Source organism: Dioscorea cayenensis, chromosome 12 (genome assembly GCF_009730915.1).
Source record: "Dioscorea cayenensis subsp. rotundata cultivar TDr96_F1 chromosome 12, TDr96_F1_v2_PseudoChromosome.rev07_lg8_w22 25.fasta, whole genome shotgun sequence".
NCBI classification, from domain to species: Eukaryota; Viridiplantae; Streptophyta; class Magnoliopsida; order Dioscoreales; family Dioscoreaceae; genus Dioscorea; species Dioscorea cayenensis.
Window position 1 is genome coordinate 8,879,530 of NC_052482.1, and position 72,089 is coordinate 8,951,618.

General features: G+C 38.6%; 2 protein-coding genes and 3 non-coding genes across 5 annotated transcripts; 2 read left to right on the forward strand and 3 right to left on the reverse strand.

The window, feature by feature from the left end:
* The first annotated feature begins 14,908 nt into the window (after positions 1–14,908).
* Positions 14,909–17,106, forward strand: LOC120273867 (protein LATERAL ROOT PRIMORDIUM 1-like). Its single transcript, XM_039280603.1, has 2 exons — positions 14,909–16,463; positions 16,528–17,106. Exons 1-2 carry the CDS (start codon positions 15,881–15,883, stop codon positions 16,899–16,901), a joined length of 957 nt encoding a protein of 318 aa, XP_039136537.1. The 5' UTR covers positions 14,909–15,880; the 3' UTR covers positions 16,902–17,106.
* Positions 17,107–25,402: 8,296 nt separating this feature from the next.
* On the reverse strand, positions 25,403–31,318 carry LOC120273142. Its single transcript, XM_039279786.1, has 5 exons — positions 30,859–31,318; positions 30,561–30,774; positions 25,860–28,717; positions 25,507–25,802; positions 25,403–25,411 (listed from the first exon to the last, which is right to left on the reverse strand). The coding sequence occupies exons 1-5, from the start codon at positions 31,316–31,318 to the stop codon at positions 25,403–25,405; spliced, it is 3,837 nt and encodes a 1,278-aa protein (XP_039135720.1).
* Positions 31,319–35,837: 4,519 nt separating this feature from the next.
* LOC120274284 lies at positions 35,838–35,944 on the reverse strand. The gene has a single exon (XR_005540814.1). It is a non-coding gene; the product is annotated as a small nucleolar RNA R71 (small nucleolar RNA).
* An 18,900-nt stretch (positions 35,945–54,844) lies between these two features.
* On the forward strand, positions 54,845–54,951 carry LOC120274269. The gene has a single exon (XR_005540799.1). It is a non-coding gene; the product is annotated as a small nucleolar RNA R71 (small nucleolar RNA).
* A 15,177-nt stretch (positions 54,952–70,128) lies between these two features.
* Positions 70,129–70,234, reverse strand: LOC120274397. The gene has a single exon (XR_005540919.1). It is a non-coding gene; the product is annotated as a small nucleolar RNA R71 (small nucleolar RNA).
* Positions 70,235–72,089: the final 1,855 nt, after the last annotated feature.

The following is a 72,089-nucleotide window of genomic DNA, read 5'->3' on the forward strand; positions in this document are numbered from 1 at the left end:
GGTATCATTGTCATAAATTTTAATAAATATAGGGATGAGTTAAAATAAACCCTATTATGTTATATATATATATATATATGTTATTTGTAAATAAACTTCCCCTGAACTTTCAATGATTTGTTTTTACCATAGACGAGTTTTATTTTATATCTAATTTACTTTTTAAAAGTTTATTACAGAGAAAGTCCATTACCTGCATATGAACAACTTTATATAAGCTATTCATACTCACCATCTTCCAATCACTTCATTTAATCGCCATCTAATTATTTTGACAAAGCAAGGTCTGCTCACAAATCATGCAATGTTCAATCACACACAAGACCAATTTTGGAGGGTAAAAAATAAGAGTTATAATAATATTATTATTATTTCTTTGGTATCACTCAATCCAAAAATTTATGTTGATATAACAGGAAGGCTGTCTTGAAATATGAACTTATTTGATGATTAGATGCTTTTGAATAATTACTATAATAACAACTATTATATTTTTTAAAAAAATATTTATTGATTATTTTATTTATTTATTTATTTATATTTATTTTTGCTTGCCCGCATTAGTTCATGATATTTTAATTTTGTGAGACAAAATATGTATTTTCAAATTTATTGGAATTTGGAACTTCGACAGCTACTTAATCAAAATACTATTTACTATTGATATGACTGTCCACATTGACACAAAATAACAAAATTATTTTATAAAAACTAATAAAAAAATATTTCTTTTGATTTCATAAATTTTTATTTAATAAAATTTTAAAATAAATAATATAAAATGATGGTGGATGCATTTTTATTTTTATTTTTATTCTCCTCTTATTTAAGAATCAATCACTAACGAGAAATTTTAAAAAATCATATGAAACATCTTATTTTAATTTTTTTACAAGAGAAATTGATTAAAAATAATCAAATTCAACTAATGCTTTGGCAAAGAATTCTGCATCTAAGTCAAAGCAAATTCATCTAAAATTGAGGAATTGAGAAACCTTATGAAAAACAGTTTTTTCCCCAAATCCAGAGCAAGCTCGGCAATGCGGTTAATGGATAGTAGACAATTCTTCAACAATGTTCTAGTGATTGAAGACCTCAATCAGCTAATTAGCTAGGGTTTCAAGCATTGGTTTTTATATACATGGCCTTTTTATTTTAAAAGAGTAGAAAGGTAATTTTGATTGTAAAGAAATAGGTATTTTTCTAATATAGGAGAAATGAAAGTCATAGACATTGTGATAACCTCATGGATAGAATGATTATCTGTCTAAAAACTAATCCAAACATGGGGATGGAAATGTATAATCCATGATTCCCCCAATTAAGGAATTATTACGATAATCCAAATGGATTATTAACCTTTTAGTCTGCAAGGATTCCCCTCTTTGACAATAAATATCAACAATTTTATTTGAAAATAAATATTGAATTTGACTATAATAAATAAATATAAAAATTTTAGCCAACAAAATTTTAGCTTGAAACACATTGAAAAATTAATTTTAACATCATTTACCAAAAAAGAGAGAATTTTTTGGAAAAATAAAATAAATTTTTTTATAACTTTTTATTATTCTATAATTGTTTACCACATTGAGTATTTATTAACTATTTTCATGTTAGAAAATTAGTATCTCTCACGGTCGACCACAGTTGAAGATTCAAATTGGCCCATATTTTTAATTTTTTTTTAATTTGATGTAAATTTATTTTTATAATCTATATCATTTAATGTCGATGTATATCATGTTGGTTTTCTAATTGAGAAGGATAATTTAAAAAAATGCTTAAACACTTTAGGTCTAGTTGCATTGTCCATTGATTAATTAATTTCTTGAACGTTTGATGGCTTTGCTTTTACTTAACTATATCTTTTCTACGTATTCAATATATTAAAATGACTTGGCAAATAATCCAAAACGTATAACTATTTGTTCATTTTAAATGATGACATACCATATATACTGTAAACGAGCCGAGCCGAGCTTTGCCTTGTTCAAGCTTGGCTCATTACTATTTAATCGAGCTTGAACTCGAGCCGAGCTTTCTTCGAGCTTCATTTTTTATGTTCAAGCTTGGCTCGTTACTATTTTGACCGAGCTTGAGCTCTAATCGAGTTTATTTCGAGCTTTATGCTCGAGCTCAACTTGTTAAGAAAATTAGAAGACTTGGATCGTTAGCTTGATTAAGGCTTGACTATTTTTTTTATTCTATTTTTATTTAGTAAACTTATTTAATGAATCATTATCAAGTGTGACTCAACTCGATTTGAGTTTGATTATATTAATGATTGTTACAAATAAAATTGTAAATGATACTATAAACAAGCTTTTAATTATACAATAAACGAGTTGTTCACAAGATTTAATGAGCCGAGTTTGGTGGTGTTCAAGCTTGGCTCGTTTATCTTACGAGCTCATTTAACTTAATGAACTAGCTAACCCGAGCTTTTAATTAGCTGAGCCTTCGAATAGTAGTTTATAGTCCTATATGTGTAACTCAAATTGACAAAAATGGCATAATCACATATACACCTTAATATACATATACATATATATATATATATATATATGTATAAACTCGCTCACAATCGAGCTTATAAACGAGCTTGTTCATGAGCTTGGTCACGAGCTTGTTTGTGAGCTGTGTTCACGAGCCAAAAGCGAGCCGAGCTTTTCGGGTGATCAAGCTTGGCTCGTTTATTATTCGAGCTTGAAAATGATGTTCAAGCTTGGCTCGTTTACAATATGAGCTGAACACGAACGAGCCCTTAATATATATATATATATATGTATAAACTCGCTCACAATCGAGCTTATAAACGAGCTTGTTCATGAGCTTGGTCACGAGCTTGTTTGTGAGCTGTGTTCACGAGCCAAAACGAGCCGAGCTTTCGGCTGATCAAGCTTGGCTCGTTTATTATTCGAGCTTGAAAATGATGTTCAAGCTTGGCTCGTTTACAATATGAGCTGAACACGAACGAGCCCTTATCGAGCCGAACACCGAGCTACTCACGAACGGGTCGGCTCAAATACACCCCTAATAATATACTAATGAGATTATGATACCTTAGCATCAAATTATTTTAAAAATAAAAAATTAAGTTAGAAAATAATAATAATATGCTTAAGATTATATATCAAACTATTACCATATTAAATATTTTCAAAATATAATAACTAAAATAAACAAAAACCACTTTGAATATGTTAAAAATATAATGATACTAAAAAAATTTTAGTCCAGCAATACTGCTGCATAATATTTGGTTTGTAAGATTTTTATTGTTTAGATTTGACAAGCATCAAACACAATGGCGCCCATGGTCCCAAATTATGGAGGTTGATTTACAATTCAATCTCTAAATCACCAAATGAGCCTACTGCATAAAATTTGTTTGTAAGATTTTTATTGTTCAGATTTGATAGGCATCAAACATAGTGATGCCCATGGTCCCTAATTATGGGGTCTGATTTACAATTCAATCTCTAAATCACCAGATGAAAAACACATGAACAGACTATCATTACCTCAGTATGTATGTCCATAATTATACCTATGCTTATCGCACTTGTAATATATATATATATATATAAGGATAAAAGCAAACTATATATATATATTAGACATCAACTCCATTTCCTACTCGTATTTTGGCATTGATCGTTCAACAAAGAAATTCCATTTTATAATACTATAGCCGGAGATAAGCATCCTAAGAAAACTTTTATATTATATATTTATGTGATACAATTATTATGTCTTAATTCAAGTTCCTAAAAATACGCTTCTAAGTCTTTAGAACAAATAAATAAAATTTTAAAATAATTGAGGGCATGCGGATTTAAAGGGAGAAGAGTGTGTGGAGAAGAGGAATGCGACCCTTGAGTTTGAGTCTTTGAGACACACCAACCTGAAATTACGGAGGTGGTGGCGTGCTACTTGCGGGGCCTTTGTACGGACGGCCCCACCCCACGCAAAGAAAAGAAAGAAAGGGCAAAGAAAGGGGCCCACACCCATTCCATCTCCGCACTGCCTCGCTGCCTCCCACCACCAATAATTCTACTACTAAAGGTGCAAACAAACAATCCAAGAACGCCCCTTTTCATTCATTCCCCATCTCTCTCTCTCTCTCTCTCTCTCTCTCTCTCTCTCTCTCCAAGAACGCCCCTTTTCATTCATTCCCCATCTCTCTCTCTCATTTTATCTCAGTCACTAAAAATAAAAACTAAAAATTAAATATACAATCATGCAACTCATTTACCACTGCAACTAATTACCTCATGCAACTCATTTACCACTGCAACTAATTACCTTTCCTCATTATTTCAAAAATTGCATTAATGATTTCTTAGAAGTTATAAGTTCTAAATACTGAAAATGGCATAAGTGAATGGACTTTTTTTTATAAATCAAATAAATTATATTACTCACCTTATCCTTTTTATTTTAATAAAAATATTAAATTAAATATAATTTATTGAAAGTTGTACAAAAATACTAAGTATAAATTTGAAAAACAACATTTGAATGTTTCATAAATAAATAAATAAATAAGTCAAAGAAATTTTTTAAAAATAAAACAAGTAAAAAAACATGAGAGAGAGAAAGAGAGAGAGTATTTACTATAGATGAGGTGGAATTTGTACATGTGACCGTTAACTAATTTTTTTTATATAAAAATTTTAATTTAAAGTTATTTATTTAAATAATTTAAAATTTTACCATTTGGATCAATTCAATTCAATTCTTGTTTGTTTATTAATATGTTTGTTTATTCATCTATGTTATGTCAAACTAAGTTATTTGTTTTACTAAATATATTATTAATAAAAATAAAAAATTATTTATATACTCTTGTAACACATAATATTTAGTTGTGTATATTTTTATAAATCATTCTTATTTATTTATATATCTATAAGACTAAAACTCAACTAAAAAAAATTGTTAAAAACTAGAACATTCTTTTCCTTTTATTTCATTCATTTAAAAAATTCTGGGAAAAAATAAAATTTAATTTTGATTTTGAAAAAGTTGTATGTTGGCTTCCAATTATTAATATATATATATATATATATTAATGCATATCCGTTTCTTGTAATATATATGTCATTTTTTAAGAGATATATGCAAATAAAATTGTTATAAAAAGTATATAGTTAACTATCCATTTTTAAAAGGGTAAGTATTTTTTTTTAAATTTATATAAAAAATCTTTGAAAGCATAATCTATTTAATGCTATACAGAGCGAAGCGACCACATGAACCAGCCACATGACGACTGATGTAGCTAATGACGTGGCAAATAATTTAAATTTTTTTAATAAAAATAAAAAAAAGGGAAAGTTAAAGATTAGGTTGTCTCTCTCTCTATCATTCTCTCTAGTGTGGCTTTCTCCCGGTCCTGGCCCCCACTTTCCTCACCCGCTCCCGGTCTCCGTTCCGCTGCTGTTTCCTTAACCCGTTCCCGATCCCCGTTGTGGCCGTTGTTTCTTTCCCCCGCTCCCAATGGGACTTTTGTCCCAAGAATTTCAAAGAACCAGCTACACGAGAGAGAGAGAGAGAGAGAGGGGGGGGAAGCGGGAGCTATCACATGAGAGAGGAGGGGTAGCGGTGACTAGAGAGAGGGGAGCGGGAGCTATCGCATGAGAGAGGAGGGGGGAGCGGCGACCGGTCTTTTCTCTCTCTCTCTCTCTCTCTCTCTCTCTCTCTCTCTTTATGCTCTAGCTTCTCATGACCACCGATCTGGCCGCCGCTCGCCTCTCTTGTGCACCACCGACCTGTGCCCTAGCTTCTCTTCCAAGCCAAACGAGAGAAAGGCGGCCCGGAACAGGAGAGGGAAACGGCGGCCAGAACCGAAAGAGAGCCACACGAGGGAGAAAGAGTGATAGAGATAGTGACAACCGGCTCTTTTACTATTTCTTTTTATTTCTTAAAAAAAATTTATAAAAAAAACTTAAATCATTTGTCACATCACCAGCCACATCAATCGTGTGGCTGGTTCGTATGTTGCTTCGCTCTATATACCATTACTCTTACAAAAAAAAAAAAATTTACTTTTTTTTTCATAGAAAATTTTCAAACAAAGGCTTTCATGAGAAACATCATATTAAGGGCCTATGTTACTTACGAGAAACATCATATTAAGGTTTTATATATTTAAAATGATCTATTAACCATACTTTGATTTGTAACGTTTGACCTATTAATCATATTTTTTTTTATTTTTAATACTTTTTATTCTAAATATCCTCTCATTACGTTGATTTCTAATCTCACTCACTCAAAGTGGGCTACAAAATCATATGGAGAAAAATAAAAGGCAAAACAATCATGCAACTCATCTAACACAATAGCTGGCTCCTTTCTTAATTAAAAAGGTCATATTAATCAGGCCATCCTAACTAAATAGTAAATAAAAAAGACCAAGTGCCAATGGAGAAAGTAAATAAAGAAACTAATAACAATTGAATAAGAACAAAGCAAGCATGAAGAAGTATCAGCAACCAATATTTTTTTTTAAAAAAATTTATGTCTTGCCAAATGATAAAAAAAATGAAAGTACAAATATGTTAAGATAATAACTTTATACCTATACAGACTCTGGATATTACTTATTCATATTTTGTTAAAAAAATAAAAAAAAAAGATTTTTTTTTAATTTATTAGCATCAAGTCTTATGTATAAAATGTTTGTGTTACATTTAGATGACGGATTTAAATTCAACTCATGCATATTGAGGATATAAACAGGTGAGGTATTAACTCTACCAATGCTTAAATTTAATATATGATTTGGGGCGATTGTAAAAACACTAATAATATATTCATATATAATAATTGTGAATTTGGTTGGAAAAGAAGGAAAAGGGCGGGGAATCAATTGATTGGAGGGGAAGAGGGAGATGGTGGGGCATGACATGGTTGATTGGGAGAGGTAGCTAGCTAGCTACATCTAAAGATGAGAGAGCCTGAGACTCAACCCTGAACTCTGCGCTCTCTCTCTCTCTCTCTACCCCTCCTGGCCCATAAAACAACAAAGGAGGGCCCACTCTCCCACGCGTAAATACCACATCTCCACGTGTCCTTTTTGTTATCTATTTTTCTTTTTCGGTTTTATTTTATTTATAAGGCTTTCTTTTTTTTAATGTGGCTGAAAATAATTAATATTTTTTAATGTATTTGGCTAAGTTTAAGTTTATTTATTGAAAATATAATTTTTAAATTGAAAATGGCACTAAAGTCTAGAATTATTAAAATTTAATAAATTCATTTGCTAAAAAAAAATTCATTTAATTGATTTAATATCTAAATTTTGTGAGTGAAGAAATTTTTTTATTTTAAAATATTTTTAAAACAATGAATTTGATTTTATTGAAATTTAAATAATTTTTTGCTCAAAACATGTAGCACAACAAAATACTTTTCAGAAACATATAAAAAAAATATTTTTAAGGTTTTATTTAACTTAAGCTTTTTTGCACATTTGTTAAATTTATTTGTATTTTAATTTCTGTAAAATATATTTTTATAAAAAAAAAATTCAAAAAACTTATTGGCCATGTTTTTTTTAAGTCCCACTTTCTATGTAAGTATATAACTACACATAAATTATTTTAAACCATGTTAACTATTATTTTAATTTTTTTTTGTTTTATTTTATAATAATTGTAATAGAAAAATCAATACTAATTTTTTTATTTTATTAAGGATTTATTTAGGTTGAATATCTTATTTATAGTTTAACGAAATACAATTGCAACCAAGTATCAATTATTTTGTTTACATACCATATTTCGATCATGTGTTAGACAAGTAGTTGTATAATGCTAAAGTCTCAAGTTCTTTAATAAAGATTATATGCTATGTTTATTAGATTCATAATTGCTATCATATGCATACTTCTATATTATACTTTGGTTATCTAGCGGTGTGCCACCTTACAGGTGGAACCATTCATGGTCTAGGCATAGGTTGCCAAAACTATAAACTCAGCAGTGGATGACAACATGGAGCATATATATATATGTAAGAGTTTGAAGTAGATAAAGAGGATCTAACATGCATGGGTTAATGTTGTTGTTGTTATTATTGTTTCTAGGTCTTCAAACTCCACATCATTAATGGAGCACCTATATAACTTGTTGATGCATTTGTTAGTGTAAATAATGAATGAGATTAATGTAGTTTAGGGAAAAAAATGAGAATTAACAAATGTGTTACAAATAAGGGTTTATAAAATGAAATATAAAATTTTTTATTAAGTAATAAGTCTAGGATCATGCAAAGTGTATATAATGTATGTATTGATTAAGATTGCACTTTGTTATCCTTCATTTATGTATAATATTGGGATATACAATCTTAATATTAATGATATCGTTCTATCACAATCAATATTGATTACATTTTGGTATATATGGTGATTTATGGGACATCCATACTTAATTTTATATGGTTATGAAGTTAGTAATGACAACAATTGTTTATTTTTTACAACTCATTTTAAGTGTCGGCAGTATGAACCCCAACTATTGTTTTATAGCCCCTCGAGTATTTAGGTCTTTTATTGGCCTTTTCAAATGTCCAGCCCAGTAAACTATTATCGTTATGTTAGAAGCACTCATCCATAATACATGTATGATATAGTTCTTTAATCAATATTTACTAACATTTTTAGGTACTACTTGTTTCACATTGTGGTTTTTAACTCATTTGATGATAAGATAATGATGTTTATTTTAGTTTGGTTAGGATATCTTTGATTTAAATATTTAAGTTAGTTGTGTGTTGATTAAAACTCAAATTAGTAGAGATTATCTTTTTAGAATTTTGCCTTTATAAAAGCTTCAATGATTATGAATAAAGTGTGCAGTTTTCCTCATATTTTCTTTTCAGATATCAAGAGCCGAGGTCTTCAACAAAAGGGAGAGTTTTTTTTTTTGTAGTGAAAAAATTCACAATGTCTGCAGACAACTTTGTGCAACCATCTATTCCACGTTTTGATGGTCACTACGATCATTGGAGCATGTTGATGGAAAATTTCTTAAAATCCAAGGAGTATTGAAATATTGTTGAATTTGGAGTGGCAAAACCGGATGTTGTAGTGGTACCTACAGAAGCACAGCGGAAGGAACTTGAGGCATCAAAGTTGAAAGACTTGAAGGGGAAGAATTACTTATTTCAGGCCATTGATCAATCTATTTTGGAGACGATTCTTTGCAAAGAAACCTCTAAGGATATATGAGATTCGATGAAGAAAAAATATCAAGGCTCATCAAGGGTGAAGCGTGCACAACTTCAAGCCTTGAGAAGGGATTTTGAAGTTCTACAGATGAAGGATGGAGAATCTGTTAACAACTATTTTGCAAAAACCATGGGATTGACCAATAATATGCGGTTTCATGGGGAGAAGATGAATGATGTCACTATTGTTGAAAATATATTGCGATCTTTGACAACAAAATTTAACTACATAGTTTGCTCAATTGAAGAATCAAAGGACATAGATGCACTCTCAATTAATGAACTTCAAAGCTCTTTATTAGTTCATGAACAGAAGATCAACCGTAATTTTACTGAGGAGCAAGCTTTGAAGGTCTCTACAACCAACAACTTCTCAGTATTACAGAAGTGGCAACAGAAATACTGATGATGGTTATCTACAAAGTAAAGGAAGAGGACGAGGTCAACAATTTGATAAATCTAAAATTGAGTGTTTTAGATGTCATCGATTTGGTCATTACCATTCTGAATGTTATATTAAGTTACCTAATGACAAAGACAAAGGAGAAAAGTCAAATTTTACAAAAAATAAAGAAGCGGAGACTTTGTTAATGGCAATTCAAGATAGTCAGGAATCTCACAAGTCAGATATTTGGTTTGTGGACACTAGTTGTAGCAACCATATGTGTGGAAGTAAGTCCTTCTTTTCTTACTTAAATGAAGATTTTCACTCTATTGTTAGCTTTGGAGATTGCTCTACGGTGAATGTGATGAGAAAGGGTGATATTAATATAAAAACCAAGAATGGTTTTATAGAAAAAATTTCTAATGTTTGTTATGTTCATGACTTGAAAAGTAATTTACTGAGTGCTAGTCAGTTGCAAGAAAAAGGGATATACAATTACTATTTAAAAGAGTACTTGTGAAATATATGATCCTTGTAGAGGTGCAATTGTAATTGTGCCGATGAGTTAAAATAGGTTGTTTCCTATAAAGATTGAATGTGCTCAACATTGTTTGATGGCTAAAACAAAAGACCCTTCATGGCTATAGCATTATCGGTATGGTCACTTGAGCTTTGGTGGATTGAAGACACTCCAAGAAAATGATATGGTGATAGGGCTTTCTAAAATCACTATTTCCTCCCAAGTTTGTGAAGAGTGTGTTGTTGGCAAACAATATCGTACTCCTTTCTCTCAAGGAAAGTCTTGGAGAGCAAAAGATGTTTTAGAACTTGTTCACTCTGATATTTGTGGACCAATAAATCCTACTTCTAATGGAGGTAAAAGATATTTTATTACTTTCACTGATGATTATTCTTGAAAAACTTGGGTTTATTTTTTACAGGAGAAATTAGAAACTTTTAGTGCATTTAAAAGCTTCAAGGTATATGTTCAAAGTGAAACCGGGAAGCCTATTAAAACAATTCGCACTGATCGTGGAGGAGAGTATTGCTCGAAAGATTTTGAAAGTTTTTGTAATTATCATGGCATCCGAAGAGAGCTCACAGCTTCATATTCCCCACAACAGAATGGTGTATCAGAAAGAAAAAATCGAACCATCCTCAATATGGTCCGAACCTCGTTAACAAAGGGCAGAATTCCGAAGAATTTTTGACTAGAAGCAGTGAATTGGAGCATTCATATCTTGAATAGAAGTTCTAGTTTTCCTGTTCAAAACAAAACACCAGAAGAAGCATGGAGTGGAAGAAGACCAGCAGTAGATCACTTCAGAATTTTTGGTTGCATTCCATATACACATATTCCAGATGAGAAAAGAAAGAAGCTTCATGATAAGGGCCAAAAGTGTGTTTTTCTTGGGATTAGTGAAATATCCAAAGCTTTTAAATTGTATGATCCATTAACAAAGAAAATTGTGGTGAGTAGGGATGTTATTTTTGATGAGGAGAGCACTTGGAATTGGAGTGAGCAGCAGCCTACTTCAATTATAATTAGTGATGAAGCTGAAGAAGAAGGAGAGCAGGTCCAACATCAAGAAATTTCAACTAATGAAGCCTCAATTACTACTAAACTTTCACAAACAGCAGAAGAGACATCAACTAAATCCCCTATTACTCATGTCCGAGAAAGGCCGGCTTGGATGACAGATTATGAAGTAATAGATTTCAACCAATCTGAAGACCTTGCTACTCACTTTGATTTATTTTAAGATTGTGATCCTTTATCTTTTGAAGAAGCTATCCAACATTCAAAGTGGAAAAAAAGCTATGGATAATGAAATTGCATCCATTGAAAAATATAAAACATGGGAATTGACTGAATTTCCCAAAGGGTAAAAAACAATTGGTTTAAAGTGGGTATACAAAACAAAATTAAACGAGAAAGGTGAGATTGACAAGTATAAGGCACGATTGGTTGCAAAAGGTTATAAGCAAGAATTTGGTATAGATTATAAAGAGGTCTTTGCTCCAGTTGCTAGGCTTGACACTATCAGGCTTGTGGTTGAATTGGCGGCTCAAAATTCATGGTCAATATTTCAGTTAGATGTAAAATCGTCCTTTCTACATGGAGAATTGGAAGAGCAGATATTTGTTGATCAACTTTGGGTTATATTAAAGCAGGGGATGAGCATAAAGTGTATAAATTGAAAAAAGCTCTCTATGGATTAAAACAAGCTCCACGGGCATGGTATAGTCGCATAGAAGCTTACTTTTTATAGAAAGGATTTCAGAAGTGCCATTATGAACATGCACTTTTTATGAAATTTGAAGCTGAAGGAAAGGTACTTATAGTCTGCTTATATGTGGATGACTTAATCTATATCGGCAACGACAAAGTGATAATTGAGCAGTTTAAGACTTCTATGATAATTGAATTTGATATGTCTGACCTTGGTTTAATGCATTACTTTCTAGGTATAGAAGTTATCCAATCTTCTTCAGGTATTTTTATTTCTCAAAAAAGATATGAGTATAATATCTTGACCAGGTTTCGAATGCAGGATTGTAATCCGGTTTGTACTCCTGTTGAGATGGGTTTGAAGCTTGTTAAAAATTCAGAAAGAAACATGGTTAACAACACTTTTTACAAGCAAATTGTTAGAAGTTTGATGTATTTAACTGCAACAAGGCCCACCATTATATTTGGTGTAAGTCTCATTAGTAGATTCATGGAAAATCCAAAAAAGGTGCATCTTATGGCGGCAAAATGAATTTTGCGATACTTACAAGGAACAATAGATTATGGAATATTGTACAAGAAAGGAGAGATATCAGAACTAATTAGATTTACAGATAATGATTATGTAGGAGATTTAGATGATCAGAAAAGCACATCCGGTTATGTATTAATGATGAGTTTTGGAGCTATCTCATGGTCATCAAAGAAGCAACATATTGTTATTCTTTTCACAACTGAGGCTGAATTTGTAGCAGGAACAACATGTGCCTGTCAAGCAGTGTGGTTAAGAAATATTCTTGAAGAACTTCGATTAAAGCAAGAAGGTTCGACTCCAATATATTGCGTTAACAGTTAAACTATCAAGCTATCTAAGAATTTAGTTTTTCATGGAAGAAGAAAACATATTGACATAAGATATCATTTTTTGCGAGATCTTACAAAGGAGAAAATTATTGATCTCATCTGCTGCAGAAGCAAAGATCAGATTGCTGATTTATTTACAAAGCCTCTCAAAATAGCTACTTTTCAGAAGCTCAGGGTATTGATCGGTGTATCTAGTATGAAAGCATTCATGCAAGAGAGATAACTCTAAACTTATGAGATAAACATAAGTTTAAGGGAGGGTGTTAAGATAATGATGTTTATTTTAGTTTGGTTAGGATATCTTTGATTTAAATATTTAAGTTAGTTGTGTGTTGATTAAAACTCAAATTAGTAGAGATTATCTTTTTAGAATTTTGTCTTTATAAAGACTTCAATGATTATGAATAAAGTGTGCAGTTTTTCTCATCTCTTCTTTTAAGTTATCATTTGACTGGTGACCCTGAATAGTTGAAGATTGGAGTGTCGTTGGTTATGAAAACAAGAGAGAGAGAGAGACAGAGAGTCTAAAGCTAAAGATGAGGGAATGAGGGAGGAAGAGATTTATACATGGAGTTTTTCTTAGTTTAGGAAGAAATTAGATATTGGTGAGAGAGACAATAGACTAGGTAACAGGGGAGTCGGATTTCTCCTACACTCGAGCCTTGCCTATTGTAATATCAAAGCATGATATTTGTGCCATATAATCATACATGCACCTTCATTATCGGGACAATTGGATTCCCTTTGCCTAGGCTATGCCTATTATGTCTCTAATGCATGACATGCCATGCAAGAATATACACATTTTCTATATAATGGAAATTGGATTTTTTTTTCCGGCACCTAAATTTGCTTTAGTGCCATTGATGCATGGTATTTCTTGTCATAGAGTCATACATACATTTTCCATATAAGAGAAATTGGATTTTCCTTATGCCCTCAGGCTTACCCATCGTGTTAGCAAGGTATTTCTTCTCATTCTGACGTACTAAACAGTCTAAAACCTATTACATGAAAACCCCCAAGCTCATTTATGTTCACATATAGTTGTACTGATTAACTCATTTATTGACGTTAGAAAATGGATATGACACTAGTTAACCATCAAACCCGCAAAATAATATAATAACCTCTAAACCCATACAAGATTTATTATATTAGCTCGAATATTTTTATTAAGAAAATCTGGGTTGTTTTGGATTTATAATAATTATGTTAGATATTAATATAATGGGACATGTTATATTTATCTTGCATTAAATATTTAATGGTGTTTTTACCTCTATACCTGCAACAAAATTTATATATATTGACAAATTTTTAATCAATAAATATCATTATAGCAGATCAATATATTTTAAAGTAAAAAAAATGTAAAACAATGTGCAAAATTGTTTGCCATTTTAAAATGATAATAATATGGTAAAATAAATAATTTTTAAAATTAAAATTAATATTTTGTAAAAAATTGAATACTATGTTTTTATAGAAATATGTTAGAAAGAAATCCTAAAGTTTCAAAAAGTTTTTTCGGTTCTTTTTTAATCAGGAATTTGACAAGATATTTGACAAGATGGTTCAAAGACCATTTTGATAAATATTTTTAAAAAAATGATAATTAAATAAAATCTTATTTCAAATATTTCTTTAAAAATTGAATTTTATAAAATTGAATTTTATTGGATTTTATCTGAGTTAACAATTTCTTTATTCATTAAATAAAATTTTATTTATAAAATAAATAAACCCCTTACCTTACTCAATATTAAAAAAAAAACATCCGTCGAGTTTTCATTGACCGAGGGAAAAAGAGAAAAAAAAACTTTTTCAATTACCATCTACATTCCTCGAATATAATTTTCCCCTCTTTTATTATTAGTTTTAATAATCTTCAAAATTTAGACACATGAATTTGATAACAAAATCAATCAAAACCTTAGTCATTATATATAATTTCTGAATTTAAAAAATATGTCCGTAACGCATCTGTATCTGGAGCATCTAAAATATTATTTAATTAGTAAATGGGATGCAGCAAACAAACCATACAACAAAAAAGATACACAGTAAATAAATTCCTTTTGCATAATACACAACCAGATTATAATTTATCATACTTTATGATTCGTTTTGACAAGAAAACCAAATAATAAAAAGGAACCAAAAACAAAAAAATGAAAGATGAGCTTGCTAATAGATATCACGTGACATGGAAGGGTTAATTATGGCAATTGGCGAGGGAAAGAGAAAGAGTGAGAAGATAGGATGGTGAGTGAGTGAGTGAGTGAGAGAGAGAGAGAGACAGAGAGAGAGAGAGAGAGAGAGAGAGAACCGAAAGCTGAGCCCTTAGCTTTTAACACGACCAGGCATCACCCGCAGCAGCAGAAGCAGCTCTCTGCACCGCAGGCCCAGCAGCAGCCAGCAGCCAGCAGCAGTCACAGCAGCAGCAGCAGCAGCAGGAGGAAGCAGTGAGACAGAGTCAGCCCCCCCTCCTGCAAAAACAAGAAGGCAACGAACGTGAGAGCCAAAGAGAGAGAGAGAAAGAGAGAAAGAGGTCGAGAAGATCTCCATCAGAAGGAATTTCAGAGTCCCACCACACAAGCCAAAGCCTTTCTTTCTCAGTCCCTTCGTTTCCAGTTCCCTCCCTCTTATCAGTCAAAAAGAAAGCAAGAAACCAAACCCCATCCCACTAAGCCCCACCCTCAACTCAACCTATTTCAGCTAGCTTCCTCAGACGCCCATAATTACGCCGCATCAGCAGCATCAGCTGCAGCACCAGTATTAGCAGCAGCAGCAGAGCTAGCTGAATTATATAGAGAGAGAGAGAAAGAGAAAAAAAAAAAAGATATAGGAGTTTGGTAGGGAGGGAAAGGGGTGCTATATAGGAGTGATATAAAACACCAGTAGTGGTGGCTTCTGGAAGGCGATTCCCATCCGACACCGGTGCCTTCGCCGACTGGGTGGCCTCCTCTGCCACCGGCCGCGGTGACGACCTTTGTCTCGGGTTCAATGCCGGCGCCAACGCTGCTGCTGCTGCTGCTGCCGCCGCCGCCGCCGCCGGTGGCCCCAACAGCGCTGGTGTTCCATGGGGATCGTCCACCACCTCTTCTGCTCGCCAATCTCTCAATTACGGCCTAGCTGACGTCAGCATGCTCGTCGTCGCCCCTGCTGCCTCTTTCCACCATCACCACCATCACCATGAATCCCTCCTCCCTTCCAGTGATCACCCAATCATCCCCCTCCTCACCGCTGCTCCCTGTGTGGGCGACGACGATGTCCGCGCTAAACACTCCGGGATCCAATTCTGGCAACCACAAACCCATCCCCCTCCTCCTCAAAACCCTAACCCTAATCCTACCATTCCTTACCTGAAAAAACCCGTCCCTATGCTTGATGCCCCTGGCGGCATCCTCTCTTCCGTCGCCGCCGGTGGTGCTACCTGCCAGGACTGCGGCAACCAAGCTAAGAAGGACTGCAACCACCACCGATGCCGCACTTGTTGTAAATCCCGCGGGTTTGAATGCTCCACCCATGTAAAAAGCACCTGGGTCCCCGCTGCTCGCCGCCGCGAACGCCAGATCGCAGCCACTGCCGCCGCCGCTGGCTCCTCCGGCTCCACCTCCACTTCCAAGAAACCTCGCCTCATCTCTTCCCAAACCACCACCACGTCTCACACCTCCACCTCCAACAACACCCCCCCTCGTAGCTTCGATACAAGCTCCAGCCACCAAGGTACCAGTTTTATGTTTTTCTTCATTTTCTCTTTTCTTCTCTCAAATCATTGTAAACAAAACAGATGCGGGCTTTCGCGAGGGCTTACCGGGGCATGTGCGAGCGCCTGCAGTGTTCAAGTGCGTCCGCGTCACGTCCATTGACGACGGTGAAGACGAGTACGCTTACCAAGCGATGGTTCGCATCGGAGGGCATGTGTTCAAAGGCTTCCTCTACGACCAAGGTCTCGACGACCAAACACGCAACGAGGACATCAACAATAACACCAGCACCAGCAATAACAACAACAACAGCAACAACAACAACACCGGTGCTATTCCCAACATCTCAGACCTTCATCTCGGCGGTGGTCCTTCCGACGTGTTCGCCGGTGGTGGCTCGTCTGGTGGTGGTGGATTGCTTGGAGGTACTACTACATATGGTAACCCAATAAATTAAAAATGTCAACTTCATCGCATTCAAACACAAACAACACTATACTTCTCACTTGCTCCTACTACCGGGACTACTTCACTTTGATATTTCATGGGGGTGCAGCTCCTGTACTTCCATTTGTTGTTCTAAACGTATGTGCCATTGTTATGATCTGCAAGCTACTGTTTTTTTTCTTCTCATTATATTGCTTTATATCGTCTTTCTTTCACCATGACTGCCTTCTTTCATGGAGTCTTCTGGCTTCATTTTATTATTATTTTTTTTTTGTTTGACATGAAAGGTCGAGGAAGCTCTTGTACAGATTGCACTGTTCATGAGTTGATAGCTGCTTTATCTTTACGAGTGTTTTTTCATCAAAGTTACCTTAGTTTCAGTTGAGTATGGTGAATTAGCGTGCAATACACTTCTATTAATGCTTTAAATATGATATTTTACATATTGTTCGTTACTATGTTGTTCATGTGATGTTATTATCGGGTTGTTCGACTGATAATATTATTTTTTATGTTCTTGTTGTAGTTGTTGTGATTATTAAATAAGCTTGCTTTGTTGAGTTTGTAGGGGAAGAGAGGGGAGGGGTTGGCTGGATGCTGTCGTGAGCGTCTCATTGGAACTTGTTTCTGGTTGACACTTTCACTAGAATAACAATTACTAGACATGTGGGTGTAGAATTTTCGCTACACACCCATATACCCATGGGCTGCCTTTTACTCATCTCTTTGAGTTACAGGGTCCATGTGGTACGCTTTCTCAATGGCATGGCACTGCCTCTCTTTGAATTTCTGTGCCATGCCAGTTATGTTTCTTGGGATTCTCTGGCTTGACTTATTCGGGCGTTGTCTCTATTTTTCTATTTTTGTTCAACTTCTTCAGCTGCTTTGCCTTTTTTTGGCTCATCTTGTTATGGTTCTCTTCCACACTTATTCTACCCTCATGATTTTAGAGATCACAACATGTGTCCTTTGATGGTTTAAAATATGCTTACATTGTGATGTGATGTTGATTATTATCTCTTTTTTCATATAAATAAGTTAATAAGGTCGTCTGAGAACTAACATGCTTGTAATTCTAACAATGTGATGTGCAGTGTACTAATCATAAAATTTAATTTAAATCTGTTTATATTGGAGCTTATTAATTATTATTAAGTGTTGCATTAAATAGGCTTGTGCTTAGACTAGTTTTTTGGCCAGACTTCTAATTAGTTGCATTATCTTTCGATTATTATGCTTCTAAATATTGACAATGGCAAAATTGCAGAGGCACTAGTTAGTGTCAGGTGAAGCAATTGATCACATTGGTCTAAAATGCCACCTGTTGTCAGTCAATTCCGGCATGCATGGATGGAATATTTTGTAAATGTGCCCTCTATAAGCAGAGATTGAAGTCTTTAAAAATCACATGCAATTTGAACGTAAGGTGCAATTATTACTGAGATTCTGAGCAATCTTTGTGATAATATCATTTAATGCAAGTGTTTTAACGTTCATAGGAAATGTAGGCAAAATTCATTCTCACAAGCCTGCCAAATTCTTACTCTGCCAAAAGTATATGATGTGATGAGCTTGAATGATTTCAAAATCTTCCTTTGATACTGCTGTCAAATATTGCTTTATACACTTTGTCAGTGTCTAAACTAAGATGAAGATTACTTGGTGAATGATTAACTGCGCCGATAATGTCTTGGTAGTACAGTGGTTTTTCTCTCTTGAAAGAAGCTTCAAAGGTCATGGACACTGTTGAGAGTGGACAATTTTGGAAACTTGTAATAGGTTACCTAAGGATTTGATTTTCATCATAATATGGTTCAAGGGGAGTTCTAATGTTTATTGCTAGTGATCATAAGGTATTTTCATTTAGGAAAGCATCCATTTTGTTTCTAGTGCAAACTGATTGGAAGTCAACTGCGTAAATATTTGTGTCTTTTCAGTAAGATGAACACAGGATACTCATGTTAATTTTAAATGTCTTTAGTCAGTATGTAGGCTGGGAGATCTTTGAAATTCTGCTATTTCCTTTTCATGAAGGTAGAATAATTTGCATTGAGGACCACTGAATAATTTAATAACTATGACAGGTTCCATATTCTTTTGAAGCTGCGACCTTTAATTAACTTGTTAGTCACAAGAAGCATTGTGAATGTCAGTTCTTTTCCAGACATGACAAATTGTTCACATTACATTGTCAACCTTGTTTACAAATGATGTTATCTTATTGTTAAACAATTAAGCATTTCCTTTCATCTTGCTATGACAGTATGTGAGCCTTGAACAAATGCCCCATGGTACATATTCTGCCAGCTTTGTCTCTATCTTTGGCCCTTTATTTTCATAGGATTGTCCTGCTTTTTTACCACAAGTTCTGGTGGAACAATCATTATGACATAGTTTTCATTATTATTATTATTATTATTATTATTCTTGGACAAACACATTGCTATGTACATCTTAATTTACGGATGCAGAAGAATAATTTTCTCTTAGCACAGAGTGGAACTTTTCCTAATTATGTTCTGATGTTTGAGAATGATCGCATTTTGATGATTAAAAATTATCATTTTAAAACATCAGCAAGCCTTGAGTCAGTGGGTTTTACTCTGACGACTTTGAAATATTTGGATATCTGTGCTTTGCTTGATTTATTTTATAAGGACTATTATTTACAAATGTATTCCCATTAAATTGGTGGCCATCTTTATCTGGTACTGTTTTTTAGTTCATGATCTATTTGGGGGCATGCATGCAGACTGGTATATGTCTGACATGTTTAATGTGTGATGATGTTTCATTGTTGAGAGACTGCTAATGTAACTGTAATGCTTGTTTTCTATTCATCCAATAATTTTGTTGTATATGCTTTGCTAATGGGTACAGCAAATATCTGTCTAGAAGAGATTGCACATATCTAGCAACATATATTGCAGGCACTGGTTATCACATGTATATGCTGAGAGGCATTTTTTTTTTTCATATATTTTAGTACCTAATTTTTGCTCTATTTGCGTCATAACTCAGTATGTAGAGTAAGTGTAGTCATTTTTAGCAAACCTACTTTTAGTTCTCTTGGATTCTTAGTTGGAAGGAAATGTTTTTATACTTTCATGGACCATCCAGTTTAGCTGCACCCTCTTGAAAGGCGAACTTACTGAACTATGTCCTAATTTTGGTGAAGCTGTGGATTGTATTGGTATGATAACTATGCACATGAGCTCTAATGTCTGTAATGTGCAATTTACTGTTCTTCTCTGTGTTGATTGTCCAAGTATATAATTTATTGAAATCTGTTTAATGTTACTACTGTACACATATGCCTAATATTATCAGATCAACATGAATGAATTACTAGATTGCTAAATTTGAAAGAGAAGGTACAATTTATTTAAAGGATTGCTTCCATGCCCAGTTGTCTTTTTAAATATATGTATACATGTGTAAATGCTTTTAAGGCATTCTGTAATAGATATGAGTGTGTTTGCTTTTGAAAATGTATCAGTTGATATGCCTTCGGAGTGAAGGTGCGAGAATATATATATGTATATATTGTAGGTATCATGTTCTGGTTGAACGATTGGCCACTGTTATAGGTGTGATATTATCTCTACGTTACCTTAGGTGACAGGTGTATGCTCTATGTAGTGTGATATAGAAATTAGATTGTCACATATATATTTCTGGGATATAATGTTCGGTATATACATACTTCTAATGATTCAAGATTCTTGCTTTTCTATTTTTATTGGCATACTATCATGTTACTGATGTTTTCTGTTCATAAAATTCTTTGGTTTTGTGTTGGACAATTTTGGAACTCCCTCGATAGTTGCTTGATTGACACAAAACTTTGTATTAGTTATTATTCTGATTAAATATAGATAATCTTATACTATAGCTACAACTTATGTCATGGAATGATTTAATCCCGTCTTTGCTTTCTCGTGAACACACTAGCTTTTTAATGTAGGTCGAGTCAAAGGTATCCTTCAGACAGTCTGAAAGCTTTCTCCTTTTCCATATGTAGCATTTTGAAAGACTATTAATGTCATTCTTGGTTATAGCTGGAAATACTGTTTCTTTGGTATATTGAAGTATATATTTATCAGTCAGGTTTATCTTAGAAGTCTTACTTCTGCAAGTCTACTGGCTGAGAGGGCTGTAGATTAATTAAACATCCCCTGGTTTAATGTTTCTGACGGATGTACAAATAATCATATGGGGTTTCCTCGAGGTAATTTTAGATCCTATTTATCAACTGGGATGAATTAAGTTACATATATTGCTACTGTTTTTCTCTGTGAATTTTGTTTAGACAACTTCTTTAGTCCTGGGTGAATATACTGATTAAATAATTCATATATATATTAGACATCGTTTGCATCTCTTTAAAGTCCTAGATTTGATCCCATACGATGTTCGACCTTTGTATCCTAACAGTGTAGGGAATTCATTTTATTTCCTTCTTGGCAAAGCAAAGTATGTTCTTTGTCTATGTCAATCACTTAACCCGCATGCAGAATCTAGTTCTCTTTTGGTCTTTGGCAACAAGCTAGCATGGAGACATGTTCCTTTTTGTATAAAGCCAAGTTTGTTCATGATAATTCTTGTTTTGCTTATTGTAATTGCCTTCTCAGAGAAAGTTATTCTTTTTCATCCTTGCACTAAAATTATCAAAAATATATATTTTCCATCCTGCTTATTATAAAGTGAAAAGTGAAGGTTTTTATCCATTTCACCAGTTGTTGCTGTATGTTTGTTGAGTCATTTATTATTGTTCAGGACTTTACACTGAATTTTGGTGAACTTAGTAATGGTCTCATATTTTCAACACTATAACATCAGTTTGGTTTGTTAGATATTTGGAGGAACTGCGTTTATGGATTACTGTTCTGATAGCATGATACTTGTATTGTACTGTGACATACAATAAGATTTATTTGCAACCACTTAAACAGCATTAATCCTTTAAAGCGAAATCTGTACGCAGGTTCTGGACGAATGTTGGTGAACTGAATGATTTATTTCTTCCAGTGCAAATACTTTGATTCACTAATATTTGCCAACAGATATTTGTTATATCCCTTGCTTGGTTCTTGATATATTAATTTTTGAGTTTAAAATTACCTCGGGTTTGATTTTTCAGCTCAATTAATTTTTAGCACAGTGGAGCTTAATTGGTTAATTTAAGCTGTATACTTTTACTATACAAAATTATTATATTATTTGTATTATTTATATTATAAAAACTATTATATCATGTGTATGATTTATTTTTAAAAGTAAAAATAAAAATAAAGTATAATGAGTTTAAATTTTGAGTTAAATCGAGCAAATCTTGAGCTTTCATAATTAAAAATTGAGTTAAGCTTGAATTAATCTTTTTTGACCTAATTTTGAGTCACCTCGACATTGAGTTCCCTAGATTAAGCTGTTGATTGCAGCCAGTGGCCCTCAAAATGCGGAACAAACGAATCTTCTTCTTTTTCAGTCTGTTTCTTTTTTTTCCCCCTTTCTGCACTGTCTAATGATAGAAACCTGTTTGATGATGTATGATACCAGAGAGCTTTGATTATTTGTTTTATTTGTTTTTATATTAGATTTGATTGAATATAAGCATTTAACATACAATCCACTACTCTAAAAATAACTTGTTTTTGCATTGCAAGAAAGTTATTGTATATATGTTGCATGTAGAAAAATTTAGGTATATTTTTATCATGATGCAGTGTTTGTTAAACCCTTTAGTGCAAAAATCAATTGACAATATTATCATTTTTTTTTGAATTTTTAATTTTAATTCAAATAATTTAAAAATAACCAATGAACAAGATAACTTTAAGTAGAGTACATGTTCATATATTGTTTAAAAAGACGGATTTAAATGTTAATTTATAAAGAATGAAAACATAAATATATTAAAAAGTTAATTTCATGTCTTTACAATTTTTTTTAATGTGGTTTCCCGGTATTTTATTATTAAAAAAAAATTAAAAATGTTTACTTGATAGTAAATCAAGTCAAATAAAATAATATTTCATGTCTTTGTGGTGTGAATTAAAGAATCCGGCGAAGTTTTGTACCTTATACCATTATTATTTGCTCTCTTTGGTTGAGAATTTAAACTAAAATGTACCGCGTGTGTACCTACCATTTTACAAATTACTGTTCTCCATTCAATAATCTAGGGCTCTAGATAGATGCTAGGGCTAGTTATGTATGGATCAGAATTATTTTTGCACCACTATGATTCATGTGCTGGTTGCTATCAACGTCCTGAAGAATGCAAGTAAGATGCGCATGATGCAGTGCCACAATGTGGACGTTTTTGTCTTTACATAACGTTGCTGAATAGAAGCATATCTTTACGCCTGCCGTTGCATGGAACTTGGACATTTTTTTTGTAGCACGTTATTTGTTCTCTTCTTTTTCTTTGGCATCATTTATTGCTTGGTTTCCTGGTGCAAACAAACAAAATTAATGCCTCTTCAATTTTTCGGCTGTATCTGCCCTATTTTTTCTTTCTTTTTTCTTTTTCGCTATATATATATATAATATAAAGATAGCAGTGTCATGTCAAAACTCAAATATATAAAATAAAGATATAGCCTAGACAATTTAAACCATAGAATAATAAATTAGATTTTACTGAATAATCTATTTAAATAACAAATGCTTCACATTTATTCTAGGATGTTCGTGAGTGTGTTAGGTATTTGGTGTAAGTTTAATATGAATTGAATTAATTATGTTATATATATATATTTTTAAATTTGAACTAAATTGCATTTGTTAGGAAATTTAAAATGAGATAAACTGAAAATGGGTTGGTGCAATTTGACGTTTGGAGGTGATGTAAATTTGTTATAATGAAAAAAATTCTTTATTTATTCTAAAAATTACGAGTAGAAGAGTCGGTTGAGTTTTTTTATTTTTATGGATTCAAATTCTTTCACTAAAGTAATTAGTTGATGAGAAAATTCATCTCTCATGATTAGTTGGGATCTCGATCAATGAGTTAAGAGAAGAGAGTTGATATTAGATATTACGAAGTACGATCTTGTTTCTCTTAAAATGAGATATTCGACTCTAATACTTCTCAAATGCACATCTCATTGATCATGTTTCCCGATTTAACAGGTCCTTATAAACAAATCACTGAAACATCGAGTCGGTTTAAGACCTTGGCTTAGGGGAGGAAAGCGGCTCTGATGCCTAATTAGGCAAGAATTGATCTTTCAAAAAAGGTAGGGAATCAACGAAAAGAAAAAAAGAAATACAAGTTCTAGGGTCTATGATAGTGGAATTTTTATTGAGTTATATCTCTCTCACCAAGACAATGATGACCCATTTTATAGTCCTCTGGCTTCATCGAATTAGGTTTCCCACCTTTGGCTATTCATTGTCCTTCATTTGATGGCTCAATGGTCTCTGCCGCCTCAAAGAGAGTTTATCCCTTTTGTTTGATGGCCGAGTAGCTTCCACCATCAATGAAGATTCCTTTGTTAAATACTTAAGTTTTACTGCCATAAGAGGTTCAGTCTCTTGTGTTGGATGATTGGGTACTTAGATCACACCACGTTAATGTGGTTTTGATTATGACACATGCCTGAGTATATATTTTTCCTCCTATATTATTTGCCTTCTAATTGTTGAAGCCACTATGGCTAATCCTTGCTGAGATAGGTTGGTGAGTTGTTATTTGTTTGGGTATGATCGGGTTTACGATCTCCCACTCTGAGTTCATGGTGGGCATGCGTTCACTTTCTTAATTAGTTGAATTAAGCTAATTTCTTGCATAATTAAAATTGAGATGATTGATCGATCATGCTCTTCTATAGAAGAGGTATTTTGATTCTCGAACTGTCATGCCATTGAGTAGATTGTGTGGGTGCGTCTTTCTTCTTCATCTACTTTAAGGGGTAACCCTGTTAGTCCCTCTACTATCTATTCCCTTTTGCTTCTTCTATTAATTTAATTTCTTCTTTAGTAATGGTTTGTCCCTCTAAACTATTGTTTTTGTCCCATTTTCTTCCATTGTATTAGAGTTGCATCCTGAGATCGGGAGAGCAACTAATTTCACTTGAGAGGGTTGGCCAAGATTTCTCAAAGCCTTTTCCTAGTGTCTTCGAGGTCAAAACAATCTTTTGTTGCTATTTTATCTTTGAGGTAATTAAGGTAGTTCATAGGTATGACATTAGCTCTCCTATCTATACAGATTTTCCAACCATGGCAATCATGCTTAGTTTCCTCATATTGGAGAATTAGCTTTCCAGTTAGACTTCTTTTAGTATTTGTTTTTGACTTTCAATTCACCTTATCTTTTGTGAGGTCTTTTGATTCTACAATCTCACTCACACTTAACTAGTTCCTAACTCATGAAAGATCTTTCGTAGGTTTTTATTTAAGTTATCTTGGTTGATCTTGAGACTCCCTATCATTGGTTTCGGCTTCTTTTTTTTATCTTGAAGAATCATCTAGGTCATGATAATTTTTTTTTTTTTGCAAAAGGAGCTACGAAAGCTGAACAAGAAAAACAGCTAGAAAGAAAAACAAAAAGCTTTGCAAAGGTCATCAAGCCATCGTGGTCGGTCCCGGCCTTGAGCAAATAAGGAAACTTGTGGATTTGAACTGCCAAAGTGGGCAAGCCGATCATCAAAGGAGTTGAAGTCACGGCTAATTTGATCAAAGTAGAAGTCAGGCCACTGGTGCACAATCCGGTTGATGGATTGGATTGTCACAGAGCAACGCCAAGCAGTGATATTGTTGAAATGCTGAAGAAGATGAACTGCAGAACGGCAATCAGTGTAGAGATTTGAAGGAGTCCAACCAGAGTGAGAGCAATGATCCAGGGCAAAAAGAATAGCAAGAAGCTCTGCATCAAGAGCAGAAGCACAGGATACACCGACAGATCCTGCAAGAAGGATTAACCGATGATTAGTAAAGATAAAAAACCCCAACCCAGCCATACCTGAATTAGAGTCCCATGCCGCATCAGTAGAGACAGAAATGGAGAGTTGGGCAGGCCTGGAATAAATAGAGAAATGAGTCTGAATAAGGCCATGAGCAGTGAAGTAGTCATGAGTAGCTGACCAAGCTTTGGAAGGGATCAAGTTGAAGTTTGCCGAAATTTGCCGGAAGAGAAAATTGCATCTAGCAGACCAGATGTGGTATGCCACAGATGCAAGGAAAGCTTTGGCAAAATCACATTTGATGTTACAATGTAAGTTGCAGGTGAGCCAAGAGCCCTGTTTAAGTTGAGTAAGGAAGGAGTGGTCCAAACCCAGCCAGTTTAAGGTAATCAACCAACAACTAACAGAATTCCTGCATTCCCAGAAAAGGTGAGTAGAGTTTTCAGGATGAATATTACAAAAGTGGCAAAGAGAGACAGGTCCAATGTTAAGGTTAAAGAGATAATTGCCAGTTGGAAGCTTCCCATGGGCCAGTTTCCACAGGAAAACCTTAACACGAGGGACAACCTTCAATTTCCAAATGATTTGCCACCCATTCCAAACCAACTGAGAAGTCCTCCCAGAATTAACAAAGTCATAGACAACAGCCACAGTAGTGGCTTTGGATGAGATGGGTCGCCAGACCCAATCATTAGAAGCATGGATGTCAAAATTGGTCTCATTAAGCACAACTCTGCTCAGGCTGCCACCAAAAAGCTCAGAGCAAGCATTTGAATTAAAGGTATTCTCAGAGATAAAAGAATTGACTGCAAGGTCATCAATGACATTCATATTGATAAAAGTGGGCTTGTAATTAAGAGGGAGATCCAGGAGCCAAGGATCCTCCCAAACATTAACCAGATTTGGATTACAAGTAGCAAGATGAAAGTTTTGTTTAATGACAGACATTGTTTTTGAAATAGCTTTGTGCAAACTAGAATCAGAAGAATGAGAGCAGCTGTTCCAAATGCACCAGTGTGGATACTTGTGAAGGAAGATGGAAACCCAAATTTTATCAGAATTATTTGCGATAGAGAAAGCATGTTTGGCCATGAGAGCAGTACGGGCATTTCTAAGGTTTCGCAGGCCTAAACCCCCCTCAGATTTAGAAAGAGTAGAAACATGCCAACCAATAGAATGGAAACTCTGACCCCCGCCATGCCTACCCCAAAGAAATCTGCGAGCCAACTTAGAGATGGAATCCAGAATTGAGTCCGGGAGATGGAAAATAGAAAGGAAGTAAACAGGAAGCGAGAAAATACTAGAGTTAATAAGAGTGATTCGCCCAGCCTGCGAAATGGGGGAATGGTTCCACTTACTAATAGCAGCCTCAGCGTTATTGACAAGAGATCGGAATTGGTGAACAGGGAGGCGAAAGGGAGAGATAGGAGCTCCCAAATATGTAAAAGGAAAATTTCCAACCTTGATGTTAAGAATTAAGGCAATAGATTTGGAAATCTTCCTGTTAAACCAACTGGGCAGAAAAAGAGCAGATTTGTTAAGGTTGGGATTCTGGCCAGAAATAGAAGCATACAAGTTTAGGCAGAAAAGGATGTTTCTAGCGGATTGCCTAGAGGCCTTAGAGATTATGAGAAGATCATCAGCAAACATGAGATGGTTGATGTTCCGCGTGAGCCGAACATCAAACCCAGGAATGAAATTAATATAGAGAGCATGATTGAGGATGGCAGAGAGATTTTGAGAAGCAAGAATAAAGAGAAGGGGGGAAATGGGGTCACCCTGACGGACACCACGAGAGCTAGTGATCCATCTAGAGGGCCGGCCATTGATAAGAAGAGAAAAGAAAGCTGAAGAAAGACAAGACTCAATCCATTTAATCCAAATAGCGGGAAAGCACATTCTTTGGAGGGTTGCAAGGATCAGGTTCCAATTGATAGTATCAAAGGCCTTCTCAATGTCTACCTTTAAAAGCATCCTAGGGGGGCTAGTTTTGTCAGTTTCCATGGAATGAACAATCTCCTGAACAACAAGGATGTTGTCAACAGTAGATCTACCAGCAAGAAAACCCGTATGCTCAGGGCCAATTAATTCGGGGAGAACAATTTTGAGTCTAGCAGCAAGAACTTTAGAAACAATTTTATAGCAAACATTGCAAAGAGAAATAGGGCGAAAGTCAGAAACTTTTTGAGGATGCTCAATTTTAGGAATAAAAACAACAAAAGTTTTACCCCAAGAATTAGGAATTTTGGCAGTGTCAAAAAAATGAGTAATGGCTTTAAAGATGTGATCTCCCAAAATATTCCAGTAAAAGAGATAAAACTCAGCATTAAAACCATCCGGGCCCGGAGATTTTCCACGCGACATGGACCTAAGGGTTCGGAACACCTCCCCCTTGGTGACAGGTTTGATCAACTCGTCCTTGTCATCAAACAGAAGCGCAGGAAGATCATCCGGGATGACAGACAACACATAATCAAGAGTAGGGGAAGAGGAAGAAGCCCAAAGATTATGATAGAAGGAAAGAAACTCATTCTCAATATCATCATGAAGAGTAAAAATATTGCCATTATTATCTCTAAGGGAATGAATTTTAGATTTAACCTGGCGGGCCCTGACGACCCGGTGAAAGAACGCAGAGTTGACATCCCCCTGGTTAATCCACTGCATCCGTGCTCGCTGAGCCCAGAAGATGGAATTCTGACGCAAAAGGGCAGTAAGACGATTGCGTAAGGAACGGAGCCAAAGATGATTCCACGGATCCGGAAGAGAAAGATCACGCTCTTCTGTAGCAGTGATCTCCGCTTCTAGATTCGTGATTTCAATATCAATAGGTCTTAAACTTGCAACATGCCAAGCAATGAGGTTATGCTTAGCACGACTAATACAGTGATGGAAAGAATATATGGGAGAGGAGGAACTGGAAGAATCATTAAAAGCTTTCAAAATATTGCTATGACACCTGATAAGTGCTTGAGTAGACATATTTTTATATATGTTTTACATGCATTGAGCATCATTTTTACTATGGTTTATGTCTCATATTGTGTATTTGGTGTTCTTTTATGCATATAGGTTGTGAATGCCTTGAAGAGTAAAAAGGAAGCAAAGATGGGCTATAAAGACATAATGTTGGGAGTTCTTGTTCAATTCAAGGACCAAGACACGAGAGGAGTTCATAAACATGGAGATGTGTGCCAACTTCCAAGAAGATTCAAGTCAATTCACTAGTTGGAAGGGCACAAAGGCAGCCACATCTTCATGTTCCTTCTCTTTGTGAAGATTGCAAGACCTCTCAAAGATACGTCGATGAAGAAAAGTTTTATAGCCTACCACATGGACGTGTGCCCGGACATGTGGCCTCAAGAGAAGAGTGTTTGGACCACGTTTTGTGAAAAATACTGTAGCAATCTTACTGTAGCATCTTCACTATAGCAAAAATTACTGTTCACACGCCCGCGTGGAAATTCCACGCGCCCGCGTGAAAATTCCTGCAGCCCACGCGGCCGCGTGGAAAATCCACACGGGCGCGTGAGGGCACGTGACAGACGCGATCTAAAGCCTATAAATAGCCGCTTTTGCCCTATTCTTTTCTCATCTTTTGTGCGCCTCTTGAGGGGTGAGACGGCTAGGGGTTTGGAGAGGAGGTCTTTGCGGCTTTGGAGGCGCTTCGTCACCAACTTTGATCGATTCCTCCTCCGTCATAGCATCAAGGAAGCCACCGTGAACCTAGCTCGGAGTGGGTCCTTCAAGACGTCGAAGCTCTCCATCAAGGCCATCGGTTCATATATAAGGGGGTTTATTTCTATGGTTTTTAATGTACTTTCATTCATTGATGGTGTGTTTTTGTATGTTGCTCCATGGAGAGCTAAAAACCCTAGAGGGTATTTGGGCTTGTGAACCCTAGGATTCTCATCTTTTGTGGATTTGCTTAGTGTTTCTATTTAATCCGAGTTTGATTAAGTTTTTAATCTTGTATTCTCATTGCTTGCTTGTTTAATTAATCCTTGTGGTTGATTGGATTTGCATGATTTGTTACTTTGATGTGAGAGAGGTCTCCATTAGAGTTAGAACTTCAAGGTTAAAGAGGGGTTGAGAGGGTGAGTCATGAGATAGTGGAGTGTCCGCCTCCCTTCCGATTGAGTGTATTCTATCTCCGCTCCTTAGGCTCTATGCAACCATATTTGGTGTGAGGCGTGAGATTGAGAGATTTCTCCGCCGGGACCTTGTAGGGGGTTAGGATCCTTCGCCGGGAATTAGGGTTGGATCAATATTTAGGAATCGGATACACCTCTTGGAATCCCTAGAGTGCTTTGCTGTCATATGTGGTGTGAGGTGTTGAGATTGAGCGATTTCTCCACCGGGACCTCGTAGGGGACTAGTATCGGTGATCGGGAGGCCGGATCCGATTATATTTGGATTTCCACGACTTAACTTACTCATCATAGAAACACTTTGACTATTCGGTACCTAATACCTGAATCCTAGGGGGAGCATTGCGCGAATACCCCACTTTTACTGATTGAGATCTCCATCCATTTAACCCTTGCATATTCGTCTCCGGTATTCACTTCTTCGCACATTAGATCACCACACCTTTCCATTTATCATTAGGTTAGAAAGCAGAGAAAAAGTTAGTACTAGTAGCCCTGTTCCCTGTGGATTCGACTACCCACTCACCTGGGTAATTATTACTTCGACACCCGTGCACTTGCAGTACATACACGCATATTCGGACGTGTCAACACCCCTGATAGTCCAACCAGTAGTTATCAAAGTGAAAAACAGGGTTTTTGGAATGTGCATAAGAGCGAGCCTCCAGCAACAGGGGGGAGTGATCAGAAGAAGCTCTCGGGAGATGACGATTATGGATAGAAGAGAAGTGAGTAGCCCAATCACTGTTGATGAGGAACCGATCAAGACGTGCCCAGCGGCAAGCCAACCCTGTCCGGTTATTGCACCAAGTGAAGCGAGATCCTACAAAATCAACATCAATTAAGTCATTACAAGAAACAAAATTAGAAAACAAGTGCGATTTAGAAGAATAAGAACGAGGGTTGCCGCCATGAAATTCCGACTCAGAGAGAACCGCATTAAAGTCACCCGTAAGGATCCAAGGTAGGCGAGTGCCACTAATTCTGGAGAGAGTGTTCCAAAGGGTTTTCTGAAAAGCCAGAATCTGGAAGTTATAAACAATGGAGAGGATCCAAGGGCCATCCATGGAGGTAATCACTAAGTTAAGGGACATAGAAGTAGCAGCGACAGGAGTCACCCTGCCAAGGCAGCGAGACCAAAGGGTGATGATGCCTCCCGATAAACCATAAGCCGGAATGGCCGCCCACTCCCAATGCTTAGCAAACCTGTTGCAAAACCGAAGAGAGCGAGAATGATCAGTTTTTGTCTCAACCAGACAGATAATAGAAGGTTTGAAACGTCGAATGAAATCATTAATCCGATCAATAGTACGGGGGTTAAACACCCCACGACAGTTCCAACAAAGAATTTTGATATGAGCCGACATAATAAAACCAAAAGGGGAGAAATCAAAAAGAGAAGAAGGTTAAGAAGTGGTGGAAGATCTCCCTTTCTTAGGGCGAGACTTGTTTTTAGTGGGTGCCCGTCTGGCAAGGGCTTCCAGTTTGACATCTTTTTAATAGTTGGATAAGAGCATATCATCATCTGGTTCAAAAGGGGAACCAGAGCCATCAGAGCCCACCAAAGAACCTTCATCACCCAAGTCATCGAAATCCTCCATAAGATGATCATGCTGAGGAGGGGGGTGAAGAGCATTCACAACACGATCTACCAGAGAGGAGTGTGAATGGTCATTGTCATTGGGAAGGGCTGAAGTGAGCAGTAAAGGCTGAGTTGGTTGGGAAAGGATGGGTGAAGAATGGTGGGGGACATGATGTGACTGAGAGGGAGGAGTAGAGCATCTCAGACTAATGCTTTTATCGGGCAGAGCAACAAGAGATAAAGCTGGGTCAACAGGGTGATGGGGGACTATACTCTCCTCGGGACCCGGAGGGGAGAAGGTAGGTTCTCCCTCGGGACGAGATGAGGCATGGATAGTGATGGGCTTCTCGAGAGGCGGGAAAGCAGAGTTACTCGAGATGCGAAGAGACGTAGAGCCACGGCGAGAAATGTCACCACGTGTCGGGAAGCTGGAAGGCTGAGCAGAATCATGGTGCCACGCGTCAGAATCCTGGCCATCGTCCCCAGATCGTCGGCCCGGGCCAGAGTTACGCATGCCACCATGACCACGGCCATGACCAGTGCCCTTACGGCTTTGAGGTTTCAACCAGGCTCCAAAAGCCGAAGAATCATCATCAGTCCCAGGAATAGGATTCAGAATAGGTTCGTTGGGAACCAAGGAGTCCATCCTCTGTTCGTTAGCCACGCCAGGAGATCGAGGGGGCTCATCTACCTCCATCACCCGCTCCGTGGAGCCGGTGGGTGGCTGAGGAGCAGAGTTCGATCTCCAGCTGCTGACGAGAGGGCAGTTTGATTCCCCATGACCAATGCGACCGCAACTGTAACAAAAGACAGGAAGTTTTTCATATAGCGCAAGAATGAAAACAGAATTGTCGCCATACTTAACCCAGGTTCCCTTTTGGAGAGGAAGATCGAGATCCAATTCAATACAAATCCGGGCATACTTAGATCGAGACAAGTTCAGAGTATGTTCATTAATTTTCAGGACTTTTCCAAAGTGAGAGGCAATGCTCTCCAGCAGATCACCATGCCAGAGCTCCATGGGGACGTGGTGAAGTTGTAACCAAACAGCTGCCGTTGAAAGTTTTTCAAAGGCAGGTTGGAATGATTCACGCCATTCCGAGAGTTGCAAGATTCTGCCGTTGATGGTCCAAGGCCCATCCCAGAGGAGTTTTGATTGCATTTCAATAGATTCACAACGAATGAAGTAAAAGCCATTAGGAAGATCGGTGATAGAAAATTCACCAAGACCCTTCCAGGCGTCAGCAAGTGCATGTTTCGCTTGATCTAAAGGCAAAGACTTTCCCAAGAATTTGGCATAGAGAGCAGAATGCATTTTGTCCCTGGCCGTCAGCCATTGATCACGATCAATGGAAATACAGCTGTGGGTTGAGATTTTCAGTTTGTCAAAGTGCGGCTTTTGAAGGTGCAGAGGAAGTTTGAAAGCGGAAGTCTGAGAAGAAGAGCCCACAACACGAGCCCAAGAGACTCCTGGGATTGTTGAGGAAGGATCAGGAGGTTTCAAAGGAGGTTGTGAAGGAGGCTTCCGAGAGGGAGCTGAGGAACTCATGAGTATTCCATCTAGGTCATGATAATTAGTACTGTTTCTGCCCTAGATGTGTAGTGTCTTTTAGGGGATCTTGCCTTTTCCATTCGCAAGTAGAAGTCTAGTTTCTTCTTTACATCTTGTTACTCTAGATGGTCTTTCTCAATCTGCTAACATTTACCCAATTTTGATAACTCTGTTGCCCAGAAGATATCTCTTGCATAGAAAGAGTAGCTCGAACTCCTCTAAGCCTAAAATCTTATTCCCTTAATCTCTTTAGCCTTTGTTAGGAACTTGTGATATCTCAAGCTTCTTCCATAAGGATGTCTGACATCTATTTGCCTGTTGTTGTCAGTTTTCTATTTCACTATCTTCCATATATCATGGCTTTAGAATTGACTTGATATGGATTGCCAAATGATATTGAGTGGGACAAAGAATAGATTAGAAGCACTAGCCTTTTTGTCCCTCCAATCTCTTATTGACCTAATCATTTGTTGTGGGAGACATTGTTTTTTTTTTTTGAGGAAGAGGAAGAAGGTACATCATCTATTAGATTTTCTTTCATCGATACTTGATAAGTGCTAAACTAACCATATTTTCTATACCATTTACACTGCATTTAGCATGAAATTCTACTTATTTAGCACCTTATTAGTACAAAATTTTTTTTTTTTGTTCACAGTGACCCTTATCTTTGTTTTAGGAAGAAAGAAACGAATTTGAGAGTGTTTTAAAATACTGCCGTTATGGAAACTCAGCACACCCGTTGTTTATACTTACCACTGCCGTGATCAAGCCGTGGCAACATGAACTCACCGAGAGTAATAAAGAAGCCACAACGACCTCACAATGGCTGTTGTGAAGTCCATAATGGCTATTGTCAAGATACATAACTCTTAAAGACCGTGCCAAGATGCGACTTGGAGTCCAAGAAATAACTTACTCACAACGGGCATCATAACGCTCGTGGTGAGGCTGTGGTGGAGCCGATTACTATAAATACCCAAGTTTTCTCTATATTCGGGGAGACTCTTTTGCCAAACAACCTAGGGCGGCTGGATTTCTGGAGATTTGAGTGGTGGGAGATGGTTTTGCTTCCATATTCCAACGGATTCCGGCAGATTTCTCAAGAATACGTCAACGAGTATCATCGGAGAAGGACGCACGTGACAAGCATCTTCAAAGATCATCATCAGAGAGGCGTGAGCGATACACGTCATCGAACAACATTGGGATCCTCTAATCCCTATCTTCAGATAACTATTGGAGGGAGTTAGTCTAGGAATACATTAAAATCTTATATATTCTTTATTTGGTCTTGTGATGTTCTTGTGCTTTGATGCTTTACTTGTTATAATCATAAAAACCTAATTCGAGAGGAATTGTATGTCTAGGTCCCTCGGTTATTATTTATGAATCTTGATTGATTAATATAAATTGTTCTAGTTTTTATAATCATTGCATATTCTTAATTGATTATTACATGTTGATGTAGATTAGGAAGATATGCTCCCATATTGATGACACACATGTCATGATAGATCTATGCATGTTCTAAGAGGTTAGTCATAGCTAGGTTTTAGGGATTGATTGTCCCTTAGGCTTAGGGTCTAATTACTCCCTTCTCGTGGGATTCCCGTACTTAAGGCAAAAATAGGAGGCTAGGGTAGAAGAGATTCCATCTTAAGTTTCTAGTGATTTAGACCTAGTGGCCATGCTTATTGGGGCTAGTAGGCCTTTGAATTCTCGCGGTTTGAACCTAGAACACGATTATCACTTAATGCCTATCATAATTAATAATCAAGATAACTATAGTACATACTCCCAACTTTTTCTAATTATGTTTAACAACATTCAATTGTATTGTTTTGTAGTGTTGTACAAGTAAAGCAAAGAAAGAACATAAATGATTAGGCTATTGATCAAGTGAAAAGGAAGTAATAGGGCTTCTCGCCATTTCTGGGGAAATATGACCCTCATGTTCACTAATGAGGTATTACTTGATAACCCTTACACTTGCGGTATCACGTACCAATTGTAATATTAAGTGCATCCTTTCATGCTTATATAATTGCATAATTTACACAACCATAAGTCGTCCGTCAAGTTTTTGCTGCTGTTGCTGGGCACTCACAGTCGAGAGATTCTAGGAAAACTTGTAACTTAGTCTTTTAACCATTTATTTTTATTATTATATTATTATACTCATATAACGTTGAAGACTTATTTCCACTACTCTCTTCTATATGTGACTGTTTACGACTAGAGCTAATCCCATAGATTTAGTAGAACGACGCAACGAACTAGAGAGAACCCTAACGTTGTTGAAGAGACTCCGAAAGAGGCAGTTGTTGAAGCATATTGCGATAGTGATAGCATAGAATCTGCAACCATGGATGAACCAAGAAGAACACTTTTGGAAAATGAGAGACCACAGTTTACAGAGGAAGAATTCAGTGTGCAAGCCTTAGAAATAGCAGCTAACAACTTCGAAATCAAAGCTAGCAACACTATTGGGATGATTTAGAATTCTTGCCAGTTTGATAGCTTAGTGGATGAACACCCAAATACTCATCTCTCAAAATTTTTGCAAATCTGTTCAACATTCAAGATGAGCATAGTGATAAATAACTTGATCAGATTGCGATTCTTTCCTTTTAGTTTGAGAGGTTCGATATACCGATGGCTTACTTCCCTAGCACTAAGCTCGATCAAGATATAGAACGATTTAGTGGAGAAATTCCTTGGATGATACTTCTCACCAAGCAAAGTAGCGAAGATCAGGCAAGAGATCTCAGCATTTAAGCAAGGAGAATTAGAAATACTGCTCGAGGCACATGAACGATTCAAGGACCTTCTTAAGCGGTGCCCGCATCATGGATTCAGTTCATGGATGAGATTGTAAATTTTGTACAATAAGATGAACTACCAGACTAGGCAGATAATTATATCACAGTAGAAGGATCTCTGAGTAACAAGTATCCCGAAGAAGTAGAATATTTATTCGAAGACATGGCAAAATATGAGTCACATTGGAGTTTAATAGAGAGACATTAAAAAGTGGCTGGGCTGCATGAGATAGAGACAAATACAGCTTTGGCGGCGAAAGTAGATGCGTTCACACATAAGATGGATCTACTCGTGAGCAATGGTCAGGGTGACAACTTTAATTCTAGGGCCATTTTGTTTTGTGAAACTTGTAGAGGATGGTATGGAGCATCTCAGTACTTGTAAGTTCAGTAGTAGCTCCTATGGAACTAGTTGACTATATTGGAGGAGGTTAGAGGAATCATAATAACCCGTATAGAAGTACTTGCAACCATGGGCGGAGGAACCATCCTAACTTCTCATAGAGTCAAGGTCAATAGCAGAGGCCTCTTCCACAATAGAACTACCAATACCAGTCCAAACAGCTACCGCTTGAAAGGAAGATCTCTACTGAAGATGTTTTCGCTAAGTATATGACTAGTAACGACATGAGAATGGATGAGTTTTGTATGGCATTACGAAAAGTTCAAGCAATCAAGAACTTGGAAAATCAAGTTGGATAGTTGGCAAGAGCTAGTATCGAAAAACCTCAAGGAAGCCTCCTAAGCAACACTAAAGCAAAGCCAAGGGAGCAACTTAAGGCTATCTCACTCAGTAGTTGTAAGACTATCGAGGCAAGGATCGCTCAGGGTCCAAGTGTCACGATAGAGAGGGCAACTATACGGGAACGCCCTAGTACTTCAGGGGAATCTATGAAGGAGGAAGAGGAAGCAGTTGAGGAATAACCAAAAGCCATTACCAGCTCGACCCACAGTTCAAGAATTCGAAACCCAAGTTCCTTGCCTTTCCAGTTTGAAAGCTGATAAGGAGGATGTGTAGTTTAAGAAATTTATGACTATCTTCAAGCAACTCCATTCATATAAACATCCGCATAGTTGAAGCATTGTCCCAAATGCTGAAGTATGCCAAATTTTTGAAGGACTTGCTTACCAACAAGAGTAAGTTGGAAGAGGTCGACATGGTGGCTGTCAATGAGAATTGTTCCGCCATTGTGGATAAAAAGATGCCGATAGAGTTGAGAGATCCTGGAAGCTTTGTGATTCAATGTTTATTGGGTGATGGCGTGGAAGAAAACACACTCGCCTATTGCAGAGCTACCATAAATGTAATGCCATATACTATATACAGGAAGCTCGGATTGGAAGAGTTAAGGCCGACAAGAATGACCTTGTAGTTGGCCAATAGGTTAGCAAGGAGACCTCAAGGAATTATAGAAAATGTGTTTGTAACTGCTGAAAAACTTGTCTTCCCTATAGACTCTGTAATTCTTGACATAGATAAGGATGCAGAGACCCCATTCATTTTTTGATGACCCTTCCTAAATACATCCGAAGCCTTCATCAATTGGAGAGATAGAAAGATGGCATTAAAAGTGGGAGATGAAGAAGTGGTGTACCAACTCCCAAGTGCCATGAAGCACTCACTAGACCAAAATGATGAATCTTATTTTGCACATGTGCCCGATCTTTTTATATGTATGATTTTGTGAAGGATGTATTCATGGTGAATCCTCCTCGTGAATATGAGGAGGAGTAGCTTGGGGAAGGACAGATATAACTTGTAAAGCCATGATTTTAGAGGAACAATAGAGGGAGTAATGTGAGAGCTACATCGACAAAGAAGGTATGGAGGAAGGTACAACCAAAAGAGGAACACACTATTGAGGTAACAAGCTCCAGTACTTTAAAAATAGGCAATGAAGGAAAGGATTCTCTACTTGCTCCGAGTAACCCAAAGTCATCTTGAGGTAAGAACAGGTACGTTAGGCTCATCACATAAAACAAGCGCTTCTTTGGAGCAACCTAAGTAGTTTTCTAGGCTTTAGTTCATTTACTCTTAGTTTTTAAACTTATTCATTAGTTAATAAAATACAGAAAATGGTAATTAATACGAATGATATGAAGTTGGCTCACCCCCACTAAATTTTATGAGCAAAACATGTTGGGGAATCTAGTACTATCAATAGGAATTGTTTTTATGCCGTTTTATGCAGGAAAAATCTATAGTTTTTCACTGTGAGCATCACAATAGGCGTGATAAATCCGTTATAACCATTGTGATGTCCAGGAAGAGAGATAGACTTTTATGAAAAAATTGAGTGAGTCTGTCACGGGCAGACAACGCCCGTTGTGAACACCGTAGTAACTTATCATGACCGTTCCACAGAGCATGCTATATCTATGGGTTTTCCAGAGGTCTGGCATGTCCTCACAAAGGCCGTTATCTGGCCGTGGTGAGTATAACGAGCCCTAGAAAGGCCATCGCCAACACTTGGAAACTTTTGACCCCTAATCAAGTTGTCAACGACCCCATAACGGGCTTATAACGGCCGTGGTGCCTCGAAGAGACTGAACGAATGAACAATGGTCGTTGCTTGGCCGTTGTTAGCTCTGTTACAAGGAGATATAGGGTCGCTGACGACTGACTCTTGGCTTTTCTTACTAAAAACTCACTTCCCTCTTTACCACTTCATCGGAGAACCTTCCTTGATCTTTGTTTATTGATTTTGAATAACTTGGGCTTGTCTCTGCTTGATTTAGCACCTAGGTAGTTAAAACCATGTTGGATCGGCCGGAAGTTCCCTAACCACAATTAAGCCCTAGATGCTAAAATCACTTTAACGCTTCACTCCATTGCACTCGTAACTAAGCCCCAGCGGAAGGTCATCCCTTAGCCCATTCACTCTACTATGACCGCAAAGAAGTTGAGGAATTGGAGGTAGAATAAATCACAACGGAGGTTAAAGGGGACGCTCCGCTACCTCTTGACTCACCCTCTCAACCCTCTCCAATCTAGCTTTGTGTAACTCTCGTGGTGTGCTACTTACTCACAAGGGGTACCAACAAGAACTCTCAACCCTAGTGTCACTCTAAGGGAGTACTTATACAATCAATGCATTCAAGATTAGAACTCAATAAAAACATCAATTAATGAAAGCATAATAACAAGGTTCAATAAAATGAATACATCCTAGGGTTCACAATCCAAGTACCCAGTAGGGGGTTTAGCTCTCCATGGAGCTAATTACAATCAATGAAATCGAATGTAAAAGCAATGAATCCATAGAAAACCCCCTCAATAGTCGTGATGATGGTCTTGTGGAGAGTCCTCTACTCGTCTAAAGGTCCCTTTGTCCAGCCTAGGATACACCTCGTCGGATCGGTGCCGACGAAAGCTCTTCTACTAACCTTCTTCCAAATGGAGCATGATGTCAGAGCCATAGAACCTCTCCCAATCCCTAGCCAATACCTCTCATAACCCTAGTCGCAGCCCTCTCTCAAGTTGGGGAAAAGATGGAGAAAAGAATGCTGAAATCGGGGCTGAAATCGGCTTTTAAATGGTTGGAATTGGGAATCCACATGCCCTTGTGAATATTTTACATGGCCCATGTGGAATTAACTCATGGGTGTGTGGAATTTCCATACGGCACTGTGGTTTCTCTGGACAATTCCTTCTTCGGCCGGCTGTGAACATTACTCGCTACAGTATTTTACTATAGTGTTGATAAAGTGCCCTGCTACAGTACTGGTCTGAAACACTCCCGAAACCATGCTTTCATCGAGGTAACATAAACGGGCACACGTTTACATCGTAGATCGCTTTGCTTCTTCAATGAACGGCCGTGTTGGTGGAGATCTTGTTACACATGCACAAGCCGGAATACTTAGAATGTGACTGTCTTTGTTCCCGTCCAAATCATTGTGCTAGCTTGAATAGAAGGAGGTTGGCACACATTCTAGCATCTTGAACCTGACTTATGTCTTCACGTCTGAACCTTCTTAAGATTTCCTCCAAATGGTGCACTCACGATCTACATTGGGTTCTTTCTCTAAGATTTGGCTTCACAACCCTATATGCATGAAAGTGACATAAATACACAAATATTAGTGTTAAAACTCGATAAAAGTAATGCTCATCATAAGGAAAGAACACTTCGCATTCTTATCACACAGGCACTTATCAAACTCCCCCACACTTAAGCTTTTGCTTATCCTCAAGCAAAAATTAAAACATTGTATGCATAGGTGAAGGAAATATTAGAAGTGCTTGGTCTTAGGTTTACCAAAGCATGCAAGGAGAGCATTCTACAAGTAAGAGAAATTTTAACACTAAATACGAAAAATCAATGCTCTAGCTAAAAATTTGAATAAAAAAGGACAACAAACCTGAAATCATGTAAGTGTGTGAACTCACTCAAGTCAACCTAAAGTATACTCCACAAAGTTCTACTTAAAAGGGACTTATTTATCTACAAAAGGTAACAAAAATTCAAAAAAGGGTAGTAGTTTCACACATCCTCTAAGGTAGCACTTTCCAAAGAGGCCGCTAAGGTGGCTTTCACACTTTCGCGGTGGTAGCACTTTCTACCGAGGTGGTAGCTCTTTCTCTTATTAGGGCATAAATAGTATCCAACTTATGAGAGTAGCTTCATACATCATAGGTGGCAGCTCTTTCCACCCAACAAGCACAACTAAACAATAAAACTATTTTGTTTTTTCTTTTCATTTTTCCATTTTTTTTCAGCAAAATAACATAAGAAACAAAACTAAAACTAGTCCCTTTAACATCAAACTTGAGTTTCCAGAAGAGTTTAAAGAGTGAGTAGTGCACAAGTGTCAATTGGGCAAAAAATTCCTAAAAAGTCAAGCAAGAACTAGAGCATGAGAAAATTCAATGTTAAAATTTTGCCTATACTCAAGAATACAATCATTGCAACTAAGGTGAACCACCATTGGCTATGTGAGCATAACAATCAAGACTAATATAAAAGATATGCGCACAATGAAACTCCCCCCCTCCCCCCACACTTAAGTTGTACGTTGTCCCCAATGTACACATGCAAGCTCACTCAAAATGTATAGCAATCAAGAATAAATGTGGGAGAAGCAATCAAAACAATGCTCCCCTGACTGTTAGTGTTGCATTTGATGGAGCTAATTCGTTGGGAGTGGTGTTCTAACGAGTTGTGAAGCATACACGACCAAATATCGAAGCACCTTGGCCGTGTCCATGACTAGTCCTCAATTCCCATGTTGACAAGACCATCTACACGCATACATGAGGGGGGTTCAGTGAAGCTCAATAAAACAAAAATAACTTGAGTATATATAAAAGATAAGACAATGAATACAACTCAAGACAACAAAATGAAAATAAACTCAGAAGGAAAGTCCTTTCTGTGTATACAAGTCCAAAATGAAATATAAAAAGTAAAGAAATGAAAATGAAATCAAGTGTCGGTGCCGCGCTCTGGCTCCTCTGCTGGATAGTCAAACGGCACTGGTGGATCCGATGAAGATGATGCAGGATGTGCCTGAGATGTGCGGGGTCACAGCACAAATGGTGAGGCAACGTCTCTCTGGAGGATCTGCTGTAGAACGTTGAAATGCGCCATGAACTCTGTGAACTGTGTAGCCTGCATCGCACGAACATCTGCTATCTTTGCTTGTGCCTCAGCAATCTTGGTTCGTATCATCCCCACAGCACTCTCGAGCCTCTCAAAACGATCATGGGCTTGAGATGGTGAAAACATGCGTACTGGGGGTGGGTCCTCTGCCACAGGAGGTGCGACGGTCTCCATCGACATCGGCTGAAGCTTAGAAGCAGGCTGAGAAGCGCCGGCATCGTTTTCCTCAACCTCAGCTATCTCTGGGGCAGGAATATTCAGAGCATATACTCCTGACTGAACTCTTCGTACCATTCTCATCAACCTCAGTGTCTCCATGCCTAGGGGAGCAGGTATAGTCACCTTCTCGGCCCCTCTGATCATGTCGAGTAAACCCATTGATAAGTGCTTGAGTAGACATATTTTTATATATGTTTTACATGCATTGAGCATCATTTTTACTATGGTTTATGTCTCATATTGTGTATTTGGTGTTCTTTTATGCATATAGGTTGTGAATGCCTTGAAGAGTAAAAAAGAAGCAAAGATGGGCTATAAAGACATAATGTTGGGAGTTCTTGTTCAATTCAAGGACCAAGACACGAGAGGAGTTTATAAACGTGGAGATGTATGCCAACTTCCAAGAAGATTCAAGTCAATTCACTAGTTGGAAGGGCACAAAGGCAGCCACATCTTCATGTTTCTTCTCTTTGTGAAGATTGCAAGACCTCTCAAAGATACATCGATGAAGAAAGGTTTTATAGCCTACCACATGGACGTGTGCCCGGACATGTGGCCTCAAGAGAAGAGTGATTGGACCGCATTTTGAGAAAAGTACTGTAGTAATTTTACTGTAGCAGTACCGTATCAAGATTACTGTTCACGCGCCCGCGAGAAAATTCCTGCAGCCCAAGCGGCCATGTGGAAAATCCACACGGGCGCGTGAGGGCACGTGACAGGCGCGATCTAAGGCCTATAAATAGCCATTTTGCGCTATTCTTTCTCATCTTTTGTGCGGCTCTTGAGGGGTGAGACGGCTAGGGTTTGGAGAGGAGGTCTTTGCGGCTTTGGAGGCGCTTCATCACCAACTTTGATCGATTCCTTCTCTGTCATAGCATCAAGGAAGCCACCGGTGAACCTAGCTTCAGAGTGGGTCCTTCAAGACGTCGAAGCTCTCCATCAAGGCCATCAGTTCATATATAAGGGGGTTTATTTCTATGGTTTTAATGTACTTTCATTCATTGATGGTGTGTTTTGTATGTTGCTCCATGGAGAGCTAAAACCCTTGAGGGTATTTGGGCTTGTGAACCCTAGGATTCTCATCTTTTGTGGATTTGCTTAGTGTTTCTATTTAATCCGAGTTTGATTAAGTTTTAATCTTGTATTCTCATTGCTTGCTTGTTTAATTAATCCTTGTGGTTGATTGGATTTGCATGATTTGTTACTTTGATGTGAGAGAGGTCTCCATTAGAGTTAGAACTTCAAGGTTAAAGAGGGTTGAGAGGGTGAGTCATGAGATAGTGGAGTGTCCCCTCTCCCTTCCGATTGAGTGTATTCTATCTTCGTTCCGTAAGCTCTATGCAACCATATTTGGTGTGAGGCATGAGATTGAGAGATTTCTCCGCCGGGACCTTGTAGGGGGTTAGGATCCTTCACCGGGAATTAGGGTTGGATCAATCTTTAGGAATCGGATACAACTCTTGTAATCCCTAGAGTGCCTTGCAGTCATATGTGGTGTGAGGTGTTGAGATTGAGTGATTTCTCCACCGGGACCTCGTAGGGGACTAGTATCGGTGATCGGGAGGCCGGATCCGATTATATTTGGATTTCCACGACTTAACTTACTCATCATAGAAACACTTTGCTTATTCGGTACCTAATACCTGAATCCTTGGGGGAGCATTGCGCAAATACCCCACTTTTACTGATTGAGATCTCTATCCATTTAACCCTTGTATATTCGTCTCCGGTATTCACTTCTTCACACATTAGATCACCACACCTTTCCATTTATCATTAGGTTAGAAAGCAGAGAAGAAGTTAGTACTAGTAGCCCTGTTCCCTGTGGATTCGACTACCCACTCACCGCGGTAATTATTACTTCGACACCCGTGCACTTGCGGTACATACACGCATATTTAAACGTGTCACCCATACTGCCAGATTCTTTAATTCACTCAAAGTCTGGTATACTGCCCCTGATGTCGAATATACTCTGCCAGGATATGCCCTAAATGTATCAGTGTGCGCTGCACCATAGAGTACAAATATAAATGCTCCTGTTAGCTAAGTAAACCAGTACTGTTGCCTCGCCCGCTCACTGACATGCTCAAAACAGCATGAATGTATCTCTAACTCTGGCGGGAGAGGCAAGTGGCTTTCAAAACCCCAGGCTCATACTTCCCCTGTGCACATAATACTATATACACACACGTTGCGGAGTCAAACTCCCAGGATAATCCGTGGGCAGCTGCTCATACTCCTCTATCTCTGTACAAGCTGCATCATATAACTCCATTAAGATCAGAAACTGAGTCATGCTCAAGCTATGGTGTTGTCTGAGGGCTCTGAACTGAATGGCACTGACGCTGTCAAAATTGGAGTACGAGCTATCAAACTCGAACGAGGCTAGCACCTCAAGTGTCAGTGCCCAGATGGCAGGATCTCTGATTGATTGTAAATGGTCCCAGCTGCTAACTACAAGCATATCCTCGATCTCGTCTGCCATACCCTCTGCCGACTGAATCTCCCTGAGTGTGCTCACGTTGGGAAATCTAGTCTGACCAAATCTAAGACTAGTCAGCCGCTCAAACCTTGCCTGATGCTCGATAATGGTAAAACTCATGCTCTAAGGCTCGGGGGATGGCTCACGCGGCCGTTTATCAGCTTGCTTCTTTGACCGAGGTGCCATAACCTGCAAAGTTTGAAAAAAACTCGATCATACAAGTTAATTGAGTAATGCTGCAGAAATCCGCACGATCTTGTGGAATTTCCACACGTCCGTGTGGATCCACGGGGCGTGAACAAACGCACGGCCGTGCCACAAAAATCCAACAATACACTTTTAACTTCTTTCTAACTTCGTTCTAAACATGTATAATCATTCTAATTACAGAAACGAAGCATTATTGACCATTTTCATCGATTAAAATCAAGAATTGATGAAGAAAAACAAAGATAAGGGTTTATTGACGAGTTAAGATGAAAAACTTTGAATTGGCCGGAACACCAAGTAAAAATCCCTCCAAATTAGCAATACGAAGTTGGGAGAAAGTGTGAGTGTGCTTACAGACGATGGGAAGTGTGAAAATGAGTAGAAACTATGATCCTTTTAAAAGGACTCGCGCCTCTTGGCGTTTTGTACATCAGCACGGGTGTGCGAAAATTACCCACGCTCGTGCGCCTCCACAGGAGAGCTTCACAGGGGCAGATGTACGCCCTTGTGCGCGCTCGAGAAAACCCTCCCTGCCTCTGAATGCATCTACACGGGCGTGCAAAAAATACCCATGCCCGTGCGCCCGACCTACAGGGGTACTCGCACTCCCCTGTGACTTCTCTGTCCAACCGAGAAAAATCGCTAAGTGTTTCGCATGCCCGTGTGGAAATTCTGCACGGGCGTGGATATTCACAGGCCCAACTCATAGGGGCAGCCGCACGCCCCTGTGTCTTTTCGGGATGGAGAAAGCTTGTCTGCAAAGATTAGCATGGGGGTGCGGAAAATTCGCACGCCCGTGCATTTTTCATAGGGTCACCCACAGGGGCGAGTCCACACCCCTGTGTGCTCTCGGGATAATTTGCCAAGTCTCTGCAAGAAGGCACACGCCGGTGCGGAAATTACCCACGGGCGTGGACCATCAGAAGGTCGCTCACAGGGGCATGTCGACGCCCCTATGCCGTCTCTGGATGAGCTCTGAACAAAAACGCACGCCCGTGCAGAAATTCCACATGGGCTTGTGTTTTCTCTGTACACTTGGAAAACTTTGCAAGCACTGTAGAAAATTTCTGAACACAACTATACACTCAGAGCTTGCTTTATAAGGTAACTTTAACCAGAGAAAATACGAAAAATAAGCTCAAATGACCTAAACTTCGTCAAATCTACATGAAAACACACGATGTCATTAAAACCCACAAGAAAATACATCAAAAGCATCTAAAAATCAAGACACCAACACTTAACACTTTATTCGCACAAAAACTAAACTACTAACTAAGAAAACAGTAAACACTTGGGTTGCCTCCCAAGAAGCGCTTGTTTTAAGTCACTAAGCTTGACGTACCTTGTCTTACCTCACGGGGGTTCATAGATGAAGGTTGCCCTCTTACCCATGAATTGAAAGCATGACGAGCAAAGTCTCTTGCAGGTAGAGGAGGAGTTGTCGGGCTTGAGACCACCTAGCAATGGTTCATCCAACTTGTTCGGTTCACGCACATCTCCAACAGCCTTGGAGCGTTTCTGGTGGAGTCTCCTTGTCCTCTTCATCTTGTAAAGCACCTTCTTCAAGATCCTCAGAGTAGATGGTATTTCTTCCGTCGAGCCAAGCATCACTATTTCTTCATTTTCCTCCTCTTGGTCGAACAAACCCTCATAGGGGTCCAAATTGAACATTTCCTGTATATATTCATCAACAATCTCATTAGTAGTGTCTAGAAAATACAAAGTATCATTGAAATCAAGAGAATGCCACATGGCTTCAGCAAAGTGGTATGTGAGCTTGTCATCTCCAACTCTCAAAGTTAGCTACCCACCATCTATGTGAATCAATTCCTTGGAAGTCCGCAAGAACGGTCTGCCAAGTATCAAGGGTACATCTGCATCTTTGTTGATGTCTAGCACCACAAAATCTACAGGACAAATGTACTTGTCCATCTTGACAAGCACATCTTCGATGATACCCCTCGGATGTGTCACCGTTCGATCCGCCAATTGTAAAGTCATCCGAGTGGGTCTAGGCTCGCCCAAGCCTAGCTTCTGAAAGGTGCATGGCATGACATTGATACTGGCTCCTGAGTATGCCAGTGCCATTTCTTCACCTAAATTGCCAATGTTGCATGAAATGATGAAGCTTCCCGGGTCTTTCCTCTTGTTCGTCATGTTCTTTTGTAAAACCGCTGAGCAAGAAGCATCTAAGATCATTGAAGCACTCTTCTCTAACTTCCTCTTGTTAGTCAACAAGTCCTTCAAGAATTTTGCATACTTAGGCATTTGAGACAATGCCTAAACAAAAGGAATGTTGATGTGGAGCTACTTGAACAAACTCAAGAACTTTTTGTATTGTTTATCCGCTTGGTCATTCTTCAATCTAGAGGGATAAGGAATTCTTGTCTTGAAAGGTGGGGATGCCACCTCCTTCTCTTTGCTTGTTCCCTCTTTAACCTCTATGACCTCGAGTGAGTGTTCATTGGGCTTCTCACTCAGAAACCTACCTTCAACCTCACGACCACTTCTCAAAATGATCACCTTAAAATGCTCTCTAGGATTGATCTCAGTATTGCTTGGCAAGCTTCCTTATGATCACTCTGATAGAGACATCGCAATTTGCCCTACTTAATTTTTAAGGTTGTGCAAAGAAGCAATGTGGTTGTGAAGCGTAGCCTCAGCTGATTAAAACCTTGTATCCGATGATTGCACAAATCTAGTCAAAGCCTTTTCCAAATCGGTCTTTCGGGTCTCCAAACCGGAAACTCGGTTATTCATGTTTGGGGCTTGTTGTTGTTGGAAATCCGGTGGCCCCATGGCCTTATGTGGAACTTTGTTACTCCACAAGAAATTGGGATGATTCTTCCAACCCAGATTGTAGGTGTTTCTTTATGGATTCCCTTGATTCCTCATCGCGTTACCCACGAAATCAACATTCTCAACCGCAGATGCATCACCAATAGAGATCGGGCAATTGGAGGGAGCGTGTCCTCCACCACACCCGGTGCAAGTAGTCACGGCCGCCACTCTATTCGAAGTTAGAACATCTAACTTATTACTCAATGATTCCACTTGGGCCACCAATGAAGTTACTGCATCTATCTCATAAAGCCTGGCCACCTTCTTCTTCTTCCTAGCATTCCATTGGTAGCTATTTAACCCCATTTCTTCAATTAGTCGACTGATAAGTGCTTGTGCGATATGAATGCGAAGCGTTCATTCCTTATGTTGAGCATTACTTTTCTTCGGTTTTTACACTAATATGTGTGTTTTTATGTTACTTTTATGCAGGTAGGGTTATGAGGCCGAGTATGAAGGAAATAGGCCAATGTGGATCATAATGCACCTATTTTTGAGGAAATCTTGCTAAGGTTCAAACGCGAAGACATAGGTCAGGTGTGAGATGCTAGAGTGTGTGCCAACCTCCTTGTATTCGAGTGGGCACATCCATTTGGAGGGGCACAAAGGCAGTCACATTCGAGCATTCTGACTTATGCATATAGAACATAGAGCAAGTGATCCACGATGTGAACGTGTGCCCGTTTGCGTTACCCCGATGAAAGTATGGAATTGGGAAGCTATTCAGGTCGAATACTGTAGCAGAGCACTATAGCAGCACTGTTCACATATGGCCGAGAAACCAGAGAAACAGAGAATCCACACGGGTGTGTGGAAATTATCCACGCCCGTGTAGTCGCCCTATTTAAAGCCGAATCAGCCCCGATTTTGGTATTCTTTTCTCCATCTTTTCCCCAACTTGCGAGAGGGCTTCGGCTAGGGTTTCGAGGGGTATTAGCCAAGGTTTTAGAGAGGTTCTACGGCTCCGACATCGTCATTCCTGAGGAAGAAGGTTGGTAGGGGAGCTTCCGTCGAGGCGTATCCTATACCGGACGAGGGAATCCTTGGACGACGAGTAGAGGACTTTCCACAAGACCATCGACACGATTAACGAGGGGGTTTCTTTATGGATTTATTGCTTTTACATTCTATTTCTTTGATTGTACTTAGCTCCATGGAGAGCTAAACCACTAGTGGGTACTTGGGTGATTGTGAACCCTAGATGTATTCGTTTCATTGAACTTCTTTATTATGCTTTCAATAAATTGATGTTTATTGTGAGTTCCAACCTTGAATGCTTGATTGTATGAACATTTCCCCTAGAGTGACACTAGGGTTGAGAGTTCTTGTTGGTAACCTTGTGAGTGAGTGACACACCACAAGCGTTAGACAAAGCTAGGTTGGAGAGGATTGAGAGGGTGAGTCGAGAGGTACAGGAGCGTCCCCTTTCCCCGCCGGCGTGATAGATTCTACCTCCGTTCCTCGAGTTCTTTTTGGCCATAATAGAGTGAATGGTCTAAGGGATGAACCTCCGCTGGGGCCTAGTTGCGCGTGCAATGGAGTAAAGCGTTGAGATGATCTTAGTATCTAGGGCTTAATTGTGGCTAGGGACCTTTCGCCTGGACCAAAGGGTTAGGTCTATATTTAGGAAGAGATTTATCATTTGGAATCCCTAGAGCTCATTGAAACTCTATGCGAGTGTGAGGTGTTGAGATTGTTCGATTTCTCCTCCGGGACATGTATAGAGTTAGGCATAGTTGATCTTAGATTTGGGACTATGTATGTAAGGATTTCCACGACTCACCATTGCATTGATTAGGAAGCATAATAGAGGGTTCTTGTACTTGAAGCGATTATCCTAGGTGAAGCATTATCCGAGTACCCCATCTTTATCGATTGCCTTACCCTCTTCTTTACTTTTGCTCTCTTACTTGTTGCTTTTATTGTTGAGAATTGAATCATTTTCACACTTATCACTGTTGATATTCCATATAGCTAAGAATCAAATTAAGTATTTTCACTTCCTACTCCCTATGGATTTGACCCCGATCACCCGGGATTATTATTTCGACAAACCTGTGCACTGGCGGGATATACGCAAGGGGACCTTGTCAAGTTTTTGGCGCCGTTGCCGGGGAGTAGGCGTTTAGAGATACTTTGCACTTTGTTTTCTTAGCTATTTACCCTTCATTCTATTTCACATCTCTTCTCTATCACCGTTCTGATTTGTTCTATAAAAAAAAAAAATTTCACACTTTCTTATTCTTCCATCATTCTCATTTGTTTTCTTTTGTCATGTCTTACTTTTTCTTGCAAGGATTTTAAATGATGATTGACCCAGTCGTTGCTCTATATTTACAGGTCGAAGCTCTCAGTAAAAAGGTTGATAGAATTTTTACTTCACGATAACAAAACATTCCATGTTACATCGCATATCATCCAATTGAAGTGGGCTACCCAAACGTATTATGGGATAATGGTGAACAACATTGGGAGGCACCTCAAGAGGAATGTCAAACGGGTGAGATACTCGGAGAGGATGCATTTCAGTTACAAAGAGTATTAGCTAACTTTATTGAAGCATCCGATGTCTGCATCCAAAATATGGAGACCACACGAAGATGTCATGAAGCCTCCGATAAAAACCTTGAGCATCAACTAGGAGGGATACTTGACACACTCTCCAGGGAACAACAAGTATTTGAGCAAGCAAGTCAAGTTCCTTATAGAGAAGATGTGGTAGTGAATGACAATGAAGAAGTGGGGCGGAACGAGTATGATGTTGTCGAGCTTGAGAGGATACAAGAAGAACCGTTCATTAAATGTGATAATTGTTTGAGTGGACAGTATGTTTGTGAGCAAGAAATGGTGCAAGGAGAGTTGGTGAAGACATATTGCTTTCAAGTTGAAATGGAAGAAGACGCAAATCCTAAGGTAATGGAGCAAGCATCTCTCTTTGGGATTAATCAACTCATAAATTGCAAGAAAGAGATTTTGGGGTTGGAAGAAGACGTGGGTAGGAGATTAAAGCCATCAAATGACCCACCTGTGCTAAGTTTGGACAATTCCCAACCCAAATTGTTTCCGTGGAGGCCAAAGGTAAGATGGTTGGACTCTCCAACAAATATTCCACCCCGGCAAATAGATTTTTGGTTTAAAGGAAGTAGCTATGCAATATCTAGTCGGGAGGAACACACTCTTTTCAAGCCCCCATAAGGTAAGGAAGAGGTACATCAAGCTAAGTGACGTAAAACAAGCGCTTCTTGGGAGGCAACCCAAGCAATTACTGTTTTCCTACTTTTTAGTTTAGTGTTTGCATGAATAAGAGCTTGAGTGTTGGTGTTTTGATTCTTATATGCCTTTGCTATGCTTTTCTTGTGGACTATTGGTGTTATCTTGTGCTTTCATGTGTTTTGGTGAAGTTTTGGCTGTTTGAGCTATTTCTCATGTTTTTCACTGGTAAAACTTACATATTAGGGCAGGCTCTGAGTGTGTAAACATGTTAAAATTTTTTTTGCAGAGCATGCAGAAGTTTCTAAGGCATCCAGAGAAAACACACGGGCGTGTGGAATTTCTGCACGCCCGTAGATTTGCACTGCGAGCTCATCCAGAGAAGGCACAGAGGCGTGCGGCTGCCCCTGTGAACGACCATGCGACTGTTACACGCCCGTGGGTAATTTCCGCACGGGCGTGTGAATTCCTGCAGAGTTGGGCGGTTTATCCCGAGAGCACACAGGGGCGTGGACTCGCCCCTATGGGCGACCTTGTGAACCACACACGGGCGTGGGTAATTTTCGCACACCCGTGCGAATCTCTGTAGAGGATCTCTCCATCCCGAGAAGACACAGGGGCGTGCGTTTGCCCCTGTGAGTTGGGCCTGTGAATGTCCACGCCTGTGTGGAATTTTTGCACGGGCGTGGGTCTTAGAGAATTTTCTCGGTTGCATGGAGAGTCCACAGGGGCGTGCGTCTGCCCCTGTGGGTCGGGCACACGGGCGTGGGTAGTTTCCACACGCCCGTGTGGATGTACAGAAATGCTAGAACCGCAGGTTTTCTTTAAAATCTTTTCGGTTTTATTCATCTTTTCACCCTCAAACGTTTTGAGAACACATCCTTGCTCTCTCCTGACCTCTCACCATCATTTTAGAGGGTTGTTAATTGAGTTTTCCGGCTATTTTATAGTCTTTCATTCTCATTCTGTTATTAAGTTTCCCTTTCTCTTTTCTTTGCCAATCTTCATTTATTTTGCAGCACCAGCGTTATCTTCACCAGCAGCGGAAATAGATGTACTGGCTATTGACACCGACACTTGAGGCGTCTTTACCTTCTTTGTTCTTAGTTTTCGCATTTTATTTTCTGTATTTTATTTTGGATTTTTATACTCAGAAAGGATTTTCCTTCTGAGTTTATTTTCATTTTGCATCTTGAGTTGAATTCATTGTCTATCTTTTATATATACTCGAGTTATTTTGTTTTTATTGAGCTTCACTGAACCCCCTCGTGTATGCGTGCAGATGGTCTTATCATCATGGGAATTGAGACTTAGTCATGGGCATGGCCAAGGTGCTTAAGCACTTGGCCGTGTGAGCTTCACAACCTGTTGGAACACTACTCCCAAGGAATTAACTCCATCAAATGCGACACTAGGAGTCAGGGGAGTATTGTTTTGATTGCTTCCCCACATCTATTTTTGAATGATATATATATTTTAAGTGAGCTTGCATGTGTACATTGAGGACAATGTACAACTTAAGTGTGTGGGGAAGTTTCATAATGCGCAGATCTTTTCTATTGTTCTTGATTGATATATGCTCACATAGCTAATGGCGGTTCACCTTAGTTGCAATGATTGTATTCTTAAGTTTAGGAGAATAGTTAACATTGAATGTTTTTATGCTCTAGTTCTTGCTTGAATTTTTAGGAGTTTTTGCCCGATTTACACTTAGTGCACTACTCACTCCTTGAACTCTATTGGAAACTCATGTTCGATGTTAAAGGGACTAGTTAGGTTTATTTCTTGTGCTAAATTCAAAAAAAAAAAAAAATGAAAAGAAGGAACAAAATAGTTTTATTGTTTATTTGTGTTTGTTGGGTGGAAAGAGCTTCCACCTATGAAGTATGTAGCTACTCTCATAAGTCGGATACTAGTTATGCCCTAATAAGAGAAAGAGCTATCTCATAGGATGAGTGAAAGCTACCACTCCGGTAGAAAGAGCTACCACCTCGACAGTGTGAAAGCCACATCAGCGGCCGCTTTGGAAAGGGCTGCCATAGAGGATGTGTGAAGCTACTACCATCTTTAAAATTTTTTGTCACTTTTGTAGATAAATAAGTCCCTTGCACTTAAAACTTTGAGGAGTATACCTTGGGTTGTTTTGAGTGAGTTCACACACATACACGAAATTTGGGTTTGTTGTCCTTTTTTATTCAAGTTTTTAGCTAGAGAATTTATTTTTCGTATTTAGTGTTGAAATTTTCCTTACTTGTAGAATGCTTTCTTTGTATACCTTGGTGAACCTAAGGCCAAGCACTTTCAATATTTTCTTCATTAATGCACAAAATGTTTTAATGTTTGCTTGAGGACAAGCAAAACCTTAAGTGTGGGGGAGTTTGATAAGTGCTTGTCCGATATGAATGCGAAGCGTTCATTCCTTATGTTGAGCATTACTTTTCTCGGGTTTTTATACTAATATGTGTGTTTTTATGTTACTTTCGTGCAGGTGGGGTTGTGAGGCCGATTATGAAGGAAAGAAGACAATGTGGATCACAATGCACCGATTTTGGAAGAAATCTTGCTAAGGTTCAAACGCGAAGACATAGGTCAGGTGTGAGATGCTAGAGTGTGTGCCAACCTCCTCGTATTTGAGTTTGGCACATCCATTTGGAGGGGCACAAAGGCAGTCACACTCGAGCATTCCGACTTATGTACACAGAACAAGAGCTCCACCAACTTATCTACCATTGAAGAAGCAAGTGATCCATGACTTGAACGTGTGCCTGTTTGCATTACCCCGATGAAAGTATGGATTCGGGAAGCTATTCAGGCAGGATACTGTAGCAGAGCAATGTAGCAACAATGTAGCATGTACTGTAGCAGTACTGTTCACATCCGGCCGAGAAACCAGAGAAACAGAGAATCCACACGGGCGTGTGGAAATTATCCAAGCCCGTGTTGAAATTCCTCACGGGCGCGTGGAACATCCACGCCCGTGTAGTCGCCCTATTTAAAGCCGAATTAGCCCCGATTTTGGTATTCTTTTCTCCATCTTTTCCCCAACTTGCGAGAGGGCTTCGGCTAGGGTTTCGAGGGGTATTGGCCAAGGTTTTAGAGAGGTTCTACGGCTCTGACATCGTCATTCCTGAGGAAGAAGGTTGGTAGGGGAGCTTCCGTCGAGGCGTATCCTATACCGGACGAGGGAATCCTTGGACGACGAGTAGAGGACTTTCCACAAGACCATCGACACGACTATCGAGGGGGTTTCTTTATGGATTCATTGCTTTTACATTCTATTTCTTTGATTGTACTTAGCTCTATGGAGAGCTAAACCCCTAGTGGGTACTTGGGTATTTGTGAACCCTAGGATGTATTTGTTTTATTGAATCTCTTTATTATGCTTTCAATTAATTGATGTTTATTGTGAGTTCCAACCTTGAATGCTTGATTGTATGAACATTTCCCCTAGAGTGACACTAGGGTTGAGAGTTCTTGTTGGTAACCTTGTGAGTGAGTGACACACCACGAGCGTTAGACAAAGGTAGGTTGGAGAGGGTTGAGAGGGTGAGTCGAGAGGTACAGGAGCGTCCCCTTTCCCCTCCGACATGATAGATTCTACCTCCGTTCCTCGAGTTCTTTGCGGTCATAATAGAGTAAATGATCTAAGGGATGAACCTCCACTTGGGCTTAGTTGCGCGTACAACGGAGTGAAGTGTTGAGGTGATCTTAGTATCTAGGGCTTAATCGTGGTTAGGGACCTTCCACCTGGACCAAAGGGTTAGGTCTATAATTAGGAAGAGATTTATCACTTGGAATCCCTAGCGCTCATTGCAACTCTATGCGAGTACGAGGTGTTGAGATTTTTCGATTTCTCCTCCGGGACATGTATAGAGTTAGGCATAGTTGACCTTAGATTTGGGACTATGTATGTAAGGATTTCCACGACTAACCATTGCATTGATTAGGAAGCATAATAGAGGGTTCTTGCACTTGAAGTGATTATCGTAGGTGAAGCATTATCCGAGTACCCCATCTTTATCGATTGCCTTACCCTCTTCTTTACTTTTGCTCTCTTATTTGTTGCTTTTATTGTTGAGAATTGAATCATTTTCACACTTATCACTGTTGATATTCCATATAGCTAAGAATCAAATTAAGTATTTTCACTTCCTACTCCCTGTGGATTCGACCCCGCTCACCCGGGATTATTACTTCGACAAACCCATGCACTTGCATGATATACGCAAGGGGACCTTGTCATTGACGGGCCTTACCGGGGGTCTTGCTACCTAAGGTATCTCCTGCTGCCGCATCCAAGAGTTGCCTTGTGCTCAGATTCAACCCGTTGTATAAAGTCTGAACAATCATCTACTCCTCGAATCCGTGTTAAGAACACTTTCTCAAGAGCTCCTTGAACCTTTCCCATGTCTCAAATAGAGACTCCAATTCCGATCGTACAAATGGTGAGATCTCATTCCTAAGCTTTGCAGATTTTTCGTGAGGAAAATAACGGGCAAGAAAAGCTTCTACCATCTCCTCCCATGTGGTAATTGATGCTCTAGGTAATGAGTGTAACCACTGCTTTCACTCTCCCTTTAAGAAAAAAATGGGAAGGCTCTCAACTTGATGGCATCATTCGTCACCCCGCTTTATCTTGAGCATATCACACACCTCGAGAAAGTTCTCTATATGATCTGCTTTGGATCCTCATCGGCCAAAACCATTGAACCATGCGGATTGTTGCAACATGTGGATGAATGGCAGCTTTAGCTCAAAGTTCTGAGCTGTAATCGGGGGACGCACAATACTCGATTGTGTCCCCAATACTGATGGTCTGGCATAATCAGATAATGTCCTCTATTGCTCATTTTGTCCAACCATATTATCTGACCCTTCAACTTTCCAAATCAACTAGATTAGACTGTTCTTGTACATGTTCTTTCCCTTTTCTTCTAAGTATACGTTCGAGCTCAGGATCTCCTTCAATCAATATTGAGGGGTTCCATCGGGTCATGAACCTGGAGCTGTGCAAAAAGAAAGAAAACAAATCAGAATGATGATAGAAAAGAAGATGTGAAATAGAATGAATTAATGAATAGCTAAGAAAACAAAGTGCAAAGTATCTCTAAGCGCCTATTCCCCGGCAACGACGGTAAAAACTTGACAACGCCCCTTGTGTATGTCTCGCAAGTGCACAGGTTTGCCAAGTAATAAAAATCCCAGTTGAGTGGGTATCGTATCCACATGGAATAGGGAGTAAAAAAATAATTAAATTTTTTCTTAACTAAGTGAAATATGAACAATGATTTGTGTAACAAGATGTAATGCAAACAAAAGTAAAAGTGACAAGAGAGAGAGCACAAGTAAAGGAGAGGTAAGGCAATCGATATAAATGGGGTACTCGGATATTGATCCGCCTAGGACAATCATTTCAAGTGCAAAAACCCTCTATTAGGATTCCTAACTAATACATTAATGAGTCGTGGAGATCCTTTAATACATGGTCCCAAATATAAGGTCAACCATGTCTAACCCTATACATGTCCTGGAGGAGAAATTGAACAATCTCTCAATATCGTACTCGTATAGAATTGCAATGAGTTCTAGGGATTCTAAGTAATAAATCCTCTTCCTATATGTAGACCTAATCCTTTGGTCTAGGCGGAAGGTCCCTAGCCACCAATTAACCCCTAGATGCTAAAATCACTTCAACGCTTCACTCCATTGCACTCGCAAGTAAGCCCTAGCGGAAGGTCATCCCTTAGCCCATTCACTCTACTATGACCGCAAAGAACTCGAGGAATTGGAAGTAGAATAAATCACACCAGAGGGAAAGGGAACGCTCTGCTATCTCTCGACTCACCCTCTCAACCCTCTCCAATCTAGCTTTATCTAACTCTCGTGGTATGTCACTCACTAACAATGGTTACCAACAAGAATTCTCAACCCTAGTGTGACTCTAAGGGAGTACTGATATAATCAATGCATTTAAGATTGGAACTCAATAAAAACATCAATTAATGAAAGCATAATAACAAGGTTCAATGAAACGAATACATCCTAGTGTTCACAATCCAAGTACGGACTTGGGGTTTAGCTCTCCATGGAACTAATTAAAATCAATGAAATCGAATGTCAAAGCAATGAATCCATAGAAAACCCTCTCGATAGTCATGACGATGGTCTTATGGAGAGTCCTCTACTCATCCAAAGGTCCCTTTGTCCGGCCTAGGATACACCTCGCCGGATCGGTGCCGACGAAAGCTCTCCCACTAACCTTATTCCAAACGAAGCACGATGTCAGAGCCCTATAACCTCTCCCAATCCCTAGCCAATACCTCTCAAAACTCTAGCCATAGCCCTCTCTCAAGTTAGAGAAAAGATGGAGAAAAGAATGCTGAAATCGGGGCTGAAATCGACTTTTAAAGGGCTGGAATCGGGAATCCACACGCCCCTGTGAATATTTCACACGGCCCTTGTGGAATTAACGCACGGGCATGTGGAATTTCCACATGCCCGTGTGGCTTCTATGGCCAACTCCTTCGGCCGGCTGTGAACAGTACTTACTATAGTATTTTACTACATTGTTGCTACAGTGCCCTGCTACAATACCGGTCCGAAACAATCTAAAAACCATGCTTTTATCGAGGTAACGTAAACGGGCACACGTTTATGTCGTAGATCGCTTTGCTTCTTCAACGAACGGCCGAGTTATTGGAGATCTTGTTACACATGCACAAGCCGGAATACTTAGAATGTGACTGCCTTTGTGCCCTTCCAAATCATTATGGTAGCTTGAATACAAGGAGGTTGGTACACATTCTAGCATCTTGAACCCGACTTATGTTTTCGCATTTGAACCTTCTCAAGATTTCCTCCAAATGGTGCATTCACGATATACATTGGCTTCTTTCTCTAAGATTCGGCTTCACAACCCTATATGCATGAAAGTGACATAAATACACACATATTAGTGTTAAAACTCGATAAAAGTAATGCTCATCATAAGGAAAGAACACTTCACATTCTTATCACACAAACACTTATCAAGCACCACTGGATCTCTCTTACTAATCAAGCACCGAATCTCCATCCCAATCCCGTCAAGCAGCAGCACCACGGGTCAAGTATTGACTATCCTTCACGTCAAGCACTGGCTCTTCTTCACGTCAAGCACCCCAGTGACCATGAGAAGCATCTATTTTATATTTTTATTTTTATGGGAGTTCATCAATGGTTCACTGCCCATCATCTATTTTATATTTTTATTATGCATTAGAAGTTTGTAGAATGTGTAGTGTGGCTTAAATTATGATTAATCGCTAATGATAATTTAAGAGATAGATTTTAATTAATAAGATGGGGCTGAACAAATTAATTCATAGTAAACTCAATCATAAGATTCATAAAATATCTCTATCAATCACATATATTGAAAGTTTATTTGAAAATCATGATTATTATATCTCAGCCTCATTAATTTTAAAATTTTCATTAACTATATTATAGATATGTATGATTTGAAATTGACGATTAAAAAACATATGATATTAAATTGGCAAAAATTATTTATGTATATCTAAACATTATATGGTCTTTCATGGAAGTTAAAGAGAGTACTGAAACAAAGAGGCAAGATAAGCATTAAAGATTTAATTTGTATTGAACTCATTGATGGAACTCATTAGTGATTAGCATTAAACATTATATGGTCTCGTTAATTTTTATGTTTGCTATTATGTTGATGGAACTCATGCAAATTGGCATGACATTATATTTTTGGTGTTTGTATCCTATGCTTTTGCTTTGTTCCTCAAAGATACATGATTATAAGTAGATGTGGTTTGTTTTTCAGATATATAAGTAGTCCATGGAGACAAATAATGTGCAATCATTAGCCTCAAGTGGTAATGTTCGTTCTAAGACCGATCTGGCATGGGAGCACTTCACATCATATATTAATGATAAAGGAACAAAGGTTTACCATTGCCTCTATTGAGGGGAAAAACATCAAGGAGAGGGAATTTATAGAATGAATGAACATTTAGCCAGAAAAAGTGGCAACATACTTCCTTGTGGGAAAGTCCCTCCTGATGTTTAGGAATGCATCAAAGAGTATATCATTAACTCCACATCTTCCAAATCAAAAGAGAAGGAATTAGTTAAAGAAGCATATGAAGAAGTAGAAGAGGTTGAAGAACAAGAGTTAAATTCTACCATGAAATTTGGAAAAAGGAAAACAAAAGGCTTTCTAGAAAATTTTCTAACATCTAAGCCGACTCCACTATCTCAACCAGGAATCAAGAGTGCAATGGCAAGAAAGCAAGCAATCCATAAGGCAAATATTGCATTTGCTAGGTGGTGTTTTGATGCTTGCATTCCTTTCAATGCTATGCACTCACCTTATTTTCAACCAATGTTAGATGCTATTGGGAGTATTGGTGTTGGATATAAAGCTCTTTCTTATAATGACATGCAAGTTAATTTATTGCGAGATTGCAAGAAAGAATGTCAGTTGCTTATTGATAGCTACAGAAGCCAGTGGGCTAATTGTGCATGCACAATTATAGGTGATGGATGGACTGATCAAAGGCAAAGAACTTTGATTAATTTCTTGGTGTATTGTCCAAAAGGAATATCATTTGTGAAATCTGTTGATGCCTCAGATGCCACCAATTTATGTAATTTGTTCATGGAGATTATTGAATGGGTTGGATCGGATAATGTGATTCATTTGGTGACCGATAATGCAAGCAATTATGTTGCGGTGGGAAGGTTAATACATGAAAAATATAATAATATCTATTGGTCTCCTTGTGCTGCACATCATTTGAATTTGACTATGAAAGATATTGGCAAAAGAGATCATGTAGCGGAGCTTGTATCACATGCTTCGAAGGTGACTATTTTTGTCTACAATCATATATACATACTATCTTGGTTGAGAAAAGGATCTGGATGGAAATAGATTGTGCATCCAGGAGCAACTTGTTTTGCTACTACATTCATTACTTTGAAAAGTATCTATGAGCATAAGCATGACTTGCAAGAATTGGTGACAAATAAGTATTACACAAGTCATAAGTTATCTAAAAGTCCAGTAGGTAAAACAATTAATTCTATTATCTTGGATGGTAAATTTTGGGAAGAATGTTTTTTTATGGTGAAGATTGCAGCTACTATCATAAGGCTTTACGTGTTGTTGATGCTGATGAGAAACCTTAACTTGGTTATGTTTATGAAGATATGATCAGGATTCGAAAAGCAATCATGTCCATCTTCAAAAAAGGTCTACAATGTATGGTTCCTATATTAAAATTATTAATGAGAGATAGGATAAGCATTTGCGTTGAAATCTTCATGCAGCTGCTTATTTTTTGAATCATGCTTTTCTCTATGACAAAGAAGCATTTTCTGAGTATCCATAAGTGATGCAAGGCTTGTTAGATTTACTTGAAAATAGAGGTATATGTAGTGATAGTGCAAAGGCAATGAGGGAGATCAGATTTTACTGGGATCGATTGGAAAGTTTTAGTCGTGAATCAGCCTTTTCTTCTGTTAATAAAATGCAACCCGCTGAGTAACAATAATAATTGATATATTATATATTCTACTTTCATTTTTTACTAATTGTGTGTGGTTCTAGATTTTTAACAGTTCATTTTATAAATTTATTTTAGATGAATGGTGGAGGTTGTTTGGATATAGTGCTCCTCAGTTGCAAAAAGTTGCTATTCGACTCCTCAGTCAAACATCATCTTCTTCAGGATGTAAGTATAATTGGAGTGTTTTTGAGCGAATTCACACCAAAAAAGAAATAGATTGGAGCATCAAAGGGTTAGTGATCTTGTATTTGTGAATTATAATCTTCGTCTGAAGTGCAGGTATTACATAAATTTTAAAAAGAACATGGTGTTAAATTTTGTTTTTAATTTTCACTAAGTTCTTACATCTTATATAATTTTTTTTGTGTAGGCATCAATACAAAAAGAGAAGTTATGATCTGGTTGATTCTCATTGCATTGATAAAACGGACTTTTGGATAGCTGAAGAAGAAGAATATCTAGCAGAATTAGTAGATGGAGATACGGTAGAAGCAATATATGGAGAAAATGCTATTCCACCTTTGGATAAAAGCCACATTCAAGGTTAATGATAAGCTTTTAAGTTAATTAATAATTACATAAAATTTTGTTTGAAGTTTTTAACATGATGCAATTTTTTTAAACATTATTAACCTTCTCTATTTTTGGATTGTTTTGCCACTAGATGATGTGGATATGAATGAAGAAGAAGTGGATTTTGAGTTATTTGGTAATGAAAGCTATGATGATGCATTTGCTCAACAAGAATACTTGGGGCAAAGAGATGACAATAAGGTTTGGCCTCAACATCAACCATGATTTGTGGATTTTGCTTAAAAAGGAACTTTCTATTGAAATTTTCCTATTTAATATGTTGAGTGGATTTTATTTCAATGTGAAAAACTTTTTGTGTATGAAACTATTCATTTTGAATTTTTTTACCATGTTTATTGCATAGTATTATCTAAATGTATCTTTTGTTGAGATTTATGAGCTATGGATGTAAATTTATGGATTTGATTTTAATGTTTCAAAAACTTGATGAGATTAATTTTATTTAGTGTTTTCTACTTTTATGTAGATTTAGTTTAATTAAATGTTGTTAAATGTTGTGTTTTGAATATGGAATCATGACTTGTTTTGTTTGATAGGTTGTGTATTTGATTTAAAAATTAATATAGGTTGTGTATTTGATTTAAAAATTAATAGAATATTTAATGCATTTTATTTTATATTTTTAAATTTTTTTATTTATTAAATCCAGTTTGACCCGGTTCGACCGCGGTCGGACCTCTTGACCCTTGAACCTTGGCCTGCTCCGGTTCAAAGGTCCGGTTCGGTTCTGACAACCTAGTTTAGCACCACATCTACTTGATTCTCACCGTGGAACAACTCTCTATTTTAAGCTTGATTTTGTAAGAACCCTTCCAAACCTTTTAAATCTTGATTTTACAATATTTAAATGGTATGGAATTGTTTAATGATGCTTGGTGAATGTTTTTATGTAAATTTCTATCAAAATAGGGCAATGTATAGAAATTTTGACCATGATCAGGCATCATAACGGTTATTCATCGATGAACAACGGCCGTTGTGATGACCATTGTGTTCAAACACTGAACATGGGGATAGATGAGCCACAATGGGTATTGTCTGCTTATTGTGAGGCCATTATGAGATTTTTTTCCGCTCATCTCACCCAAGCAACACCTAGCAATGGGCGGAAGCCCATTGTCAGTTGGCCGTTGCTCCACTCTAGGACATAACGGACACGCCATGGGCATTGTAGGCCAGTAGTGACCCTAGCATAGTGTACAATTGAGCTATTGAGTCAAACAACGGGCCGTTGTGTACCCATTGTGACAATCCAGAGAGGCATCACAACCTTGGTAGCAGGAGGTATTAGACTGTTATGGTTATATAACGGCCGTGATAAACCCGTTGTGCACCTATTGTCTATTCCTGCATTACAATTTCCGTATTTTATTTATTAATTTTTGGTATTTTTTATGAATTACAGGTTATAAGTCAAAAGAGAACTGGCGGTGGTCCATGGGTAGAGGTCGAGAAGAAGAAGAAGGCTGGAGAGTCTTCTCGGCTAACAGTACCATGGTTAGGGGATCCTGAGCTCAGAGCCCGCCATAGGAGGCTCAATGATCAGAGGTTTGTTAAGAATTAGGTCATCGACAAGCAGACTCTAGAGAGGATTGGTCTCGCCGATGAGGTACAAGACCTGATTTTTGTATAGGACTGGGAGCAGTTCTTTGGCATTCGAGAGCCATGGACCACTCCGGCGCCTACATCACCCATTGTTACAACTCTAGTGGTGCTAGAGTCTCCTCCAGCTTCACCGACACCACCCCTACTACATCGATCATATACAACGCTTGACTTTCCCTACAGGTTGCCACCTTTTTGATTTTGATATACCACTTTTGACTTTTATATTTCAGTACATTGTATAATTTATTACACCAAGAGACACTTGCCCTGTTGCTTTTATACTTTCTGATCTTAGTGGATTTTATTTTACAACAGTATATAGTTTTGTTTGCTTCGCATTTAACTACCCCATTTGTGTCTCATCAGGGTTTGAGGTGATCGGGTGCTGTTTTGTCCCGCACAATTTTTTACTTGGACAAGGGTAACTTCATCTCCCTGGTCGACCAAACTAAGAAATCAAGGGAGTACTAGTGACGATACACTCTATTAATTTCTTTTCTTATTATATATCACTACACTTGTGCATGCATGCATACATTAAGGGCAATTGATAAGTGCTTGTGTGATATGAATGCGAAGCCTTCATTCCTTATGTTGAGCATTACGTTTCTCGGGTTTTTATACTAATATGTGTGTTTTTATGTTACTTTCATGCAGGTGGGGTTGTGAGGCCGATTATGAAGGAAAAAAGCCAATGTGGATCACAATGCACCGATTTTGAAAGAAATCTTGCTAAGGTTCAAACGCGAAGACATAGGTCGAGTGTGAGATGCTAGAGTGTGTGCCAACCTCCTCATATTCGAGTTTGGCACATCCATTTGGAGGGGCACAAAGGCAGTCACACTCGAGCATTCCGACTTATGCACACAGAATAAGAGCTCCACCAACTTATCTACCATTGAAGAAGCAAGTGATCCACGATGTGAACGTGTGCCTGTTTGCGTTACCCCGATGAAAGTATGGATTCGGGAAGCTATTTAGGCAGGATACTGTAGCAGAGCACTATAGCAGCACTGTTCACAACCGGCCGAGAAAACAGGAAGTCAGAGAATCCACACGGGCGTGTGGAAATTATCCACGCCCGTGTTGAAATTCCACATGGGCGTGTGAAGTATCCACGCCTATGTGGTCGCCCGATTCTAGCCATATTTAAAGCCGATTCAGCCCCGATTTTAGTATTATTTTCTCCATCTTTTTCCCAACTTGAGAGAGGGCTTCGGCTAGGGTTTCGAGGGGTATTGGTTAGGGTTTTGGAGAGGTTCTACGGCTCCGACATCACGCGTCATTTGAAAGAAGGTTATTGAGAGAGCTTTCGTCGGCATCGATCCGGCGAGGTGTATCCTAGGCTGGACAAAGTATCTCTTGCAATGAGTAGAGGACTCTCCACAAGACCATCGATACGACCATCGAGGGGGTTTCTTTATGGATTCATTGCTTTTACATTCTATTTCTTTGATTGTACTTAGCTCTATGGAGAGCTAAACCCCTAGTGGGTACTTGGGTATTTGTGAACCCTAGGATGTATTTGTTTCATTGAATCTCTTTATTATGCTTTCAATTAATTGATGTTTATTGTGAGTTCCAACCTTGAATGCTTGATTGTATGAACATTTCCCCTAGAGTGACACTAGGGTTGAGAGTTCTTGTTGGTAACCTTGTGAGTGAGTGACACACCACGAGCGTTAGACAAAGCTAGGTTGGAGAGGGTTGAGAGGGTGAGTCGAGAGGTACAGGAGCGTCCCCTTTCCCCTCTGACATGATAGATTCTACCTCCGTTCCTCGAGTTCTTTGCGGTCATAATAGAGTAAATGATCTAAGGGATGAACCTCCACTGGGGCTTAGTTGCGCGTACAACGGAGTGAAGTGTTGAGGTGATCTTAGTATCTAGGGCTTAATCGTGGTTAGGGACCTTCCACCTGGACCAAAGGGTTAGGTCTATAATTAGGAAGAGATTTATCACTTCGAATCCCTAGCGCTCATTGCAACTCTATGCGAGTGCGAGGTGTTGAGATTGTTCGATTTCTCCTCCGGGACATGTATAGAGTTAGGCATAGTTGACGTTAGATTTGGGACTATGTAATGAAGGATTTCCACGACTCACTATTGCATTGATTAGGAAGCATATTAGAGGGTTCTTGCACTTGGAATGATCATCCTAGGCGGAGCATTATCCGAGTACCCCATCTTTATCGATTGCCTTACCTCCTTCTTTACTTTTGCTCTCTTACTTGTTGTTTCTATTGTTGAGAATTGAATCATTGTCACACTTATCACTACTGATCTTTCACATATCTAAGAAGTGAAATAAGTGTTTTTATTCCCTACTCCCTATGGATTCGATACCCGCTCAACTGGGATTATTACTTCGACAAACCGGTGCACTTGCGGGATATACGCAAGGGGACCTTGTCAGCAATGTACATCTTTAAGTATGGGAAGGGAGTGTATGTTTGCTTTTTTTTTTTTGCACTTTATTGAGAATTTTGTACTATACTATACTATATTACTATACTATTAATCTTGTAAATTTTTTTGGGGTGCTTGTACCTTATACACATGCTAGTATTGATCTTTGAAGGCACTACACTTACTTGTTGGAGTTTCTTTGGTTTAGGGACATGATATGCTAGACTAGCAACTCTTTCGTTCCCTCCCGAGAGTTTGACTGCTCTACGAGTCTTTACCCTACCTTGTATCTCTCTTAAGAACACTTTGCAACTTATGTTTGTCTAGTGAGTGATGTTTTATAATGAGGGGATGATCAGTACATTCTTTATATTTCTAAGTTAAGATATATGTACAGCAGAAAGTGCTACCTCCTTTGTAGTGCATAGTTGCTCCCAACAAGTCGGATACAAAGTGCATGCTTTGGTGGGAGAGAGGGCTGCCTTCCTGGAAGTATGAAAGCTATTGACTATAAGAAAAAAAGAAGAAAATAGAAAGGGTAATCATGAAAAAAAAAATTGTTGTGAAAAGTGTAAGAGTGAGACTGAATAAAATCCAAAAAATTTCTCTACATGATCTAGACTATAAGATAGTAGACTAGGAGACCAACACTTTGGAAAGTGTTTTTCACCGTAGAGTGGATTACTTGACACACCCTTGCGTGTGTACCGCAAGTTTACAGGTGTCGAAGTAATCAAGTACCCAAAGGGTGGGTAGTTGAATTCATAGGGAATAGACTCTAGAAACAAGTAGTATTCCTAATTAGCTAGAGATGATCAATTGATGATTGCATTTAAGATGTTAATGAAATAAAAGAGCAATAAAATAAACTAAAGGTAAAGAGAAGGAAACAATCAATGATAAAGCGGGGTACTTGAATGATGCTCCCCCTAGGAATATTGTTTCAAGTGCAAAACTAATAGTATGCCTCTCTAATCGAGATCTAAAGAGTTGTGGAAATCCTAAAGCACACAGTCCCAAATCCTAAGGTTAACTGTGACTAGTCCTCTACGATTGCCCCGGCGCAAAGGAATAGTCTCAACACCTAACACTGCGTGGGACTGCTTGGGGTTTTAGGGACTGCAAGTAATAAACCCTATTCCCAAATCTAGATCTAACCCTTTGGTCTAGGCGAAAGACCCCTAATCACCACTAAGCCCTAGCGGAAGGGATCTCTCAATACTTCCTCTATTATAGCTGTACAATTAAGCCGCACTGGAGAAGACCTATCAACACTTCACTCTATTGTGATTGTAAAGAACTCTTAGAATGTGGAGGTAGGATAAATCACATCAGAAGGGAAAAGGGACACTCCGCTACCTCTCGACTCACCTTCTCAATTCTCTTCAATCTTGCTAAGTCTAACCCTAATAGTGATGGTCACTCGTCAAAAGGGTAACTAGATGGATTCTCTAGTGTCACTCTAAGGAAAAAATCAAACCATAAGCATTCAAAATTGAAACTCAATTGAAAACTCAATTAAAAGAAACATAATAAGAGTCAATGAAACAAAATCATCCTAGGGTTTAGAAGTTCAAGCATCTACTAGGGGTTTAGCTCTCTATAGAGCAATACTTGATAAAAGAATAAATCAAAGATGAAAGCAAACTATTCATAAAAATAACCCCCTTATTGTCCATGATGATGGTCTCTAAGAGCCGCTTCTCCTTCTCCAAGGACTCCTCTATCAAGCATAGGGCACACCTCGTCGAAACAATACCGTCAAAAGCTCCCCCAATAACTCTCCTTCGAAGAAAATTGATGTTAAACTCGGCAGAAATGCTCCAAAACTTGGCAAAAACCTTCTCCAAACCCTAGCCGCGCTTCCTCTAAAAGATAGAAAAAAGACTCCCAAATTAACTCTTTGAGATGCTGTTTATAATGCTGAAATTGGAATTTCACACGCCCCTGTGGATTTTCCACACGGACGTGTGGATTCTTAGGTTTTCTGAATTTTGCATTTTGTGAACAGATATAGTACTGTGAACAGAACTTGGCTATAATAATTACTACAGTAACTACTACAATGATCCAGAATGCCTTCTCTTCCATTGAGGCCACATGGTTGAGTACACACCCGTGTGATAGGTCATGTCAAGTGACGCTCTTGAAAACTCTACACAAACTGGAACATGAGTTTGTCATTGCCTTTGTGCCCTCCCACTTCATCAATAGACATGCATATTCTTGGAAGTTGGAACACATCATCATGTGTTTGATCATGGCTCATGTCTTGACACTTGTTCAACTTAAGAGAATCCTCAAAAACTGCATTCATAACTAATTTTTGCTTCCTTTCTTCTTATACTTCCTCCACAACCATGAATGCACAAAAGAACATAAATGCATACGAATGAGCCATAACACCAGATAAAAGCAATGCTCATTATAAGTAAAAACATGCTCACTAATATGTATAAACAAGCACTTATTACTACTCTTTGTAGAGGAATAATCATGCTACTTGGCATTTAATTGTTCCCCTGTACTATTGAAAGTCCATACTTAGTTGCCTGAAATCAAGTACTTATCATGTATTCTATTTTCATCTATTTTTTTTTTGCTTAAGGACAAGCAAATGCTTAAGTGTGGGGATATTTGATAATTGCTTGATAAATATTTTAATAGACATATTTTTTTATATGTTTTTACATGCATTGAGCATCATTTTTGCTATGGTTTATGTCTTATAAAGTGTATTTGGTTTTCCTTTGTGCAAACATGTTGTGAATGCCTTAAAAGAAGAAAAAGAAGCAAAGATAGGTTATGAAGGCACTTTTTGGGAGTTTTTGTGCAATATAAGGATCAAGACAAAAATGGAGCTCATGCACATGGGGGTGTGTGCAAACTTCCAAGATAATTTAAGCCGAATTACGAGTTGGAAGGCCACAAAGGCAGTCACATTCCTATGTCCTGACTTGTGTGAAGAATTGAAGAATCATCCCAATGATGGTTAGACGACGAGAAGCCTCATAACCTATGATAAGTGCTTGAGTGAACATGTTTTTATGCATGTTTTACATACATTGAGCATCATATTTTATACGGTTTATGTCTCATTTCATGTATTGGGTGTTCTTTTATGCATATAGGTTGTGAAGGCATTGGGATTTCAAAAGGGAGCGAAGATAGGCTATCATGGCATAATATTGGGAGTTCTTGTACAAATCAAGTTGGAAGACACAAGAGGAGTTCGTGTATGAGGAGATGTGTGCCAACTTCCATAGTTTTGCAAGCCAAGTTATTAATGGAAGGGCACAAAGACAGCCATGTCTCCACATTCCTCCTCTTTGTAAAGATTTCAAGACCTTTCAAGACGCATTGATGAAGGAAAAGCCGTATAGCCTACCATATGATCGTGTGCTCGATCGTGTGGCCTTAAGAGGAGAATGTTTATCATCACTGTAGCAAAAGCACTGTAGAAATCATACTGTAGCAACTTCATTGTAGCAGAATTACTGTTCATGCGCCCGCACGGAAATTCCGCGCGCCCGCGTGGAAATTCCTGCAGCCCACGCTGGCGCGTGGGGGCACGTGACAGACGCGGTGTGAGGCTATAAATACACCTTTTGGCCTATTCTAAAGGGACTTTTTGCAGAGCTTTGAGGATAGACATTGAGAGAGAGGCGGCTAGGGTTTGAGGAGAAGGTCTTCGCCGATTGAGAGGGAGTTCTTCACCAACTTTGATAGGTTCCTTCAACGTCATAGCATTTTGGGGAGCCATTGGCGACCTAGCTTCGGAGAGGAACCCTTCAAGACGTAGAACTACCAATCAAGGCCAATCCGCGCGAATTCGAGGGGGTTTTCTCTATGGGTTTTATTGCTTTTCATTGTATCCATTATTGTTTTGTAACTAGGCCCATGGAGGGCTAAACCCTAGTGGGTATTTGGGCATGTGAACCCTAAGATTTATATGTTGGATTGATTCTCTTAATGCTTCTAGTTAATCCGAGTTGTCTTGAGTTTTAATCTTGTGATTTAATTGCTTGCTAGTGTTGTTAATTCTTGTGGTTGATTTACATTGCATGATTTAATACTTTGATGTGAGAGGTCTCCATTAGAGTTAGATTTCCAAGATTAAAGAGGGTTGAGAGGGTGAGCCTTGAGATGGAGGAGTGTCCCCTTTCCCCTTCGATTGAGTGTTTCCTATCTCCGTATTCCATATTCTCTTTGTAACCATATTTGGTGTGAGGCGTGAGATTGCTCGATTTCTCCGCCGAGACCTTGTAGGGGGTTAGGATCCTTCGCCGGGAATTAGGGTTGGATCTACATTTAGGAATCGGTTTCACTCTTAGGTTTTCTTATAGCATATTGCGGTCATATAGGGTGTGAAGTGTTGAGATTGGTCGATTTCTCCACCGGGACCTTGTAAGGGACTAGTTCCTTTTGCTTGGAGACAAGGATTGGTTATCGTTGGACTACCTCGACTCATTAGACTCGATTCTAGAGCATTTAGTGAATCTTGAGCTTCAAGGAAGATCTTAGGGGGATCATTGCCCGAATACCTCATCCTTAGTGATTGAGTCTCTTCTACTTTATTTCTTGCATACTTGTTTGCTTTGCTTGCAATTAGTTCACTTCATCATATTCATTGATTCCGACTAGATAATTGAGAAGTGGTTATTACTAATACTTCCGTTCCCTGTGGATTCGACTACCCGACTCACCGGGTAATTATTACTTCGACACCCGTGCACTTGCGGTTTATACGCATATTCGGACGTGTCAAGTTTTTGGCGCCGTTGCCGGGGAACGGGATATTAGGAATACTAGGACTTGATTACTTTAGTCATTCACATTTTTATTTGTTTTTCTATTTCATATTTATCTCTTTCGCCGTTCTCATTGTTTCTTTTTATTGATTTCAACTTCGGGGTTATGACCCGAGGGAACCCTTCGACATTGGTTGAAGAGGATCCTGAAATTGAGCGAAGATTTCGTAGAAGGGGCAAGGAACCCTGTACAAGAACAAAAATTCTCCAGCTGAAATAGATATCGAAAGATCGGAAAAATATGGGCTGAACAAGAGGGGCAACAAAGGACATTATCAGATTTTTGCTAGGCCTACAATTAGTGGGACACGATCAAGCATTGTTAGGCCACCGAGTAGCTGCCCAAAATTTTTGAGTTAAAAGCTGGGTTTTATTCAGATGGTTCAACGATGCACTTGCAGTTCAATGGGTTAGCGATGAAGACCCAAATAGTCATATTTAGAACTTCCTCAAAGTTTGTGATATGTTGAAGATCAATGGAGTCTCGGATGATGCAATCCGATTGAGAGCATTCCGTTTTTCATTGAAGGGAAGAGCCAAGCAATGGCTTCATTCATTGCCACGAGCTTCTATCACAACGTGGGATGAGATGGTTGAGGCTTTCCTCGCAAGGTATTTTCCTCCGGGGAAATCGGCAAAGCTTCACAATGAAATATCTTCATTTGTTCAGATAGAGCTTGAATCCTTATTTGAAACTTGGGAGCGTTTCAAAGACCTTTTGCGGAAGTGTCCACAACACGGGTTCCCCGAGTGGATGGTTATTCAATCATTTTACAATGGGTTAAACTCGAGTACCAAGCAACTCCTTGATGTCGCCGCGGGAGGGACAATGGGAAACAAAACCCCCGAGCAAGCCCGATAACTAATTGAGGAAATGGGATTGAATAGCTACCAATAGAATGCAAGAGAAAAGAAGAAGGTGGCCGGGCTCCATGAGATTGATGCGGTTACATCCTTAGTAGCCCAAGTCGAGGCACTAAGCAAGAAGTTGGATACTTTGACTTCATCGAAGGTAGCCGCAATCACAAGTTGTGATGGTTGTGGGGGTGCACACATGCCATCCGATTGTCCTATCTCAATTACCACTTCAGCTCCAATTGAACAAGTTGATTTTGTGGGTAATTCGGGAAGAGTTCAAGGGAACCCCCTACAGCAATACTTTTACAACCAAGGGTGGAGAAGCCACCCAAATCTCTCATGGGGAAAATCAAGGGCAGCAAAAAGGCCGCTGCTCCACTGGATTTCAGCAAACACCTTCGATTCGGAAAGAGTTTCAGAATTGGAAAGGGTTTTTGTCGAAGTTTATTCAATCAACCGACACAAGGTTCCAAAAACATAGAGGCAACACTCCGTAATCACACCGCTTCTTTACATAATTTGGAGAATCAAGTTGGGAAAAATAGCAAAATCATTAGCGGAGAGACCTATTGGAAGCTTGCCGAGTAACACCGAGACTAACCCAAGAGAGCAAGTGAAAGCGATCACCTTGAGAAGTGGTCGAGGGCTCCAAGAAAAAGGTTCTTTCACGAGAATAATTCTGAAATTCTTCAAGCCAAAACCCCCACTGGGAAGACTGCTGAAAATCCACAAGAATAGCCAAGGGATAAGGTGCAAGACAAGGAAAAGGGGCCAGCTGTGCCTTCCCCTTCATTTTCTCCAAGAATTCCCTATCCGGCGTGTTTGAAGAAAGACCAAGTTGATGAGCAAAATAGGAAATTTCTGGATCTATTCAAACAACTACACATAAACATTCCGTTTGTAGAGGCGTTGTCTCAAAATGCCTCGTTATGCAAAAGTTCTTGAAGGACCTCTTAACCAACAAGAGGAAGATGGAGGAAAGTGTGGGCTGTGGTATTAGAAGGTAATTGTTCGGCAATGCTTCGGAAAAAAACTTGCCAAACAAAAATGAAAGATCCGGGGTGTTTCATCATACCATGTGCAATCGGAGGTTTGGGGGAAGAAAAAAAGCTTTGGCCGATTCGGGAGCTAGTATTAATGTTATGCCATACACATTATTTCAGAAATTGGGTTTGGGAGAGCCACGTCCAACCCGCATGACTTTGTAGCTGGCCGATCGTTCCGTTCGTCATCCTAGAAGTATAATCGAAGATGTTTTAGTGAAGGTTGACAAGTATATTTTTTTCCCCGCAGATTTTTGTTGTGTTAGATGTTGATGAAGATGCGGAGGTGCCATTAATTCTGGGGAGACCGTTCCTACGCACCTCCAAGGCACTCATCGACATGGATGGAGGCGAGATGACGTTGTGTATTGGAGAGGAAAAAGATCACATATCGCCTTGTCGAAGCAATGAAGCACTCTCTTGACTTTGATGATACTTGTTATTTTATTGATGTCAATGATGAGATTTCTAATGAATACTTGCGAGGAATTGTTGCATCCGGATCCGTATGAGGAATGGCCGGACATGGAAGAGGCGCAATTAAAAAAATTTGTACTGGAACAAGTCCTCAAGGAGCAACCACAAGGAGGATTCATGGAACGGATTTTTAGCCGAGTCAAGAGGTCGAGACATCGTCACCGGAAGCACTCCCACACAATAGGAGACAAGCACACACAGGGAGAGCGCGACATTCCCTC

Bases quoted from the DNA above. Each gene is read 5' to 3' on its own strand.
- LOC120273867 (XM_039280603.1), top strand. From the start codon at position 15,881: ATGCTCGTCGTCGCCCCTGCTGCCTCTTTCCACCATCACCACCATCAC. The intron at 16,464-16,527 runs GTACCAGTTTTA...TAAACAAAACAG, and splicing joins TACAAGCTCCAGCCACCAAG to ATGCGGGCTTTCGCGAGGGC.
- LOC120273142 (XM_039279786.1), bottom strand. From the start codon at position 31,318: ATGTCGGCTCATATCAAAATTCTTTGTTGGAACTGTCGTGGGGTGTTT. The intron at 30,775-30,858 runs GCAACCCTCGTT...TTGATTTTGTAG, and splicing joins TGAGTCGGAATTTCATGGCG to GATCTCGCTTCACTTGGTGC. The intron at 28,718-30,560 runs GTTGGACTATCA...TGATTCTTCCAG, and splicing joins TTTCACTTTGATAACTACTG to TTCCTCCTCTCCCATATATT.